This window comes from Nerophis lumbriciformis, linkage group LG03, assembly GCF_033978685.3.
Source record: "Nerophis lumbriciformis linkage group LG03, RoL_Nlum_v2.1, whole genome shotgun sequence".
Lineage (NCBI taxonomy): Eukaryota > Metazoa > Chordata > Actinopteri > Syngnathiformes > Syngnathidae > Nerophis > Nerophis lumbriciformis.
This window is the reverse complement of record NC_084550.2, coordinates 52217678-52289766: the sequence shown is the minus strand read 5'-3', so window position 1 is coordinate 52289766 and position 72089 is coordinate 52217678. Positions and strand designations below refer to the sequence as shown.

The following is a 72089-nucleotide window of genomic DNA, read 5'->3' as shown; positions in this document are numbered from 1 at the left end:
ATTTTGCGGTGTGTGTGTGTGTGTTACGGACAGAAAAGTTTTGAATGGCAGGGTCCCTGCTATCACATGTTGATAAAAATATAACATTTACATAATAAAAATCAACTACAGGCTTCCCAAATGCTGTAATAAATTAAGCATGATGAGTTGACTTGAAACTGTTTAATGTTGCACTTTTTATATGTAGAAGAAAAGTTTTGTAATTTTATTTAATCTGAGCAACAACTTGAGGCAGTTTAATGTTGATTAACGTGGGCAGAATTATTATAATGTTCCCAATGTTAAAAGGATAAAGCCATTGTTTACAAATTTGGTAAATAAATAACCAAAAAATTTATATTTTGTTGTTTTCTTACTGTACCGAAAATGAACCGAACTGTGACCTCTAAACCGAGGAACGTACCAAACCGAAATTTTTGTGTACCGTTACACCCCTAGTCATCGGGGTATTATTTTTAACTTTGTAAAGTACTTTGCATTGCATCTCTTTTTATGTATGAAAAGCGCTTTATAAATAAAGTTGGATTGATTGATTTATGCATGTCTTTTGGCTTTTTCTAGGTTTTTTTTTTGTTTATATAAAATTTGTGTGGGTTACTTGTTTGGGGGAGCAAAAAAGAACATTTGACATGTGTTTAATTGTATTTCTGGACTGTATATGTCAAAAATCCAATAAAATAAAGAAAAGAAAAAATAAGCTATACTGTGAACAGAGCTACACATTCAGAATTTTAAATGTGTCAGCTTTGGCTTTGTAGAAACAACAAAAACAAAAAAAAGCATAGGACTTTTAGCGACTGCATCAGCACGACACAAGATGCTGTAAAAAGAAATATTGGCATCCTCATGAATAAATTGCCGCCTGCCAATCACGTAACACAATAGAATTTTAGCCTGAGGGCTGAGATGTGGCGGTTTAATAGGGTTTTGCTGCATTAAGGTACCTGTTGGGTGCTGTCCAACCTTACACACACACGCTCAGTGATGAGTATGCATGTAGCCACGGGCACAGCTACCACCAGGAGTCTGGAAAGTGCACCTCCCGTATGACCATTTGAATAATCACTTCAACAAGGCGAGGAATTAAAAAAGGCTCTTTGGTGTGGAGACGGGGCTGCATACCTAATGAGCCGCCACGAACGTCGGACCGGCCGAAATAGCCATTGATTAGTCGCTAAATTGATTGGCAGTTAAGAAATCTGTCAAAATGGATTGTTGATGAATCGTGTCGCGGAGCAATTAAGATAAATGGAGCGTCACGTCATGGCTGCAACCGGCAGAGGCGCTGCTGATTCGGTGTCAGTGGGTTTGCTGTCTAAAGAAAGCCAAGAAAGTCCGGTATGAGAAAAGTAAATTATGTGTATTGGGATTATGTTGTACAAAATCTAGCCTCGATGTTGGAATTTAGAGAGTTTGCTTTCCTAACAAGTGATTTCAATAACCTGTTTTGTATGTCTGTAGCTTTAATGCTAATCAGTGATGTGCGGTCACTGGAGGCGGGGCCTCACCTGCCATCATGGAAAGAAAAAAAATGTAAAAAGAAAAAAAATTTATTAAATTGTTATATGTATTCAGTGATTATACTATAAAGTTATTTTCCATTTAACTTCACCAGTTTTAGATTATTTGTATTCAAAATTGCTGAATTTTCACATTTGCCGTTCAAATACTGAGAAGAGACGGTGCGGTGATCAGCAGCCAGTTGAGGCACGTCACTCAGTTGTGCCTCACCATGGATTGTGCAATGACTCGGCTAACTGCTGGCCTGCTGTGCAGTGAGACCGTATTGCTATATTGCTTATACATTTCCATAGTTTAGTTAGCTGAGGTATATAATGTACAGTGTATTTTGTCAACAACTGTATGTGTGTAACGTATTTCTTGTGCTGAGCAATCATAAAACTGCTGCGAAGACGCACTGGCTGAGGCTCGCAGTAATCCCGCCTCCTGGTGCCGGTTAATGCACCCCCCGACGGGAGCGCCACACCAACCAAAGCCACACCCAAACCCTCCACGTGCAAGACCGAATCCACCCAAAAAAAAAAACTTAACAAGAAGCCAAAAAGTGCAAAAACAACAATGCTCGCGCCGGAGGAGCCGTGAACGACTGCAGGGACACAACATTAGGTACACCTGCAGACTGCAGCACGGATTTCATATTTCATTCATTCACAACTCCTCCAACACGAACACCACTGTTCCCGCACTTATAAGTAAAGGTAAGACCATAATAACCTTTTTTTAATTAAATGTGCTTTTTTGTGTGTTACAGTTTGTATGTGTAAAGTTAAAGTTAAGTTAAAGTACCAATGATTGTCACACACACACTAGGTGTAATGAAATTTGTCCTCTGCATTTGACCCATCCCCTTGTTCACCCCCTGGGAGGTGAGGGGAGCAGTGGGGAGCAGTGGGGAGCAGTGGGCAGCAGCGGCGCCGCGCCCGGGAATCATTTTTGGTGATTTAACCCCCAATTCCAACCCTTGATGCTGAGTGCCAAGCAGGGAAGAATGCTGATATGAGCTTTTAAACATAACCCGTTAACTGCTGCCAATCAAATTGTGAATAAGATACTCTTTAGGGTTCATATGTTTGTAAATCTGACTGTGATGAAGTCAGTGCCTCACCAATCATGAACCTCACCGCACGTCACTGATGCTAATAGGACGACTGCTATTGTGTGCTTTATCCACTTTTTACATATACACTTTAACAAGCTATCGATTAGTTTAGTAATCGAGTAATCTATCGATGAGTTTGTTCCCTAAATCGAGTAATCGGATCATAAAACACAATTGATAGCCTCAATACATACTATACATTACCTTTTGCACTATATTAATTTATATTATTATGTGTTGTCAACTTTGTACTTTTTTAGGTCATTGCCTGAAATAAATAAATAATGAATAATGAATGAATGAATGCGTATTTTGGGGAAAATACTATTTTTCTGCTTGCAATAACATTCATTCTTCTTTTCTAATACATGCACATCATCAACATTGAAATTGCACTTTTGACATATGTGCATAGATATAAACATATAAAATCTCTCACATATCAGAGTACACCACCTGCAGAATCTACGATTGCGTATTTAAAAGTCAACTCAATGCGGTCCGAATTTCATCAATTTGTATTACTTATACTTTTTAAACGATTAATCAAGATAACAGACTATAAATCAAAGCTTTTTCCTAATCAATTAATGGTTGCAGCCCCAAATGAAATAGATGCAATATTCACCGTACAACAATGCAAGTAAGGAGTGGGACAGGAGGACCCAAATGTTGGCATAGCTATGTTAGCTACAATGCTAACAACATTACACTCATTAACCTAATCGCACAAAAAAAAAAAAAAGATCAAACTTAAAGGGGAACTGCACTTTTTGGGGATTTTTGCCTATCGTTCACAATCATTATGAAAAACATGACAATTCATTCTAACTAGGGATGTCCGATAATGGCTTTTTTACCGATATCCGATCTTCTGATATTGTCCAACTCTTAATTACCGATACCGATATATACAGTCGTGGAATTAACACATTATTATGCCTAATTTTGTTGTGATGCCCCGCTGGATGCATTAAACAATGTAACAAGGTTTTCCAAAATAAATCAACTCAAGTTATGGAAAAAAATGCCAACATGGCACTGCCATATTTATTATTGAAGTCACAAAGTGCATTCTTTTTTTTTAACATGCCTCAAAACAATAACAGTGCAATACTTTTTCATAACAGGGTCACTACTGCCTAGTTTCTCTTGTTATATTCTTATTTTATTGTTACATTTGTATTCTCATTGTTGCTTTTTATTTTTATTCTTATTGTAATATTTTTCTATTTTGTTTCCATTTATACCCCCATTATTTACTTTTTAAATTCAATCTCAATTCTGTACACTGCTGCTGGAATTTTAATTTTCCTGAGGGAACTCTCCTGAAGGAATCAATAAAGTACTATCTATCTATCTATCTAAACAACAGCTTGGAATTTGGGACATGCTCTCCAAGAGAGAGACTATGAGAGGTTGAGGTGGGCGGGGTTGAGGTGGGGGGTAGGGGTTAGCGGGGGGGTTTATATTGTAGCGTCCCGGAAGAGTTAGTACTACAAGGGATTCTGGGTGTCTGTTCTGTTGTGTTTATGTTGTGTTACGGTGCGGATGTTCTCCCGAAATGTTCACAGTGTGGCGCATATTGTGTTAAACTTGTTTATACGGCCACCCTCAGTGTGACCTGTATGGCTGTTAAACAAGTATGTCTTGCATCAATTCGTAATGAGTAAAGCCGGTATATATTATGTGACTGGGATGGCATGCACGTAAAGGAAGTGCCTTAAAGGTTTATTGTCTCTCTGTACCTCTCCCTACGTCCGTGTACACAGCGGTGTTAAAAAACGTCATACATTTTACATGTAAAAACAGATACCGATAACGAAACCAATAATTTCCGATATTACATTTTAAAGCATTTATCGCCCGATATTATCGGACATCCCTAATTCTAACTCGTAAAAAAATGTAAATAAAAGTCTGCTTACAGCCGAGCCAATGAGAGGTCCTCTATTTTGCCCATAAAACCTAACAAAAAAAAAGGCCAAAAAGCGCCAACAATACTACATTCACATTTCGTGATTTGAATACTAACCAAGTATTAGTGATCTCTTTTATTACAAGCGCTAACGCAAACAAAACTATTCACAGCGGCACCGTGATCAGTAACGTGCGTGTTTATGTTGTTACACCCACCTTTTCTTCGAGGACTATGAGTCTTTCTTCATCTAAACAGGACTATAACAACATTCTATCAGTCGGCATCCTAATGACAGCAGCCATTGTACATTAAGTGATGTTTTATTATGTTTGTTGGCTCTCATGAAGTCTGCAGTTGTAATCAGTGATGTAGTTAAAAAAAAAAACACGCTATAGCAATATAATTCTCTTCACTTCAAACGTAGTGATGCTTTTTTGAAATTAATGATCAAAATACGTGAATATTAAATGTTATTATAAATGTGCCCATTACTACATTGCATATATACTTACAGCATGTATATAAACCTTAATGGAGGTGTTTGGATGTTTTTATAAGGGCTTTATAGGCAGAATAGAGCAGCTTCTATAGGCTCCATTGTAAGCAGACTTTTGATCGCATTTATTTCCTAGTTAAAATGCATAAAAAAGAAAAAAAAATGTGTTTTTGTCTTACATAAGGATTGGGAATGATAGGCAAAATTCCAACAAAAGTACAGGTCTGTAGCTAACAGGTGGATAGTCTGCAGAGCTTGATTTTTATAAATGTGTGGCGAAGCCTCTTTTTCTTTTTCCCAAAGCTATTTGCTGTTAAGTGGTGGGGTATACACCGGGTGGGCTCATTACCTAGGGGCAGGTCAAACGCAGTATCATCAAGAAAGAAGGGTTTAGATTTTTTTTTTTTTTTTTTTTTTTTTTTTTTATAAATGGTATTCCATCATTGTGAGTAGAGCCAGAGAACTACAAAAAAATATGCTATTGTTATGTTCAAAGGGACACATCTAAAAAGTGTGTGCATGCTGTTATTCCTATTTTTCTTTATCTTTTAGGTATAAAAAGTGGTTATCCACTTCTATTAGGCTGCCACAGTGCTATACTTATACACAGCTTTTTCAACTCAGTTTGCAAACAAGACTGCAACAACGGGAAGTGAGGAGCAGCAAACAGTTCAATTAGAGCTACAACAGGTGAGTGGATCATAAGTAACATTACCAACTGTGTGTGTGTGTGTGTGTGTGTGTGTGTGTGTGTGTGTGTGTGTGTGTGTGTGTGTGTGTGTGTGTGTGTGTGTGTGTGTGTGTGTGTGTGTGTGTGTGTGTGCAGAGTTGTAGCCATTCTATTTTTAAGCTAAACTAGGTCTGACCTTTTACACTGCATATGCTGACTCATGTTCACGGCCTTTCCTCCTTAGTCTGAGGTACAGTTTGTCACAAATCATTTTACTCCGCCATAAATTAAATAAAAAGCCCTTTATGACTGAAAAATAAACATGGATGTGGGAGTGAACGCTTCATCTCGCATCAGAGTGAAACCCAGTCATTGACATCCTGTCTTTATTGATCCGACTTGCATAAGCCCTTCACTAATAAAAAGGCATAGTGGTGAGGGGTGAAACTGCGACACAAAGCAGCATAGTGTATAGATCCATATACTGCATATAGATACCCTGTCATATAGAGGATATTTTACAGTATGTCCTTAAAAAACAGTATAAAGAGAATCGTTCATTCAAGTCTTTCTAGTAGATTTTTAAAAACAGCGTGCAGGGCTCTATATAACAGGGGGGGCCACATCTGTCCCGGGAATGACATCATACAGACCCCCGAGTTCAGTTCAAAACTTAAAAGACAAACATTTTTGCAGCAAATTCCTAAAAAAAAAAAACTGACAACACTTTTGTTTTCCTTGAGACAAATGTCTCGCTCTCGTTAGCATTAGCCATGTTTTGAATCTCTGCTAAGGAAGTAAGGGGGCGAGCGAACGGTACGGAAGCTCATCTGGGCAATAAGTATGCCGATCCAGGGGAAGAAGAAAAAAATGATTTTTTTTTTATTTGATTTGATTTTTTTAAATTGCCTGCAACAAATAATTAGAATTGATCGATAAAATGTATATATTGCCCAGGCCTAATTTGGGATCTGCATGAATCCCGAAAATTTGAAATCAAGCGTGGAGATATTTATAAAATAATCTTGCCTTCTTTCATACTCCTGAGAAATGAGCTGTTTTACCTCATTAATTTTTTTTTATATAAAAAATGGAATTTGCCCTATTTGGTAACGTCAGCGGATTATCCATGTATGGTATAAATTTACCCAAATTGCTTTGCGCAGGTCTGCCATTGTAGTCTGACGCAGTAGTCAATAAGCTCTTTCTTTTATCTTTTATATGGGTACTAGTATTATATGTCTGGGTGGGGGGGGTCCTAATTTGGAAATAATGTGTACCCCTTTCAGATATCGCATTTAGTTCCCACTAAAACATTCACATGTTGCACAATGAGATGTAAATATGGGATCATGTGTACATTCCTGTAACTTTCTGTTTGTAAAATATACCATTATTAGTATTTCTTTAATATAATAACATCTTATGATTACGGTTCGGGTTCGGTGAACGCGCATATGAAACTGGTGGGGGTTCGGTACCTCCAACAAGGTTAAGAACCACTGGTCTAGACCAGGGGTGGGCAACCCGCGACTCTAGAGCCGCATGCGGCTCTTTAGCGCCGTCCTAGTGGCTCTCTGGAGCTTTTTAAAAAATTTATGAAAAATGGAAAAAGATGAGGGGAAGAAAATCTATTTTTTGTTTTAATATGGTTTCTGTAGGAGGACAAACATGACACACGCATCCCTAATTGTTACAAAGCACACTGTTTATATTAAACATGCTTCACTGATTCGAGTATTTGACGAGCGCCGTTTTGTCCTACTCATTTTGGCAGTCCTTGAACTCACCGTAGTTTGTTTACATGTATAACTTTCTCCGACTTTCTAGGACGTGTTTTATGCCACTTCTTTTTCTGTCTCATTTTGTCCACCAATCTTTTAACGTTGTGCATGAAAGGTGAGTTTTGTTGATGTTATTGACTTGTGTGGAGTGCTAATCAGACATATGCAAGCTAATCGATGCTAACATGCTATTTAGGCTAGCTATATGTACATATTGCATCATTATGCCTCATTTGTAGCTATATTTGAGGTCATTTAGTTTCCTTTAAGTCCTCTTAATTCAATTTATATCTCATGACACACTATCTGTATGTAATATGGCTTTTAATTTTTTGCGGCTCCAGACAGATTTGTTTTTGTATTTTTGGTCCAATATGGCTCTTTCAACATTTTGGGTTGCCGACCCCTGGTCTAGACAATTGCAGAATGAAACTGTGCAGCCAGTGTACCTAATGTAGTGGCCGCCGGATGCACGGCTGCACTTGTTGAGCTTCCACGCCACGCAGGGAGGGATTCTTTCGATCCTTCTTTCTGGCGTTCAAGGAGGAATTCAATCGCAGTGTGCGATGAAGGGAAATAAAGACGATTGACAGTGGAGAAAACACGCTGCAACAGCTGTGAGTCAAATGCCACCAGGGCACGCAGCACGGCCAAATGACACACACACACGCACACACACGCGCACGCACACGCACACACACACGCACACACACACACACACACACACACGCACGCACGCACGCACGCACACACACACTTCCTACTGCACATACCAATCAGCTAGCTAACGATAGCTTGTGGAGGGCACGTCACTACATTACACCCGAAGAAACAAACAACGAGGACGGGCTAAAGTTAGCTTCCACCGGCTAGCTGGCTGTCAAAGTTGCCGCCCTCCCTGCCCGCGAGGCGGCTTGTTGTCACCGGTAGCACGGCGGTGCTAGCCCCGCTAGCCCCGGAGCTGTCAACTTGAGAGTTCCAGCAAAGCCAGGCGGCGAGGCGGGGAGGAGGAGTAGGAGGAGGAGGGAGTGGAAAAGAGGGTGTCCCCCTGCGCCCCCCTGCCACGGCAAGCGGAAAGCTGTCAACCCGGGCCTGCCTGCGAGCCAGCCGGGGTTCAACCCCCCACCCCGCACTTCCCCGAAAAAGTCGCCCGGGCCTCGGTTCAACTTCCATGCCCTTGTAAGCTCACTTACTCTGGGGAAGAGCCGCCGCCGCTGCCGTTGTTGTTGACGGTGGTCTGCGTAATCCTCGCGGTAGTTTTACACTAACTGCTCTCGCCGTCTTTAGCCTTCCGCTTCAGTGTCTGCCCGCGGCCACAGAGGAGTTGTTCCCCGAGCGCTCGGCGCTTGTTGTTCCGGATAAGGTTCGCCGGTGTGTGCCTGCGGTGCCGTGGCGTCCCTTCACAGCTTCTCTCCGCCTTCTCCCGAGTTCGCCTCTCTCTGTCCGCGGCGCAGCCAACATCCGGGACTCTCCTCGCCTGCGACCGGATCTACTTTTGAGCAAGTCGACGCGCACCGAAGGTCTAGGTTTTTTTTTGCCGCCTTTTTTTGTCACTGCTCCTGCCGCAACAAAAAATAGTACGTCGTGGGCCAGGGCTGTTCTGGCTCAACTGGTGGCCCGCAAATTCAGTTGAACAGTACTTGTGAGAGACTCACAGTTTTGCAGCAGATTTTTTTAGAAAAATAACTTTTCTTACCTTATTGGTACCTGCTGTTATGTATTTAGGATAGGACTGGGCCAGGGGTCGGCAACCCAAAATGTTGAAAGAGCCATATTGGACCAAAAATACAAAAAATAATCTGTCTGGAGCCGCAAAAAATTAAAAGCCATATTACATACAGATAGTGTGTCATGAGATATAAATTGAATTAAGAGAATTTAAAGGAAACTAAATGACCTCAAATATAGCTACAAATGAGGCATTATGATGCAATATGTACATATAGCTAGCCTAAATAGCATGTTAGCATCGATTAGCTTGCAGTCATGCAGTGACCAAATATGTCTGATTAGCACTCCAACAAGTCAATAACATCAACAAAACTCACCTTTCATGCACAACCTTAAAATTTTGGTGGACAAAATGAGACAGAAAAAGAAGTGGCATAAAACACGTCCTAGAAAGTTATACATGTAAACAAACTACGGTGAGTTCAAGGACTGCCAAAATTAGTAGGACAAAACAGCGCTTGCCAAATACTCGAAGCAGTGAAGCATGTTTAATATAAACAGTGTGCTTTATAACAATTAGGGAGGTTTGTGTCATGTTTGTCCTCCTACAGAAACCATATTAAAACAAAAAATAGATTGTTTTCCCCTAATCTTTTTCCATTTTTCATACATTTCTGAAAAAGCTCCAGAGAGCCACTAGGGCGGCGCTAAAGAGCTGCATGCGTCTCTAGAACCGCGGGTTGCCGACCCCTGGACTGGGCCATACGGCCTAAAAATAAAATCTCCAATTTTTTTTTTTTTTTACAAACAATTAAATTTTTCCCGATTTTTTACCCTTACTTTTTAAAGAAACCATTCTAAACAAATAATACAGATAATTAAAAACAATGTTTGCTTTTATTTGATCAACAACTAGTCGCTTGAAATGACACTGAATGCTCTTAAATGGTAAATGGGTGGTACGTGTATAGCGTTTTTCTACCTTTTTTAAGGAACTCAAAGCGCTTTGACACTATTTTCCCCATTCACACACACACATTCACACACTGATGGCGGGAGCTGCCATGCACAGCGCTAACCAGGCCCATCAGGAGCAAGGGTGAAGTGTCTTGCTCAAGGACACAACGGACATGACTAGGATGGTAGAAGGTGGGGATTGAACCAGGAACCCTCAGATTGCTGGCACGGCCACTCTCCCAACTTCGCCACGCCACGTCTTACTCTTAGCGAAGTCTAATTTGATTAATGTTGTTCTATTTAGACTAGATATAAATGTTTCCTTTTTTTTTGGAATAATTTTTAAAGAACTAAATTAACAGCTTCCTCTGGGATGCAATAGGTAAAGTACCACTGATAGTCACACACACACTAGGTGTGGTGAGATTATCCTCTGACTTTGACCCATCACTCTCACCCCCTGGGAGGTGAGGGGAGCAGTGAGCAGCAGCGGCGGCCACGCCCGGGAAACATTTTGGTGATTTAACCCCCAATTCCAACCCTTGATGCTGAGTGCCAAGCAGGGAGGTAATGGGTCCCATTTTCATAGTCTTTGGTATGACTCGACCGGGGTTTGAACTCGCGACCTACCGATCTCAGGGCGGACACTCTAACCACTGGGCCACTGATACTTCTGTATTAAATAAAATACTTCTGTTAGCAAAAATGTAGCATTGCCCATTGCATGCAAATAAATAATAATCTTCAACATTGAGATTAATATTGTGAAAACTTAAAACATTTGGCGGGCCGTGCGTTTCCCACCTAGGCCTTCAGTGATGTCCTACTTAGTCCGACTTCAATAAATACCTCTCAAAATACCATAATTTATGTCGCCACATGACCACCGCTTGTAAAATACTATACACAAACACACTAGCGCACTACTGGGCATTGAATAAACTCAATTTGTCACTAGTGTACAAAAAGGGCTATTTTCTGGCGCATTTAAAAATCAATAAACCCGCATCGGACGTGGTACTGTCAAAACAAAATTAATCGTAAAAAACATTTTGAATGTGAAAAAATATATTTGAACTCACAATACCACTTGTATTGTATATTTGTCACCTAATCAACGTTTTGCTCTGCTACTTTGTTGGTTAAAAAAGTGAGTACCGCTGATTTCTCCGCTGGCCGGGTACGGCTCCGGTGCCACTTTCTGCTTTCGTAAATCACAACTTGTGATTGGATACCTGGGAGCGACAAGTGAGTATACAATCACAGTCCCGTTCAACGTAAGGCTACTGTCAACAACTTGTGAGCTCATCGGCTATCGCAACTGTCTGTTAACTGAATGTCCTCCGTTCGCTAAACTGCACAGCCGGCGCTAATGTTGGGTCAGAAGGCCTCCGGCAGAATTCATACAACGCTGGCAACAAGCTCGCTGAATTCTGATTGGATAAAAGCTCCAACTTAAAAGAGCCTGGAGCCTAATATGACTTGAAGAGAATATGATGAATATTTTTATATCTTTATGGAAAGTCAATTAAAAATAAAATATTATGAATTAATGATCATGATTTATGTTAAGCCAGCAGAGAAGGTCTGACGGCACACCACTGCTTGCGCACTACTGGGCATTGAATCAATTTGTCAATACAAAACGGGCTATTTTTTGGTGCCTATAAAAATCAATAAACCCGCATCAGACGTGGTACTGTCAAAACTAAAATAATTGTAAAAAAAAACATTTTGAATGTGAAAAAATATATTTGAACAATTTGTAAAGCCATTGGTACCGCTCGGAGTGGGTTGATTTGAGTGGAACCATTTCACCGCCAAGACAGCTTAACTTGTTTCCGGGGTTGGCTGACCTCGTTTCACAAGATCTAGTCCAATGGTTCTTAAAGGGGAACATTATCACAATTTCAGAAGGGTTAAAACCATTAAAAATCAGTTCCCAGTGGCTTATTTTATTTTTCGAAGTTTTTTTCAAAATTTTACCCATCACGCAATATCCCTAAAAAGAGCTTCAAAGTGCCTGATTTTAACCATCGTTATATACACCCATCCATTTTCCTGTGACGTCACACAGTGATGCCAATACAAACAAACATGGCGGATAGAACAGCAAGTTTATAGCGACATTAGCTCGGATTCAAATTCGGATTTCAGCGGCTTAAGCGATTCAACAGATTACGCATGTATTGAAACGGATGGTTGTAGTGTGGAGGCAGGTAGCGAAAACGAAATTGATGAAGAAACTGAAGCTATTGAGCCATATCGGTTTGAACCGTATGCAAGCGAAACCGACGAAAACGACACGAAAACGACACGACAGCCAGCGACACGGGAGAAAGCGAGGACGAATTCGGCGATCGCCTTCTAACCAACGATTGGTATGTGTTTGTTTGGCATTAAAGGAAACTAACAACTATGAACTAGGTTTACAGCATATGAAATGCATTTGGCAACAACATGCACTTTGAGAGTGCAGACAGCCCAGTTTTCATCAATTAATATATTCTGTAGACATACCCTCTTCCGTTTAATTCGCCAAATTTCACCCATTTAGAGTTCGGAAATCGGTTGAAAAAATATATGGTCTTTCTTCTGCAACATCAAGGTATATATTGACGCTTACATAGGTCTGGTGATAATGTTCCCCTTTAACCTGGGTTTAATCGAACCCTAGGGGTTCGGTGAGTCGGGCTCAGGGGTTCGGCGGAAGTCAAGACACACCCGACTCATCGTGTAAATAAAAACTTCTCCCTATCGGCGTATTACGGATACGGCAACAGCAGAAGTCAGACTGATTTGCAGGTGTGTAATTTGTTGTGAGTTTATGCACTGTGTTGGTTTTGTTCTTTGAACAAGGTGATGTTCATGCACGGTTCATTTGGTGCACCAGTAAAAAAACATGGTAACACTTTAGTATGGGGAACATATTCACCATTAATTAGTTGCTTATTAACATGCAAATTAGTAACATATTGGCTCTTAACTAGTCATTATTAAGTACTTATTAATGCCTTATTCGGTATGGCCTTATTATAACCCTAACCCTCTAACCCTGGCCCTAACCTTCGAACCCTAACCCTAACCAAATAACTCTAAATTAAGTCTTAGTTACTTAGTTTGATCATATTACGCGTATACTGGCTCACCTGTACTGGCTTCCTGTGCACTTAAGATGTGACTTTAAGGTTTTACTACTTACGTATAAAATACTACACGGTCTAGCTCCAGCCTATCTTGTCGATTGTATTGTACCATATGTCCCGGCAAGAAATCTGCGTTCAAAGAACTCCGGCTTATTAGTGATTCCCAGAGCCCAAAAAAAGTCTGCGGGCTATAGAGCGTTTTCTATTCGGGCTCCAGTACTTTGGAATGCCCTCCCGGTAACAGTTAGAGATGCTACCTCAGTAGAAGCATTTAAGTCCCATCTTAAAACTCATTTGTATACTCTAGCCTTTAAATAGACACCCTTTTAGACCAGTTAATCTGCCGTTTCTTTTCTTTTCTCCTCTGCTCCCCTCTCCCTTGTGGAGGGGGGAGCACAGGTCCGGTGGCCATGGATGAAGTGCTGGCTGTCCAGAGTCGGGACCCGGGGTGGACCGCTCGCCTGTGCATCGGTTGGGAACATCTCTGCGCTGCTGACTCGTCTCCGCTCGGGATGGTGTCCTGCTGGCCCCACTATGGACTGGACTCTTACTATTATGTTGGATCCACTATGGACTGGACTCTCACAATATTATGTCACACCCACTCGACATCCATTGCATTCGGTCTCCCCTACAGGGGTGGGGGGGGGTGGGGAGGGGGGGGGGGGGTTACCCACATATGCGGTCCTCTCCAAGGTTTCTCATAGTCATTCACATCGACGTCCCACTGGGGTGAGTTTTTCCTTGCCCTTATGTGGGCTCTGTACCGAGGATGTCGTTGTGGCTTGTGCAGCCCTTTGAGACACTTGTAATTTAGGTCTATATAAATAAACATTGATTGATTGTTTGAGAATATGTTCCCATCATGTCCAAAACACTCTAAATTAAGTCTTTGTTACTTAGAATATGTTCCCCATACTAAAGTGTTACCAAAAAACATATAACTTTGTCTTGAATTTGAAAAAAACCAAAACATTTTATTTTTCACTAAAGAAGGGTTCGATGAATGTGCATATGAAACTGGTGGGGTTCGGTACCTCCAACAAGGTTAAGAACCACTTCTAGTCCCTTTTTAAATATCCTTCTTGCAAATACTGTATATATCTGCCACCTAATCAACGTTTTGCTCTGCTTTTTTGTTGGGTTTGTTGGTTAAAAAATTAAGTACCGCTGATTTCTCCGCTGGCCGGGTATGGCTCTGGTGCCACTTTCTGCTTTCACAAATTTTGATTGAATATTTGGGAGTGACAAGTGAGTATCCAATCACAGTCATATTCAACGTAAGGCTACCTAGATGGGCTACTGTCAAAAACTCGTGATCTGATCGGCTATTGCAACTGTCTGTTAACTGAATGTCCTCCGTTCGTTAAACTGCACAGCCGCCGCTAATGTTGGTTCAAAAGGCCTCCGGCAGAATATTTTTATATATTTATGAAAAATAAATTAAAAATAAAATGAACTTTTACTCATTTATGATCATGACTTATGGTAAGCCAGCAGAAAAGGTCTTGCTGGCCCTGACGGCACACCATTGCCAGAACTGGCGGTATAGCTCGGTTGGTAGAGTGGCCGTGCCAGCAACTTGAGGGTTCCAGGTTCGATCCCCGCTTCCGCCATCCTAGTCACTGCCGTTGTGTCCTTGGGCAAGACACTTTACCCACCTGCTCCCAGTGCCACCCACACTGGTTTAAATGTAATTTAGATATTGGGTTTCACTATGTAAAGCGCTTTGAGTCACTAGAGAAAAAGCGCTATATAAATATAATTCACTTCACTTCACAACTGTATTGCGAATACATACCGACACTTTGTACATGTATGTGTTCAAAATTATCAAATATTTTTGTATTTTTCATTCAGTTAATTGTGTTTTTCGAACATGCATACAGTTACAATATGATACATCACATACAGTATTTTTTATTTTATTTTCAGTGAATTGTAAAATGAATTATATATTTATATAGCGCTTTTTCTCTCATGACTCAAAGCACTCTGAAAACAAACATTATCTACATTTGAGCTACATCTACCCTAGTATGGGTGGTACTGGGAGCAAGGTGGATGAAATCTTGCCCAAGGACATAACTGCAGTGGATAGGGATGGCAGAAGCTGGATTCGAACCAGCAACCCTCAAGTTTATGGCCGGTGTTGTGAAAAAATGTGCTGCTTCATAAGAAAAAAATGCAACCAGTTGCGTAATCCGATAGTTAGCAACATAAGTAATGGACGGATGGATTAACTTTTCAAAAAATGTCCGAAATAGATATAAAACAAGTGCTTTTGCACTTTTTATAATCATTCATATATGAGCTTGTCAAAATATGTATTGTTGACATTCATTCTGTCACCATACAGTACAGATCAGTGGTGCCCAAAGTGGGGGACCAAATTTGGCCCACTGAGTAATTTCAAAATGTCATTTCCTAAATGTAATCTATATTACGGGGACGGGTATAGCTCGGTTGGTAGAGTGGCCGTGCCAGCAACTTGAGGGTCCAAGGTTTGATCCCCGCTTCCGCCATCCTAGTCACTGCCGTTGTGTCCTTGGGCAAGACACTTTATCCACCTGCTCCCAGTGCCACCCACACTGGTTTAAATGCAACTTAGATATTGGGTTTCACTACGTAAAGCGCTTTGAGTCACTAGAGAAAAGCGCTATATAAATATAATCCACTTCACTATATTCATGCTGGCATATTTCAAGCTCACACAATCATTGATGGCATGTCAGCAGGCTAAAAAGTCGCCATTTATCAGATATGATTATCTCCGCTACCTCAAAACGAGGTTTTGTATCGGGATGCCTTTGAAAGACGGAGACAATTGAAGGCAGAGAAGATTTTTTCATCTGACGCCAAACTTGCTAATTTCCTTCTTGATAGGTAAGTAAGGCATTTACGTTTTCTTATTACTTGTAAATAAATGGAAATGGACATTTGGTATGTAAACTATATTGTCCAATGCAGTCTATGATCTTGTCTAACAAAGCTAGTATGTTCATGCAATGAATGCTTAGTGTGATGGTGCATAGCTCCTAGGGCAGGGGTCGGCAACCCAAAATGTTGAAAGAGCCATATTGAACCAAAAATACAAAAACAAATCTGTCTGGAGCCGCAAAAAAATAAAAGCCATGTTACATACAGATAGTGTGTCATGAGATATAAATTGAATTAAGAGGACTTAAAGGAAACTAAATGACCCCAAATATACCTACAAATGAGGCATAATGATGCAATATGTACATATAGCTAGCCTAAATAGCATGTTAGCATCGATTAGCTTGCAGTCATGCAGTGACCAAATATGTCCGATTAGCACTCCACACAAGTCAATAACATCAACAAAACTCACCTTTCATGCACAACCTTAAAAGTTTGGTGGACAAAATGAGACAGAAAAAGAAGTGGCATAAAACACGTCCTAGAAAGTCGGAGAAAAATATACATGTAAACAAACTACGTGAGTTCAAGGACCGCCAAAATTAGTAGGACAAAACGGCGCTCGCCAAATACTCGAAACAGTGAAGCATGTTTAATATAAACAGTGTGCTTTATAATAATTAGGGAGGTTTGTGTCATGTTTGTCCTCCCACAGGAACCATATTAAAACAAAAAATATATTTTTTCCCCCTCATCTTTTTCCATTGTTCATACATTTTTGAAAAAGCTCCAGAGAGCCACTAGGGCGGCGCTAAAGAGCCCCATGCGGCTCTAGAGCCGCGGGTTGCCGACCCCTGTCCTACTGTAATACTTAGCCTGCTAGCCCGGTCAATGACACATCGACATACAGGCTAACGGGGGAAAAATATGCCCGTCGATGCGTCTTCGAACTGAACCTATGTGGATATGGGTAGTGTCAGTGCCTATTTCGGTCTCATTATGCTGATACGTTGAGGAAATGGGTTCCAACATTAGCACGGCTGTCATCGCGGCAATGAGAAACGTATGGAGACAGCCAATCACACGATAAAATAATTCCTCATTCGTGTAGCCTACAGGCATATCTTGGTAAAATGTATCCTCCTTAAAGTTGGGCGTACATTAGGCTGCTAAGCATGCTCTACTTATTTTCACCAGTATAACCATTCCTAGCGTTGGTTGTAGTCTGTTTTAGTCTTCGTTTTCTGATAGTACTGACAATAACCATATTATTGCCATTTGTTGTGATATTGTATGCAGGCATGACGTACTTCTTCCTGAAAATAGCCTAATTTCTGTGTAAAATGTGTTGGTTAGAGATTTGTTATCTACAAAACGCTTGTCTATTCAGCTATTATGGTGGAAGTTTGAAGTTCCTTGGACTAGCCCAGTCAATCAAGCTGGATTTGGCAGCGTATCTGGCAACCTCAGTCAGGGAGAGGGGGAGGGGACTACAGAATTTTGACCGGTGATTGCAGTACCATTTCTGGCCACATTATTACATATGGCACCTTTAAATTTTGAGCGTTGACACGCGTGCTAAATAGCATTGGGCAGCACATTTTTATGGGTAGCACATTTTTCCAGAACGCCGGTTGCTCTACCATCTCAGCCGCCCCTTTACAACATGTCCGAAAAGGATTAGAACATCAAAGCAGTTAGTTCACTTCCCGTTCTCATTTTGTAACACAACTTAAATCAATGAGTAATAAATACAACCATTCTCTTAAATAAATAGTTCATTGTATTTGATTCACATAATTAGAAGAAAAATCTAATTTTCAATGAGGTTACATTTTTATTTATCAGGATTCTTCTTCCTTTTACTTTGTAAACACTTTGCGTTTGCACAGTTTCTTAAACTTGGATCATTTTAGTAGATTGTTTGACTTCTTTGCTAAATTAATTCCATTATTTAATTTCACATATTGAGATACAAAAGGTCTTAAGTGTTGGACGTGCATACAAATGTTTGAAATGAGATGTTTTTCTAAGGTTATATTTCTCTTGTTTTGTTAAGAAAAATTGTTGGGTTGCAGGTTATAGTTTGCTTTGTGCATAATTTAATTTGTTGGTCCGACTCCTGATAATAATCAGAATATTAATTAATTAATGTAAATGTTTTATACAAACAAACCTATTCTATACCTATACAAATATATATATATATATATATATATATATATATATATATATATATATATGTTATTTCAGAGCACTTCATAGCACCCTATTTTATAAAGTGTCCTACAGACACTATATATAACCTCAATAACAAATAAATTGATCATAACTAACCTGTTTTGAATTGTGTGTTTTAATAGATACATGAACAAAACAATATATTGGGCCATAAATGTGTGTGTCACATACTGTTTCATAAACATGTTCTTTTTACTTTAGCTCATTATTCATGAAGTGCATGCAGTTAAGTACAGTTAGTGCTTCTTGTCCATAGATTGTGGAACATCAATACATTGATAAAACAAACCCATGTATTTCCACACAGAAACTAACCAGGCACATACTGTAAACATGCAAGATTGAGGAACAGGTTGTTGCTGTGGTCTCGTCTGCAATGCAACAACGCCCCCTTTTGGTTCATCACAAGACTAGTTTTTGAAAGTCAGAGTCATAGAAATGTTACATCACGTTTTTCAGCCAGAGCCTTGCAATGGAATGCTCAAGAAACACATAAGTAAAAATCACCTAATCAAGATAACGTTACCAACAAGTAACTTATTTGTTTTACTTGCAATTTTTGGTTACGTTTAAGTCGTTGCGATGTTTTTTTCTAAAAATTACCCATGTACATATTCACTGAAAGACCAGTGAAGAATTAATCAAATAAAGCAAATTAGAAGGAAAACCTGCGATTGAATATTATTGTTTTAGCACGTAGTACCAAAGATGGCCTCTCGGGGCAGTACAGTAACATGCCGGTGTTTACAAAGAGCGAAGAAAAAGTGTCGCCAGATCCCGGAAGCGGTTGTGAAAGAGTGGCTGACAGCACATTTTGGCGTTTAAAAGTAAGAATTTCCACGAGCTTGTCTTGATTACCTGCAAAAGTGAACTGTCGTGTAATATATAACATTTGAAAGTCAATGATAAAACATTAACTTTGTTTTTTGTGTCTGTGCACTGAATGACATTTTACTCTCACTTTCCTTATTACTTGGCGGGAGGTCGAACGTGAAATTGCTTTGTTTTGACCCTCATATATATATATATATATATATATATATATATATATATATATGTGTGTGTGTGTGTATATATATGCATATATATATATACATATGTATATATATGTGTATGTGTGTATATATATATATATATATATGTGTGTGTATATATATATATGTATATTTATGTGTATATATGAATGTGTATATATATGTAAATATTTATATATATATGTATATATTTATGTGTATATTTATGTAGTTCTGTGGAAAACTGTAAAAATAGTGCCTTCCTTTCTCTGCAAGGTTAGTGTTCTTTTAATAACTATGAATTGATTGGCTGTCAAATAATACAAAAATAGCAAACAAGAATGAATAAAAAAACATACATATATATATATATACATATATGTGTGTGTGTGTGTGTGTGTATATATGTATATACTGTATATATATATATTGGAAAAAAATAGTGCCTTCCTTTCTCTGCAAGGTTAGTGTTCTTAATAACTATGAATTGATTGGCTGCCAAATAATAGAAAAAAAATAGCAAAAAAGAATGAATAAAAAAACAAAAGCTGAATTCAGCGAGAGTTAGAAAGAAAGTACCAATGATTGTCACACACACACTAGGTGTGGTGAAATTATTCTCTGCATTTGACCCTATATATGTGTGTATGTGTATATATATATACACACATATGTATATATATATATATATATATATATATATGTATATTTATATATATATTTATGTATATATATATGTGTGTATATATATACAGTATATATATGTGTGTGTGTGTATATGTATATACTGTATATATATATATTGGAAAGAAATAGTGCCTTCCTTTCTCTGCAAGGTTAGTGTTCTTAATAACTATGAATTGATTGGCTGCCAAATAATAGAAAAAAATAGCAAAAAAGAATGAATAAAAAAACAAAAGCTGAATTCAGCGAGAGTTAGAAAGAAAGTACACTAGGTGTGGTGAAATTATTCTCTGCATATGATCCATCACCCTTGATCACCCCCTGGGAGGTGAGGGGAGCAGTGAGCAGCTCCCGGGAATCATTTTTGGTGATTTAACCCCCAATTGGGACGCCGTGGCGCAGTGGAAGAATGGCCGTGCGCGACCCGAGGGTCCCTGGTTCAATCCCCACCTAGTACCAACCTCGTCATGTCCGTTGTGTCCTGAGCAAGACACTTCACCCTTGCTCCTGATGGGTGCTGGTTAGCGCCTTGCATGGCAGCTCCCTCCATCAGTGTGTGAATGTGTGTGTGAATGGGTAAATGTGGAAGTAGTGTCAAAGCGCTTTGAGTACCTTGAAGGTAGAAAAGCGCTATACAAGTACAACCCATTTATCATTTATTTATCATTAATTCCAACCCTTGATGCTGAGTGTCAAGCAGGGAGGTAATGGGTGCCATTTTTATAGTCTTTGGTATGACTCGGCCGGGGTTTGAACTCACGACCTACCGATCTCAGGTTAACGTTAATCTTTGTATTGGTGTGCAGCCAGGGCCGGCCCGTGGCATAGGCCGTATAGGCAAATGCTAAGGGCGCCGTCCATTAGGGGGCGCCACGCCAGTGCCACAAATGTTGGAGGGAAAAAAAAAAAAAAAAAAGTTGGTACTATTATTTCTAAATACAAAAAATAATCCCACGTTAATTAAAATGCAAAGTAAAGCCTATTTAATAGAAATGTTATTTGTTACAACATTACGCCCCCCCCCCTCCCCCCGCAAGGTGCGCGGGGAGTCATGATACGGGTCATTTCCCGTATCATGACTCTTTTTGGACGTCGACATCAAAAAATCAACACAAGATGTCAAAACGGCCAAAACTGTCAGGTGCCCAGGGAAGAAAAAAGAGAAAAGAAGAGGAGGAGAAACGAGAAAAGACAGAGGTAGCAGGTATGCCTACATGAAATTATTTGTCTGTTACAGAATGTGATAGTAACCTGGCTTTTTAGCATTAAGCTAATGTTACATGATTCGGCAATTGCTAATCAATAAATAGCTAGTTCTGTTTTAACGTCGGGTTAATATTGTGGAGGGGGCTAAATTGTTATGGAAAATAATAATGTAACGTTAGGTAATTACAGTACTCCCACCTTACATTCCTCAGGGACATTTGTATTAGATCTTTTAAGCAGGTGTTTTTTGTTTACATTGTTATTGCCTTCTGGTTAGCTAATGTTTGCCCTGCAGGTAATAGTCACTTTTCCACCCCTTTATATATTAGGTATAGTTGTAAGTAAAAAAAAAAAAAAGGGTCAAAGACAAAGCTATTCGGTTTCTTGTGAGTATATACACTTCACTGCCGATGTGGGGGGGCGCCACCTAAAATCTTGCCTAGGGCGCCATATTGGTTAGGGCCGGGCCTGTGTGCAGCTCCACTGCCTTATATCTGGACCTGCTATGTCAAAGTGCAACAACATGGCTGGGTTTTAGGGAGTTACCGCTCTTATGTGGCAATTTTGCATGATCGCAGCAAACAAGAAAGTGGAACTATGTTACCATTCCTTACCCGGTTGCTTCCCTCCTATCAGGTCATGGCAAAGCCCAGAGTATCCTCCATCGATGGCAAGCTCGCCGAAGAGTTCGCCGCTCCCTCCCACGTGGACGAGGTCAAGGACAAGATGACCGCTTTTGCCCAGCGTCACGCCGAGGCCGGCCGCCGTGTGGTTCTCATCACCTCAGGGGGCACCAAAGTCCCCCTGGAGTCTCGCACCGTTCGATTCCTGGACAACTTCAGCAGCGGCAGGAGGGGCGCGTCATCGGCGGAGTATTTCCTGGACGCCGGCTATGCGGTCATCTTCCTGCACAGGCATCGCTCCCTCTATCCGTACACCCGCACGTTCTCCGCGGTCAACATGCTGGACACCCTGCAGTTCAATGCGGGCGACGTGGTGGTGAACCAGCAGGTGGTCCCGAACATTGCCAAAGTGCTGAAGCGCTACCGCGAAGTGACAGACGGTAAACTCCTTCTCCCCGTCGACTTCAACACCCTGTCCGAGTATCTGCACCTGCTCAAAGCTGCAGCACAGGCCCTCAGCACTATAGGTAGACTTGCAGTGGGAAGAAGCTAACCCTGTTAGCGCGCTGCTAATCGCTCCTTTGCTTTGCACACAGGATCCAAGGCTATGTTTTACCTGGCTGCGGCCGTCTCAGATTTCTACATCCCGGCATCTGAAATGCCCGAGCACAAAATTCAGTCTTCGAATGGACCTCTTCAAGTGAGTCTTTCACACAGGGATCCTGCAAAAATTACAAATACATCCCACATTTACGTACCTGCGCCTTTTATACAATACCCAAGAGGCGGGATATTGTGTGTGCGCAAAGTGGAGTCCCCTGATGCACAGACATCTTCACCCCCGACTCACACCATTATGTGTCGCTGCTGTTTACACACAACAGTGACACAGAGAGATCTTACAAGATAAGACACGTCAGCCATTACAATTAGGGATGTGCAAATCAATATAGGACAATTTTCATGAAAGAGTACATAACTGCCATTGCTGATTGGTTTTGCGTAATTAGGGCTAGAGATAATGGCTTTTTTGCCGATATCCGATATTTCGATATTGTCCAACTCTTAATTACCGATACCGAAATATACAGTCGTGGAATTAAAACATTATTATGCCTAATTTTGTTATGATGCCCCGCTGGATGCATTAAACAATGGTTTCCAAAATAAATCAACTCAAGTTATGGAAAATAATGCCAAAATGACAGTGCCATATTTATTATTGAAGTCACAAAGTGCATTATTGGTGGGCAGGATTGTGGGGGGGATGTGTATATTGTAGCGTCCTGGAAGAGTTAGTGTTGCAAGGGATTCTGGGTATTTGTTCTGTTGTTTTTATGTTGTGTTACGGTGCGGATGTTCTCCCGAAATGTGTTTGTCATTCTTGTTTGGTGTGGGTTCACAGTGTGGCGCATATTTGTAACAGTGTTAAAGTTGTTTATACGGCCACCCTCAGTGTGACCTGTATTGCTGTTCACCAAGTATGGCTTGCATCTGCTTCTGTGTGTAAAAAGCCGTAGATATTATGTGACTGGGCCGGCACGCAAAGACAGTGCCTTTAAGGTTTATTGGCGCTCTGTACTTCTGCCTACGTCCGTGTACACAGCTGTGTTTTAAAAAGTCATAAAATTTACTTTTTGAAACAGATACCGATAATTTCCGATATTACATTTTAAAGCATTTATCGGCCGATAATATCGGACATCCCTAATTAGGGCCTATTATCACTGGAGGATGAGGATTAACATGTTGCACACCGAAAGCTTGCCAGGACCAGGCAACCAAATAGCTAAGCTGGCTTTAAACCAGGGGTGCCCATTACGTCGATCGCGGAGGGTGTGTCAGTTGATCGCCAGCCAGGCATTGAAAGAATAGACCTAAAAATTAAGAGATCATCAATCTTCACTAGGACGTCACTTTCGTCACTTGATTGATATTTACGGCACCGGAGGGTCTGTGAGATGACGCTGGCTGCTGCGAGATCATTATAAAGAAAAAATGGCCGACAGAAAGGCGAGAAACACTATATTTCAAAACTCTTGCGCCGTGTCTGCTGTCAAAACTCTAGAGACCGACTGCACACTTCCTGTCTTCACAATAAAAGCCCTGCTTCATCCTGCCTGCGCTAACAAAATAAGAGTCTCAGAAAGCTGGCGTGCACAAGCTAACAAGACACGGAGTTTGCCGCCAATGTATTTCTTGTAAAGTGTATAAAAAGGAGTATGGAAGCTGGACAAATAAGATGCCAAAAACCAACCACTTTCATGTAGTATTGGACAGAAAGGAGGATTTATTTCTCCTCCATTCAAAAATGCGGATGTTATCAACGCTACTGTCTGATTCCAATCAATGCAAATATAAACAAGTACTTGTTAATTTCCTGTTAATATCTGCTTACTTTCTGTTGTAACACAATTCCATCTACACTACCTAAACTTATCAATATCAGTAGTAGCAGTATATTACCTATAATAGAGGGATTCGATTGATATTTACATGTTTTTTGTTACTTTTGTCAATGTTTACAATCATTCATTGGACACAGGAAGAGTTTGACAGCAAAACCCAAAACATAGATCGTTTTTATTTGTGTTTATTGTGTACTATTGACTTTGTTTTGCTCAAACAATTGTACGTAATAAGAGAATGAGGAACTAGCTTAAATAATGTGTTGATATTTTAACTGTCAATAGCACTCACCATAAATACATTGGAAAGTGTCAAGTTAATATGTGATGAGTATCGGTCAATTTTAGTCATGGATGATCTGTATCGGAATTGGCAGCATAAAACCCAAATTGAAACATTCCTAATTACAAAAGATCCAGTAATTCATCTGTGCCTTTTTATGCACAACCCAGTGAAGCAAGATATTGTGCAGAGTGCAGGTGTTTTTGTTTATACCCCGTACACACACGCAGCAGACCGCTTCTTTTACAGCTCTGAAACTACCTGATGCTAAAATGTAAAGTGGTCTGGTCCAACTTCACCCTTTCGATTTTGCGTTATTGTTTATACGGAACAACAGGAGAAAAGGTGTGTGTTCTGGTTTTTAGACAAGATAGCCCCTTGTACACAGAGATCCGACAAAATAAAGCATCAGAGCCAACAAGACACCACCTAAATTCCATCATTGCGTAATAAATCCCCTTATACTTACTACTTCACAAGACAGAAAATTGCTGTTCAAGCGTTGTGGAGAACAAAGGCTACGTTCACACTGCAGGGTCGGGTCGGATGTCCAATTCAGATTTTTTGGTCAAGTTTGATCTTTTTAGTGGTCGTTCACATTACCAAAAACATTTGATTTCTAATGTGAATGACATCTGACCAGCATGCGGCCATGACGTTATACGCACTGCAATGTTTACGGAAGCAAACACACATTTTCAATGGGAGACAGGTCTGGACTACAGGCAGGCCAGTCAAGTACCCGCACTCTTTTACTATGAAGCCACGCTGTTGTAACACGTGGCTTGGCATTGTCTAGCTGAAATAAGCAAGGGCGTCCATGATAACGTTGTTTGGATGGCAACTTATGTTGCCATATGTTTCAAGCGATGTGGAGTCTTTCACAAAGGCTACATTCACACTGCAGGGTCAGATGTCCAATTCGGATTTTTTGGTCAAATCCGATCTTTTTAGTGGTCGTTCACATTACCAAAAAAATTTGATTTCTAATGTGAATGCAATCTGACCTGCGTGCGGCCATGACGTTATACGCACTGCAGTGTTTACGGAAGCAAAAATGGCTTCAGGTTTAGTTGGGTCTCAGTACTGGCACATTTGTAACAATTTAAAAGATTTTGTGCAACCAAAGTCAACATTTTCCGAACCAAATTATTGCGCGTAGAAGATTAAGAGGGAAGAGGACAAGCATTTTGGTTTTATGGGATAATTTGCTCAGATGTCTGCTTGAAGAGCGTGTCTGTGAGACAGGAGGGGTTGAACTTTAACATGGGTTCCTAAAACGTTATTTTCACCTGTTTTCTGCTCTGCAACTATTTATTTTGTAACCATCTATTTTGGCAATTAATTATGATGCTTATCGCTTTTTGATGACGTTCTGGTTGGATGAATGCGACCAGAGCGCAGTAGCGTTCACATTCAGGACTCATCGCATCTATATTCGATTTATTTTCATATAAGAAAGAGGACTGAGTCGGATATGTAAAATTCAGATTTGAACTGTTCACAATCTGACATGAAAAAATCCGATACAGTTTGCATGTGGGCAAAAAAAATGGGAATGACTAGCGGTGTGAACGAGGTCTAAGTATCCGCATCAAAGCTTTGCAAATGGAGAGTGCTGTGCCCTTTACACAGAACATAGCTAACAAGGGCTTATGCTATGACATCCATGCATCTCAGAAGGTGGAACACAGACTGAAAAATGCGGTTTAGTGTAAAAGTTACTAATAGAGCTTTTATTCTACTCCTCGCAGCTGACCATGAATATGGTCCCAAAAATCCTGTCCCCGCTGGTGAAGGACTGGGCACCGAAGGCCTTCGTCATATCCTTCAAATTGGAGACGGACGCCAGCATCCTGCTGGAGAAGGCTCGGCGAGCTCTGGACACCTACAGGCACCAAGTGGTAGTGGCCAACGTGCTGGACTCCAGGCGGGGTTACGTGATGGTGGTGACCCCGACCAGCCAAGACGAGGTGGTGCTCTCCAAAGAGGACGCCAAAAACGAGGTGGAGATAGAGGAGAGGATCGTGACTAACTTGACCGCCACGCACGACCATTTTATTACGCAGCAAGCGGGTTAAGCTTTATTGGCATCAGTTGGAGTTTGCTAATCGCTGAAAACAGTTAATCATGTCCTCAATCATTAAATCTATGCATCTTTTGTATCAAGGTTGCTAATATTTTGAAGCAATGGAACCATCATGTAATTATATGGCAGAAACAATAACTACTCTATTAAATCAAATGTAAGTTCATTTTTTTGGGAAAAATCCTTTAAAACAAAAAGTCATTAGTATCACATTTTATTTATCAATCGACATTTGACGACTTGGAATCATTAATTTCAAATGAACGTAACTGTTTGCTAACTTACCCAGCTTTTGAGGCCGCTGGGGTGTGAGTGTGTGTGACAGGAAGAAAAGCTCTGACTTGCGTTGAAAGAAGTCAACTTTTTTTCAGAAATTTCGAGCCAATGCGATTTATTTCTGAAACGCTTGAAATTGGAAAAGATTATACTGTCACGTTTGTATCGATTGACAGCATGTCGTACAAGTTATTAAAATATGTACAAGTTTATTTTTTGTGGCCCATGATCCCGACAGAGTACGGTAATGGGTTGAGGATCAAAGCAGGCGGCAGTGTGCGGTTACTTGAGTTTGATACTCTTCTTGACTCCTGCTCGAATGCCAGACAGTTCTCCGCTGTATCTCATCTCCTCCCGACGAACCTCACGCACCTGGTGGTCCAGCACAAAAGTCAGTATTTGGCACAAGCGTGCACTGGGTAAACCTTTAGGCGTGCACCGATACTAACCTGGCCCTTTCTGCGGATCTTGGCCCTCCTGAACTTCTCTCGGTGCTTGACTCGAGGGTTGCGGTCGATCTTCTTCCTCTTGGGGGTAAGACCTTTGTTCTTTGACATCTGTGGACATGTTCTTAGTTAGGACAAGTGGAAGTGCACCTATGGATAACAATCATTTCCAGGAGGCTGTTGGACACTCAAAAACTACAAATGTTCCGTTCACCTGACAACCACTATTAAGATATAAATAGTATCAAAAATATTTACCTTTCATGATCAAGCTCTTTTTCACAATAACCTCATTGTCTGTCTTATCATCACTGATATGCTGACAAAAATAATATCAGGACTGGCATCACATGGCACGCTACTTTTAAAGTGGTTTTATGTCAACAAGACAGCAAGTTCAATGCAGGAAACATCTTTTTACTAGTGAAAGCAGCATCGCACTAAAATAAACTTGATATCAAATAGGAAGAGGCAGCATCACACTGTGACAAAGCAGACAACACACGCACATGCACACAAAGAGTAATAAACAACAAATGGCGTGGCGCAGTGGAAGAGTGGCCGTGCGCGACCCGAGGGTCCCTGGTTCAATCCCCACCTAGTACCAACCTCGTCATGTCCGTTGTGTCCTGAGCAAGACACTTCACCCTTGCTCTTGATGGGTGCTGGTAGCGCCTTGCATGGCAGCTCCCTCCATCAGTGTGTGAATGTGTGTGTGAATGGGTAAATGTGGAAGTAGTGTCAAAGCGCTTTGAGTACCTTGAAGGTAGAAAAGCGCTATACAAGTACAACCCATTAACAAATCAATGACTGAAGTGACAAACTTGCCATCCAAACAATACACCGTTTGTTGACAAGAACATATGACAGCCATGGAAGCATATAAAATCTCTTTAACTACTAGTAACACAATCCAGTAAAAAGATTCAAAAGAGCTGGTGTCAGAGCTGACAAACTAACCGCTGAAGCTAACAAACACAGCTCCGTTTAAACCCTTAATGTCACACGTCACTAGGCCCCGCCTTTTAAAAGCACACACAGCTCATATGAAACGTCTCAACTGCATATGCCAGATATGACGGTCCTTTTTTTTTTTTTTAAGTACCGTATTATTTACTTTCCCTAGTAATTAGTTACATATATTAAAGAGTACTTCCTTTAGTAACTCAATTACTTTTTGGGAAAGTAACAAGTAACTATAATGAATTACTTTTTAATATCCATCTTCATATCCATTTTGATGAATATGATGAAGATGAAGGGTTAATGCAGCACTATAGTAGTCTGTATTGCATCACCTCACAAATTAAGACTCGCCAGCAGGTGGCATCCTAACAAAAAACGAATTCCCTTAAGATAGCCAAGCATTTACTGAACATTCATTCAAGTCACTGAGGGGCCATATAGAACAATTATAGGGTGTTGAAGCCACATTTAAGTTAATTAATAACACTGAAATCAATGCGATGGAGGTTAAGTTATGCGAAGAGTTAGCATATCCCAGCTATTTGATCTAATTAAAAAAATAAACATCTCAGCTTTGTAGTATCAATGTCTTATAATTCTTTGGTAGTATCATTATTATTGTTATTACGGCAACTAAATCACCTTTTGGAGGGCTTTAACATACTCAAAAAGGCACCAAATCTAGCTTGCAAGTGTCCGCTGATCCATATACTCTAAAATGCATTAGTTTGAGTAATATAATGATTATAATTGTATTTAATTTTATTTAACATGCAAACAAAAAGGCAGTCCAAGCAAGAAATCCCAAAGACGACATGTCTGTACCTGGTATGTGATGCCCCTCTTAGCTTCTGCATCCATCTCTTCCGTTTCATCAACGTGTTCCTCAACCCTGCAACTGTGCAACAATGCTTCACATTTCTCCGTGTTTTCAATTTCTAATCTTAAAAAATACAAAAATACACTCACTCTTTAGCTCGATTTTCCTTCATCTTCTTCTTCAACTTGATCCTTTCCTCCACTTGTCTGTAGAAGAGCAAAGCCGCTTCCTCGTCCAGGTCAGAGTCCGCCGCTTCTTCCTCCGGCGCCGCTTTCCCAGAATCCTGCGAGCAATGACCGCTGGTTAATGTTTTGCTTCCGTGTTATCCCGGGTAAAGAACATATTTATTTCACCTTGTCCTTCTTGGTGGACACTCCTGCCTTCTTCTTCGATGTTGGTCTGCTGGTGGGCTCGTCTTCATCCTCAGCGGCCAGCAGCTTGCGCAACTGTGGCGCTAGGCGGGCATCAACGGCACTCAGTCTGTTGATGAGCTGCAGGCAAGTAACAAGGACTGGAAATGTTTTTTTTTGTTTGTTTGTTTTTAAAAAAAAGGTAAGATACACCTTCTATTCTCCTGCATACTTGTAATCCCACTCAAAGTACACCAAGACAAACACTAGAATTCCTTCTGTCCCTCAACTGCAGAGTAGGAGGCGCCCATTAGAGGTTAGGTATTATTAGGATGACAGCATCTAATGCAAACTGAATTTATACAATTTAATACATACCACGAGTCGCCTCCTTGCACCACATGCACTCGTGTTGCTGTGAAGGACTTCCCATTACTATATGTAAATAAAAGTTCATGTTTTAGCAGTAACTTAGTTGTCAGAAGTGTTTTTACTCAAATAAGTTATCATTAATGTTATGACATGTGGCGACCGAAATGATCGCGTCTCTGTTGGGAAACGTTCCTCCCTTCGAGATACTGTGACTGTGAGAAGCTCTGTCATTTAGGAGGAGTTCAAGGGAAAATGCACTTTATTTTATTTTGCCTATCAGTCACAATCATCATGAAAAACATGACGATGGATGTAAAAAAAATTTAGCATTCTAAATATTACCGGTACATAAATGCAATCAAAAGTTTGCTTACAATGGAGCCTATGGGAGCCGCTCAATTCAGCCAATAAAGCATACTTGCCAACCCTCACAGATTTTCCGGGAGACTCCCGAAATTCAGCGCCTCTCCCGAAAACCTCCCGGGACAAATTATCTCCCGAAAATCTCCCGAGTCCGCATGGACTTGGGTCCATGCGGACCTGAGTCCGCTTTTCCACAATATAAACAGTGTGCCTGCCCAATCACGTTATAACTGTAGAATGATGGAGGGCGAGTTCTTGGTTCCTTATGTGGGTTTAGTGTTAGGCAGTCTCATTAACGTCCTCCCAGCGCAGTAACAACACACAACAACAGCATGTCACGTTTTGGTCTACCCTACCGTAAAGCAGTTCGTCTGCCGTAAACAGCAATGTTGTGACACTCTTAAACAGGACAATACTGCCATCTAGTGCATTTGATGAAAGCACTTTTGTGCGTGCCACACAGCAATGCATCATCAGAGAGGGTGTTCAGTATGGTTATAAAAATAGTGACAGAGAATAGAACAAGGATGGACTTCCCCGTGGCCTCCGGAAGACCCAGGACACGTTGGGAAGACTATGTCTCCCGACTGGCCTGGGAACGCCTCGGGATCCCCCGGGAGGAGCTGGACGAAGTGGCTGGGGAGAGGGAAGTCTGGGCTTCCCTGCTTAGGCTGCTGCCCCCGCGACCCGACCTCGAATAAGCGGAAGAAGATGGATGGATAACGTACACTTATTCAGCCTGTTGTTCACTATTCTTTATTTATTTTAAATTGCCTTTCAAATATCTATTCTTGGTGTTCTCCAGTGCGACTTATATATGTTTTTTTCCTTCTTTATTATGCATTTTCGGCCGGTGCGACTTATACTCCGGGGCGACTTATAGTCCGAAAAACACGGTAATGTAGTAACGGGCACATTTAAAATAAAATGTACGTATTTTGATCATTTTAAGTATACGCGGTGCATTAATTTCAAAAACGCATTACGTTTGCTTTTTTTTCTTCATCATTGATTATTACTCACTGTAGAGCCAACAAACATAATAAAACATCACTTACTGTATAAGGCCTGCTGTCATTAGGATGCCGACTGCTAGGATGTTCATATATTCCCATTTAGGTGAAAAACGACTCATAATCCTTACGCAGAAACCTTGGGGGGGTTGGGGGAGGATACCTCAGTGTTTCCCACACATTCATTTATTTGTGGCGGCCCGCCACGAAAGAATTATGTCCGCCACAAATGGATTTTTCGGCTTTTGACTCGCTCGACCGCTCATAAAAGCAATGGGACTGTCTGTGAATGTTGCTTGTAGTTACACCTCCGGTGCAGTAGGTGGCGGTATGCATTGTAACTCCGCCAATAGCACTTAATTCACCTGGTGGGCCAGAAGAAGAAGAAGAAGAAGAGGGACGGACGGACGGACGGGACCAAAATACTCGCCGACTACTTTTCATAATGATGGCGCTTCCTACGTTTCTACCTCAAACGTCCAAAAGCTGCTGAAAGCCTTGATCCAGGATGCCATGGGGAAAAAAACTTAAATGGTGCCTTTTGGCGATAGTTAGCAGCTTGGTGGCTCATAGCCGGCTAGCTAACACTTGCTAGCGTGGTAGCATTGCTTCATTTTTACAGGTGTTATAGGTAGATAGGTTATAGCTGCATCGCTCGCGGCTCGTCATATATTTAATGTTAATCCGCGATTTCACCGAGCGTTTCACTGACGGTTTCGCCTGACGCTGCTTCATTAACACCGCCGCTGTTTGACTCGGTCACCTGTTTTCATACCGACGAGCTAACGTGTCCAGGTTATAACCATGTTGTCAATAAACACACATGGACTGAAGCTAAATTGTCCACTGTCCACTGCAGCATGTGAATGCAATGAAAAGAATAAATTCTGAGCCAACCAGCTGTTAAAATGTTGTCCAGGTTAATGTTTTATTAAAGGCCCTTCATTTCAAGATTTCAACTGTGATTGGGCTTTAAACAGGTGGATGACCTGTTCAGATGGGTGTAACTGCTACTGGTCAAATAATGTGAAATAGCATTTAATTTTACATGTATGCAATGCCATTTAAATGTAATTATAGATAATAATAATAATAATAAATACTGTGTAGTGTTGTAAATAGTCAACGGGAAGGATTCTAGTAAGATATAAGCCATGAGCACTACACAGCCAGAAAAAAACCTAGGCAGGACAAGTAAAAATATTGGGGCAAGTAGATTTGAGAAGTCGGGCAAGTAGAAAAAAACCTTAACGTTGAACCCTGCATGTGTTGAGCTGCTGGTTAGACGGCACTGTACATAGAGCGCTTCTGCTCGTTAGTAATAAATTCTAATGTTGGATGTTCACTCCTTCACACAGATGAGTATAGAAAAATATTTTCAACGGCCGAAAAGGGCTGGACTTGGAGAGGAGGTAGGCCTACAGACCGGACCACAGGTGCGACCTGTTCAGCAGGAGGAGGAGGAGGAGGAGGTTGACTGACTGTGGCAGGACACCTCTGCCTCTGTTTCACTTCCTGTTGCTGGTAAATAATATGGTTGTAGTAGTAGGCTAAAGTTAAATTATTTAGTATTCACTAATTAAAGGGGCAGAGCTTTAAGAAACATTATAGCTTTTATATTTTATAAGATATATTTTTTGTAAGAACCACAATTAATAAATATATTTCAGTGAATCACTAATTGTTCAAATCTGTATATAAATATGTACATAAAATGTTGTAATTATATTCCAACTCCGCGTTCTTCTTGGTCATCGCCGCTGCCGCCCCCCCCCATAACCCCAATTTTTTTCTGCTAATGAAAAAATACAATACACTTTACAAAACAAAACCCGACTTATTTCATGTTGTTTCATTTCTAATTATATATTTAGCAACTTTTGCCTTCCCAAACTCCACCTTAATCTGTCAGCTTAAAGGGGAACATTATCACAATTTCAGAATGGTTAAAACCATTAAAAATCAGTTCCCAGTGGCTTATTATATTTTTCAAAATTTTACCCTTCACGCAATATCCCTAAAAAAAGCTTCAAAGTGCCTGATTTTAACCATCGTTATATACACCCGTCCATTTTCCTGTGACGTCACATAGTGAAGCCAACACAAACAAACATGGCGGAAAGAACAGCAAGCTATAGCGACATTAGCTCGGATTCAGACTCTGATTTCAGCGGCTTAAGCGATTCAACAGATTACGCATGTATTGAAACGGATGGTTGTAGTGTGGAGGCAGGTAGCGAAAACGAAATTGAAGAAGAAACTGAAGCTATTGAGCCATATCGGTTTGAACCGTATGCAAGCGAAACTGACACGACAGCCAGCGACACGGGAGAAAGCGAGGACGAATTCGGCGATCGCCTTCTAACCAACGATTGGTATGTGTTTGTTTGGCATTAAAGGAAACTAACAACTATGAACTAGGTTTACAGCATATGAAATACATTTGGCAACAACATGCACTTTGAGAGTGCAGACAGCCCAATTTTCATCAATTAATATATTCTGGAGACATACCCTCATCCGCGCTCTTTTCCTGAAAGCTGATCTGTCCAGTTTTGGAGTTGATGTCAGCAGGCCAGGGAAGCTAGGGTTGATAGGGGGTTTAGCTCGCTTGTCTGCGGGAACAAACTGCCGCCATTGCTTGCCGTGCTACCGAGGTCCTTTGTCCCTGAATTGCTCACACACTCCGGCAGATTCAATGGGGGTCTGGCGGCAGATTTCTTTGACTTTATCGTTGGAAATGCATCTGCTTTGAGTGTCGCAGGATATCCACACATTCTTGCCATCTCTGTCGTAGCATAGCTTTCGTCTGTAAAGTGTGCGGAACAAACGTCCAATTTCTTGCCACTTTCGCATCTTTGGGCCACTGGTGCAACTTGAATCCGTCCCTGTTCGTGTTGTTACACCCTCCGACAACACACCGACGAGGCATGATGTCTCCAAGGTACGGAAAACAGTCAAAAAAAACGGAAAATAACAGAGCTGATTTGACTCTGTGTTTGAGAAAATGACGGATTGCTTCCCGATGTGACGCCACGTTGTGACATCATCGCCTTGAGAGCGAATAATCGAAAGGCGTTTAATTCGCCAAAATTCACTCATTTAGAGTTCGGAAATCGGTTAAAAAAATATATGGTCTTTTTTCTGCAACATCAAGGTATATATTGACGCTTACATAGGTCTGGTGATAATGTTCCCCTTTAACAGATGCCATGTGTTGTGGTAAAGACATGTATCGTGACATACTGTGTCGTGCAATCACATGTCATAGGAGAGAGATGCTTCTCACATTAGCAGCGCTCAAAAAGGGTACGGCGTCTATTAGAGCGGAGGACTTACGTTTCTGTAGGTGAGCAGTCGTTCAATCACTGGATGGTTATGAGCGGGGATTCGTTTGGCTTTGAGCACCAAGTAGAAGCTGATGTTGGTGCAGTAACTGTGGCAGAGAAGCAGTAAACTGTTGTATACTTGATCATGTGAGCACAACTTTACTACTTACTTGAGATAAAGCTGCTGTTTGGTCTCAAGGTAGTCAGCGCCCTTTTGGAAACAAGAGCCAGCAAGTTAAGTTTGATGTTAAAAAAAGTTTAAAAATAGGACCCATCAAGTCAAACAATTAAATAGAAGAGTTGACATATTTGGAATTATTCCAAATTGGCAACGCTGAACACAGGTGCACAGTAAGATAAAAGTATGTTAACACCTACAGGCCAGCCTCAAGGTTAGACATTCTGTGGTTTGATGGTCACGACGCACTTACATAAATATGATTACCGTATTTTCCGGAGCATAGGGCGCACCGGATTATAAGGCGCACTCCCGATGAATGGTCTATTTTCGATCTGTTTTCATATATAAGGCGCACCGGTTTATAGGGCGCATTAAAGGAGTCATATTATTGTTTTTTTTCTAAATAGAAAACACTTCCTTGTGGTCTACATAACATGTAATGGTGGTTCTTTGGTCAAAATATTGCATAGATTATGTTTTACAGATCATCTTCAAGCCGCTCTCTGACAGTCGCTTCAGGATGCGCCATTTTGTGGGCGGTCTTATTTACGAGGCTCACCTTCGGCAGCGTATTCTCCCCGTCATCTTTGTTGTAGCGGTGTAGCGTGCAAGGACGGGCGTGGAAGAAGTGTCAAAAGATGAAGCTAACTCATTTAATGACATTCAGACTTTACTTAAATCAATAATGGAGCAGCATCTTCTCATCCGTGAAAAACCGTCCGACCAGAACTCTCTAATAACTAAAGTTCCTTGGGTGAATAATGTAAAGTCACTACACCGGTATGTTTTAGCGCTTTCATGGCGAGTTTACTGACAGATATACGTAAGAACTTTACACTACTTTATATTAGAAATGGCAACAGCGGAGGATGAATGTAGAGAGATAGAGAAAAAGAAGAAGCTTATCGCCAAGAATGAAACAAAGGCGGACGCGCGCAATTTTTCAGGATTTATGCCGATCCCAAATACAGATCAGCAGCCGCCAGAAGGTAAGAAAAGTTGCTTTTGCATAATATTGCGAAACAAAACACCAGATAATGTCTTAATTTATACACACACCATAATACTGGTATGTTTAATGCGCCGACAATCCATCAAGCGATGCAGCTTCATAGCTTACCAAAGTCGTACTAAAACCTTTTGATAGATTTTTGAGCGCCATGTGTAATGTTCTATATTTTCCAATGGAACATTTAAAATGTTGCTGTTGTTTACTTGAGTCATATTGCCATCATAGTGCAGTCTACACGTATCTCTTACAGTATGTTTGACTGCCATCTACTGGTCACACTTATTACACCGTGTACCAAATAAAATTGCTTCGAGGTCGTCGGTAAGCAAAACCAGAATGATTCCGTACATTAGGCGCACCGGGTTATAAGGCGCACTGTTGAGTTTTGAGGGAAAAAAAGTATTTTAAGTGCGCCTTATAGTCCGGAAAATACGGTAACACTGCAATTAAGTCTAGTTAAGAAGTCCAAATGCATGAACCTAAAGATTTAACGCCTTGGCATTGTTTAACACGGGTATCCAACATTGCAACAACATTTATAGGTAAGAAAAAGACGCAATTCATCATAGGTCCTCCTTCAACTTTTTCTCAAGCACACAATGATTGAAATAAAAGTGTGACGTGTGTTCTGCACATGAGTAAATATAAAAGAGGTTACCTTTCCTGGTGGGATCTTTCCATCCTTCACCATCTGCATGAGGGGCTGCAGCTCATCTTTCATTTCTGTGAGCTGAACACAAGAGCATTTCAATTCAATAAACATCCATTACACAGACATTCACAAACATCAGGCAACATAGCGCTGATATTATAAAATAGTAAATATACTTAATTTACGGAGTTAGCCTGCAGCTCTTTAGGTGACAGTGTTGCGGAGTTCATTCATCTCTGCCTACCTTTGCCTTGAAGTCCTGAATGAGTTCAAGCAACTCGGGCGATTCCTTCCTGAGCAGCTTCATTTTCTCCTTCTTGGACATCTGCTTCAGGTCCTTCACAATTCTCTCCTCCTTTTGCACAACCTTCTCTTTATTCTTCTCCTCCTCCGCTGCAGCAAACTCCTTCATGTACACAAAACGCCCATCAATGACTCAGAGAAAATATCATGGCAGTAAATAAAGGCCGGTAAATACCTGAAAAAAGTTGAGGTCATAATCCTCCTCAGTCAGGTTTTCCGTTAAGCGGTTTTGGATATTTTTGGCCTCTTCTTCCTCCTCTTGTTCCTCTTCTTCCAACTCTTTCTTTGTTTTACCTTCTGCAACGATACAATGGAAACGCACCACATATTAGCACAATATCATTGTACAATATCTACTATCACAATAAATCACCGGATGTGACGTTCACACCGATATATAAACACCACACCTCCAATAAACCACTTTTCCTCTACTCAAGAAAAAAATAAAAGTTGGTGGTAGACCTTGAAGACATATCAATTATGTTGAGTTTTTGTTACAGAGAATTTAAAAAAATCTAAAAATGTTATTGCTACAGTGTCGTCTCTTTTGCTCCTGAGAGCTTCCGTAGCTTTAAAAAGGAAAACAGAGTTAGCTTCCATCGTAGGACAGAAAGCTTTGAATTGGATTTAATATGAGGCAGCATTCACAAAAAATAAACGTTAAAAAAACAGGACTAATATCTACAATATGTAATACTGGAAGTTAAATGAATTAAAATACATTTAATTAGATATAGTCACCACAATACAACAAATTACATATGTTATACTGAATATAAAACTCATAATAATCAAGCATCATTAAAGTTGACACGATATTATACACATAACGCATCTAAATATTAGTTAAAGGTGTCATATTTTGATTTTTTTTCTTCATTTTAAACACTTCCTTGTAGTCTACATAACACGTAATGGTGGTGCTTTGGTAAATATTTTGCAAAGATTTAGTTTTGCAGGCCGTTTTCAAGTCACTTTCTGACTGTTTCTTCAGAATGAGCCGTTTTGTGGGCAGTCTTATTTACATGCCGAAGTCCTCCTCCAAGTCAACCTCCCTTCGACTGTGTCTTCAACCCGTCAGCCATGCTGTAGTTTTTAAAGTCTACTGAATTATACTTAATTTTTTAAATTAGAAATGGCAACAGTAGGGGAATTTTAGCATGCATGTGCGAGGCAGTCTGCCCCACAACAGAGGATAGAGAAAATTAAGAAACGTGTTGAATGCAACTTTGGACCAAATCTGAATAAAAATTGCAGACTTCTAAGGGTAAATAACAGTAGGGGAATTTTAGCAAGCATGTGCATGTACGAGCCAGTTTGCCCCACAACAAGAGGATAGAGAAAATGAAGAAACATGTAGAATGCAACTTTGGATCAAATCTGAATAAAAATTGCAGACTTCTTAGGGTAAATAAACCTCTATCACACATGGTAGGCCTGGGCGATATGGCCTGAAAATAAAATCGCAGATATTTCCACAAAGAATTTAATTCATTCTCAATTGCTGTGTTTATTGCTATTCTGAATGGTGCAGGGTCGGGTTTGGTTTTGGAATTGGATTGCATTATTATGGTATTGTTGTGTATTGTTTTGATGGATTGATTAATAAAAAAACAACAAAGAATTAGATTCATGATTTTTTCTCCCTACTTTTTAAAGAAGCTAATGAATACAAACGACAGACATAATTTAAAACAGTTTTCGCTTTTTGATTTATTAAAAACTAGTGTGGTGCATATACTACATCTTACTCTTTATGCATTCTAATTATAATCTTTAAAAAAAAATAGAAAAATTATAAACCAATTGGACTTTGTATAAAATATATATATATTTAAACTAAACAGATGAAATTTGTCTATTGGCATATCTACTGTGATGCTTTTGCATATTTAATGTGATGCTTTTGCTCATATGTTGATCAATGTGCATTGTCCAGATCAAGTAGTTATTCAATATAGAGCTTCCTATGGGAGGAATAACTTCTGTCTTGAATAAAATACTTCTGTAAATAAAAATGTAGCACTTAGAGTAAGTAGATAAACAAAGGCTGTGTTTTACTGTTTGGGCACCACATCTTTGGCGACGTGCAAATAGACAGCTATAGTGAGCGTTTTCCCCTGTGCTTCATTCTCACCATACCTTGCGTAAACGGTTTAATGTAGGCATTATTTTCAGGGACCGGCTTTTCACTTGTGCCACATAAACACAGAAAAATAAGTGCATGAAAAATACAACTCACTATTACGGTACGCTGAATTAGTGAATGAGATGCAGATGGAAATCAGCCTTTGGCTACAATCTGTCACATTTATATTGTATATGTTAATTAATGTGCATTGTATCATGTCACAAAGTTATAACAGATATAAAAAATGGCAATTTTATATTAGGAGTTGTATTGTACATCTATAAACAAACTTATTGGTGTGTCTAGTGCAGGGGTCGGCGAGCCGCATGCGGCTCTTTGATCACTCTGATGCGGCTCAGCAGCTTACTTGCTGAACCCCCCAATTTTCCCGTGAGAATTCCGGATTTCAGTGCCTCTCGCAGAAAACTCCCGGGATTAATATTCACTGATTTTCACCCTTAAAGCTATAATAAGGGCGTGCCGTGATGGTACAACATTTGACGCCCACTACAATCTGTATTGACAGCGTGCCAGCCCAACACTTGTTATACAATATACATCTTCTGCTTACACACGTACGTGACAGCAATGCATACTTGGTCAACAGCCACACAGGTTACACTGACGGTGATCATATAAAACAACTTTAACACTCTTACTAATAATGCGCCACACTTTGAACCAAAACCAAACAAGAATGACAAACACATTTCGGGAGAACATCTGCACCTTAACACAACATAAACACAACAGAACAAACACCCAGAATCCCAAGCAGCCCTGACTCTTCCGGGCTACATTATACACCCCTGCTACCACCTGAGCAAGCGGAAACACCATTCAACGTGTGGCTGATCAGGCACGCTGGTTGTAGTGGGTGCTATATGCTGTATCATCACGACACGCATGACGCTGACAAGCGCCAATCATTTAAAACCCGCGTGCCGCACCAGCTTTCAAATTCCATATAAAAGGGGTGGGCAGCGTGTCTGAGACCCCTGGTTTATACATAGCACAAAGCAAAAAGAAAACTTTGTATGCAGTGTTATTTAATTTAAAATTTCAAAAAATTTTTTGCTGCTCCCATTGTTTTCTATAATTTGCGAAACTGGTCAAAATGGCTCTTTGACTGGTAAAGGTTGCCGACCTCTGGTCTAGTGGGACAGGCGAAAGTTGAGTTGGAGAAAAGGCAGTCGTTTCTAAATTATTTAATGTTTCTGTGCGGCCCGGAAGCAAATGTGTCACAGACAGGTACCGGTGGTTTGGTACCACTGCTGTATAGCACATTATATTGTGTGCAAACACTCACTAAAATATGGACTTTTGTCAAGGCTGGAACCCATTATTCATATTTACCTGGTTTCTTATGGATACATTTGCTTCACTATATCAATCAATCAATGTTTATTTATATAGCCCTAAATCACAAGTGTCTCAAAGGGCTGCACAAGCCACAACGACATCCTCGGTTCATATCCCACATCAGGGCAAGGAAAAACTCAACCCAGTGGGATGACAATGAGAAACCTTGGAGAGGACCGCAGATGTGGGTGACCCCCCCTCTAGGGGAGACTGGTGCAATGGATGTCGAGTGGGTTTAGCATAATATTGTGAAAGTCCAGTCCATAGTGGATCTAACATAATAGTGAGATATGAACTTTTAGATTTACGAACCCTGGTCAACAACGAATTAAGTTCGTAAATCGAGGTTTTACTGCATTTTGAACAGAACTGTGTGTCATTCTTACTTGCGGCTACATAGTCTGAATTGTAGAATATCTTCTTCTTGGTGCCCCATGCTAGATCGTTGGGAAGTTCTAAAGAGGAAAACCAATGTTCAAATTAGTTTTTTGAAGTTTGGACAGGCTGATGAACTGAGGTCGGACCGTCATCTTTCTTCCCCTCCAGATCACTGTCCATGTCTGTGTCTTCATTCTCCTCTTCTTCGTTGTCGTCATCGTCGTCATCATCATCAGTCTCCAAAGCCATCACTTCCTCCTGCAGAAATATTGTCGCTTAAAGTGATTTAATGACAACAAACTTAAGACAGGAATTTTACCTCATCATCCAGATCCTCCTCATCGCTCTCCATGTGAACTCCGCTGGCCAAAAGTTTCTGTGCCCAAAAGTCCAAGTGTGATAATACAAACCAGCATCATGGAAAAAGCTGAGGTTTCTAAACTTACCGCAATCTGCGCCTCGTGGAACTCATCGACCGTGTCCTTCGTGTACTGTGAGGACATCTGAGGTGACACATAAGTCACATGAATGAATGAACACAGAAAACTAAAAAAGTCAAACAAGTTGTCTTTCACGCTTAAAAACGCAACTGAAATTAAAAATGTATTTGTGACACTGAATTCATATTATGTTTTATTGCAGGAATATAATTTTTTGTTTTTCTAATATGAAACACTCACAGACAATCAATACGGATACAGAGCCAACCATCGGTGAGAGCACATATTGTACAGTAAGTGTTTGTTTTATTATGTTTGCTGTCTCTCATGAGTAGTAGTTGTTGAAAGAAAAAGCGAAGGTTGCGATGCGTTTGTGAAATGAATGCACTGCTGAATGCTTAAAATGACCAAAATATGTAAATATTACATGTTATTATGAATGTGCCTCTTACTACATTACATGCATACTCTAATCGGTGGAGGTTGTTAGATGTTTCGGAGCACCTTATAGACGCAATGGAGCAAGGCCTATTGGCTCCATTTTTAGCTGACTTTTGCTCACATTTATTTACTAGTTAGAATGGCAGCACCATGGAAGAGGGGTTAGTGCATCTGCCTCACAATACGAAGGTCTGGGGTTCGATCCTGCGCTCGGGATCTTTCTGTGTGGAGTTTACATGTTCTCCCTGTGACTGCGTGGATTCCCTCCGGGTACTCCGGCTTCCTCCCGCCTCCAAAAACATGCACCTGGGGATAGGTTGATTGGTAACACTAAAATGGTCCCTAGTGTGTGAATGTGAGTGTGAATGTTGTCTGTTTATCTGTGTTGGCCCTGTGATGAGGTGGCGACTTGTCCAGGGTGTACACCGCCTTCCGCCCGAATGCAGCTGAGATAGGCTCCAGCGACCCCCCGCAACCCCAAAAGGGACAAGTGGTAGAAAATGGATGGATGGATGGAATGCAAAAAAGGATTGTGAATGATATGCAAAAATCCAAAAAAGGTACAGTTCCCTTTTAACTCCCCACAACAAAATAAAAAATAAATTCCCATTGCTGCCTTACTCATGTTTTTTTTAGTTACACAAATTCTCACATGCAAAAAAATACATTCTGGCTTAAAAAAAATAAAAAAGCACACAAACCTCAGAATATAGCACTTCCACATATTGTAGAACAGTAATTCTAAGATGGCTCTATCTAGTGGTACGCCAAAGAAGTCTGTAAATATGTACTGTATAGATCAGTGTTTATCAACCTTTTTTGAGCCAACGCACATTTTTTTCATCGAAAAAAATCCCAAGACTCACCACCTGCAGAAAATTTAAAAAAAATTATCTTAGTTGCCTATATGGACAAAAAAAGTTGTTCTCATCAAATATCTGACGCAATTGTTCGTTTAATTTTAAACCATAAACTTGTCTCAAAGTACGCCTACAAAGCAATTAGTTACCTGCTGCTGTGCTACCTACTGATATGGAAATGTATTAGAGGTATGTTCTATCTTAATTTTTTCATGTGTGAGCAAACACAAAAACTGCCTGAGCATTCACAAGTGAACAACATCTGAGGTGCACATTGTGGTCACACCAGCATCACATACGTCACAAACCTGATTTAATGACAAGTTAAATGTTTTATTATAATAATCAAATGACATCAGTCATTTTCATGAGATTATTTTCTAATATAAGTGATTTGGCCCACTTTCAATGAAAATAACAAAAAAAATCTTGTTTTTCATGAGCTATGTATTAGTAATGTTTGTCTGGGTGCGGGTCCTACTTTGGAAATAATTAGTACCCCTTTCAGAGATGATTTAGTTCCCCTTAAAACATTCTCATTTTGGACAATGAGATGTAAGCATGGGATAAAGTGTACATTTCTGGAACTTTGTAAAATAAATACCGTATTTTCCGGACTAAAGAGCACACTTAAAATATTTTTTTCCCTTAAATCTCGACGGTGCGCCTAATGTACGGAATAATTCTTGTTTTGCTTATCGACCTCGAAGCTATTTTATTTGGTACATGGTGTAATGATAAGTGTGACCAGTAGATGGCAGTCAAACATAAGTAGTGTAGTGTAGACTGCACTATGATGGCAATATGACTCAAGTAAACACCAACATTTTATATATTCCAATGAAAATATAGAAGATTACACACGGCGCTCAAAAATCTATCAAAATGTTTTAGTACGACTTTAGTAAGCTATGAAGCCGCACGGCTTGATGTGCTTCAACACATGAGTATTACTATGGTGTGTGTATAAGGTAAGACATATTATCTGGCGTTTTGTTTCGCAATATTATGCAAAAGCAACTTTTCTTACCTTCTAGTACCTGCTGACCTGTATTTGGGATCTGCATGAATCCTGGAAAATTGCGCGCATCCGCCTTTGTAGTCGATAAGCTTCTTCTTTTTCTCTATCTTCTTGTTATGGGACATTCATCCTCCGCTGTTGCCATTTCTAATATAAAGTAGTATAAAGTTCTTACTTATATCTGTCAGTAAACTCGCCATGTAAGCGCTAAACATGTAAGCACTAAAACATACCGGTGTAGTGAGTTTACATTATCTACCCAAGGAACTTTAGTTATTAGAGAGTTCCGGTCGGACGGGTTTTCACGGGACACATTTCCTGTGTTGTTGTGTCCGGATGAAGAGATTCTGCTCCGTTATTGATTTAAGTAAAGTCTGAATGTCATCAAAACAGTTAGCTCCATCTTTTGACACTTTTTCCACTACCGTCCTTGCACGCTACAGCGCTGCAACAAAGATGACGGGGAGAAGACGCTGCCAAAGGTGAGCCACGTAAATAAGACCGCCCACAAAACGGCGCATCCGGAAAAGACTTTCAGAAAGCGGCTTGAAGACGATCTGTAAAACAATCTATGCAACATTATGACCAAAGAACCACCATTACATGTTATGTAGACCACAAGGAAGTGTTTTACATTTAGAAAAAAAAAAAAAAATGACTCCTTTAATGCGCCCTATAATCCGGTGCGCTTTATATATGAAAAAAGATAAAAATAGACCATTCATCTGCAGTGCGCCTTATAATCCCTATGGTCCGGAAAATACGGTATTTTCTATTAGCATTTCTGTAATCTAGTAACAGCATTACATGATTAATATCCATAAATAAACTTTCTTCATAAATAACAGTAGAATAAGCAGACATCTGATTGGGGAGTGATAGTGTAACAACATAGCATTAACACTGTGTGGTTTTAGGCCCCGTTTACACTAAGCCGGATAAGTTAAGTTAAAGTACCAATGATTGTCACACACACACTAGTTGTGGCAAAATAATTTTCTGCATTTGACCCATCACCCTTGATCACCCTCTGGGAGGTGGTTATCCAGGGTAAATCACACCTAACCTTATCCGTTTCCACACACAACAATGCAACCGTTTAAGACCCCTGGCCCCCTCCGTCCGCCGCCGCAACACGACCTAGTACCAGTGTTTCCCACAGGACAGGCATCTATTTGTGGTGGTGTGGTCGGGGGGCGGGGGGTGGCGGCGGCAGCGGCGATGACCAAGAAGAACGCGGAGTTGGAATATAATTACAACATTTTATGTACATATTTATATACAGATTTGAACAATTAGTGATTGCAATATTCAGTGTTGACAGCTAGATTTTTTGTGGACTTTTCCATAAATATTGATGTTAAAGATTTTTTTTTTTGTGAAGAAATGTTTAGAATTAAGTTCATGAATCCAGATGGAGCTCTAATACAATCCCCAAAGAGGGCACTTTAAGTTGATTATTACTTCTAGGTGTAGAAATCTTTATTTATAATTGAATCACTTGTTTATTTTTCAACAAGTTTTTAGCTATTTTTATATCTTTTTTTCCAAATAGTTCAAGAAAGACCACTACAAATGAGCAATATTTTGCACTGTTATAAAATTTAATAAATCAGAAACTGATGACATAGTGCTGTATTTTACTTCATCTTTTTTTTTTCAACCAAAAATGCTTTGCTCTGATTAGGGGGTACTTGAATTAAAACAAAATTCACAGGGGGTACATCACTGAAAAAAGGTTGAGAACCACTGACCTAGTATATACAATAATATAAACCAAGTCATTGTATTTCATTTAGGATTATTTCATAACTTCATTTAAATAAAAATATATTTTTTGTCTTTTTTAGATACAGTCAATAAATAATGTGAACATGTATCATAACATGGAAATCTAAGAGAACGTGTTGTGAATGAGGATGCTTGTGGACCTGGAAATTATTCTTTTTTTTTTTTTTTTTTTACACTTTTTTTTTTTTTTTTTTTTAAACAGTTTTTCCAACGTATTCAATTTTAGGCGCTTTTTCTTCTTAGTTATTATTTCTCCGGTTGTAGAAAAGAGCCGCTCACAGGGCACAGAGGAGGCGTCAGTGCGACACAGTTCGCGTATCGGTCACGTGAACAAAACAGCTCATGATCGGTCACGTGACTTTCTAAAAGCGGTACGCGCACCGACACAGGGTTTCGCTCTATGGGCTCGACGCATGCGCCGATGCATCGGTGTTGCCGGACCCATCACTACTATCTACCTATAACACCTGTAAAAATGAAGCAATGCTACCACGCTAGCAAGCGTTAGCTAGCCGGCTATGAGCCACCAAGCTGCTAACTATCGCCAAAAGGCACCATTTAAGTTTTTTCCCCCATGGCATCCTGGATCAAGGCTTTCAGCAGCTTTTGGACGTTTGAGGTAGAAACGTAGGAAGCGCCATCATTATGAAAAGTAGCCGGCGAATATTTTGATCCCGTCCGTCCATCCGTCCCTCTTCTTCTTCTTCTTCTTCTTCTGGCCCACCAGGTGAATTAAGTGCTATTGGCGGAGTTACCGCCACCTACTGCACCGGAGGTGTAACTACAAGCAACATTCACAGACAGTCCCATTGCTTTTATGAGCGGTCGAGCGAGTCAAAAGCCGAAAAATCCATTTGTGGCGGACGTAATTCTTTCGTGGCGGGCCGCCACAAATAAATGAATGTGTGGGAAACACTGAGTACGCATGCGCGGAAAAAAAATAAAATAAAATTGCGTGAGTCATACCTCTAACCTGGAAGTGTATTCTTTCTTTCTGCGACGATATAAGAAAATGGCTGCTCTTGTTGTGAGGAAAAGATAATTTTTTGTGTGGTCTGACGACGAGGTGGAGTTACTCCTAAAAGTAACTCAGGACTATAAAACCTCCATGGCGGCAAAGAACGTTGACTGGGAGTCCTCGCCATCAAAATATGGGGACATTGTGTCACGGTTTTTGGAGTGCTACCCCTCACCTGTGGAGGCCAGCGTAAACAGCAAAGATTTTCCCCACCAAAAAGAGGACATACTGTAACTAAATGTATGTTTTTGTAACAAGGTTATTCTGTCTTGTGTGGGCGTGGTCTTTCTGGCATCACTTCCTCTCCGAACTCAGTTTGTAAACGATCAACGAGTCCATACAAAGTTAAGTGCCAGAGATTCAAGAAATACACGGCGCACTTACCCGTGTAAAAATTTGTCCGAGGAGTGGGACCTTAAACGCTGGTTTAGTGTGGCTGAAACGGGGTTTAGGCTTCTCCAAAGTGGGCTGGCTCAGGATGGAGGACAGAGTAAAACAACTTGCACTGAGCCTGGTCTATAAAACCCGCTACACCTCCCTGAAACCGAAGTACATGTCAAACTACTTCCATAACGTAAATGACCGCCATAACCACAACACTAGGGGGAGCTCCACAAACCACGTTAAACCCAGATTCCAATCTAACAAAGGTCTTAACTCATTCTCCTTCTATGCCACATCGATATGGAATGCACGCCCAACAGGTGTAAAATAAAGTGCATCTCTATCCTCCTTCAAAACCGCACTAAAAGAACACCTCCAGGCAACTACAACCCTAGACTAACACCCTCCCCCCACCACATCCCACCTCCCCGGATTGTAAATAACAAAATCTAAATAATCAAATGTATATACTTGTTCTTATGCTTTCTGAGCTCACTATGTTCACTGCTCGCTGTACATATCCTACGATGTCAGACCTACACTGTTTCAATGTCCGTTTCTCAGGTGATATAATTGTTGATGACTGAAGTGCTGATATCAACGAAACCTAACAAACATCCCACCCCCCGGATTGTAAATAATTCAATGTATATACTCTGATGATTAACTTGTGTGATGACTGTATTATGCTGACAGTATATACAGGTATTTGTACCATGAATTGATTAACGTGGGCCACGACTTAAACAAGTTGAAAAACTTATTCGGGTGTTACCATTTAGTGGCCAATTGTACGGAATATCCATCTATCCATTTTCTACCGCTTATTCCCTTTGGGGTCGCGGGGGGCGCTGGAGCCTATCTCAGCTACAATCGGGCGGAAGGCGGGGTACACCCTGGACAAGTCGCCACCTCATCGCACGGAATATGTACTGTACAATCTACTAATACAAGTTTCAATCAGTCAATCAAATAATTATTCATTTAAGGAGTTATCCAGCTTCGTGTAGACGTAGCCTTAGAGTTGTCCGACGTTTTGTGTGGCCTTAAACGCATCACTGCCGTTAGTGCTGTGTTGGAGCAAAGAGCGATACTAGGGATGTCCTGATCCGATATTTGGATCGGATGCCGATATTTGCCAAAAATTGCGTATCGGCAAGGCATGGGAAAATGCCGATCCAGATCCAGTTTTAAAAAAAACTCCGGTCCGTGTTTTCCAACGCACCGATTTAAATAATACATTCCACTTTTCTGCTGCTCTGTAATTTCCGTTCCGCATTTTCCAGCACACCTTCAACACATCCACAATTCTCACGCAGTTGCTTTTAGCTGCTGGCATTACACGACAGGCTCTTCTCACTCTTTCCTGTGTCTCCCTCTCACAGACAGCAGCGCACCTTCTAACACACGTCACATACTGTCACGACATACGTCACAAACTGTCACGTCATACGTCACATACGTATACGTCCTCCCCGAGCAGAGAGGTAGCAGCATGGCTAACGTTAGCTGTGATGCTAGCGCAGCCGTGCGAGCAACGCTCCCTCTAAGGTGCTCGCCTGTGCAATTGCGCACTGTTTAAATGTCCTCTGCGCATAGCAAATCTATGCCACGCACAAAATCAAATAAAAAAATAAGCGCATAACAATTTTCGACACACGGACACGACAGAGACAACAGTTTTCGTCATCATTGTTCAAATATTGTGATGTCTGTCGAGACGCTTATCTCCATTCGGTGCCACACGCCCACACCATCAAAATGCAGAGGCAAAAATTTCCACATCAACACCGTATGAAAAAATTAGTGATTTTTTTAGTTGTGATTTCCTTCTCTTCATGAAAGTTTAAAAGTAGCATATATTAATGCAGTATGAAGAAGAATGTTTTAATGTAGACATGCAAGCCTTGAAAGAACATTTTGAAAATCAAGACTACATTTGCAAATGGGTGCATTTCTACCCTATATTTTAACTTTAGATTTATTCTCATATCAAACTCTTTTGGCTGTCTTTTTGACACTTACATCCGGCGCCCCCCTCCACACCCTGGATTATAAATAATGTAAATAATTCAATGTGATTATCTTGTGTGATGACTGTATTATGATGATAGTATATATCTGTATCATGAATCAATTTAAGTGCACCCCGACTTAAACAAGTTGATAAACTTATTCGGGTGTTACCATTTAGTGGTCAATTGTACGGAATATGTACTTCACTGTGCATCCTACTAATAAAAGTCTCAATCAATCAATCAAAACACATAGAATCATCATACTGCTGTGATTATATGCATCAAGTGTTCATTCAAGGCTAAGGCAAAATATCGAGATATATATTGTGTATCGTAATATGGCCTTAAAATATCGCAATATTAAAAAAAGGCCATATCGCCCAGCCCTAGTTCAATGATGCCATTTCTGTTTGTCATGTATAATTTTGTCTATGGGCTTCACGGTGGCAGAGGGGTTAGTGCATCTGCCTCACAATACGAAGGTCCTGAGTAGTCTTGGGTTCAATCCCGGGCTCGGGATCTTTCTGTGTGGAGTTTGCATGTTCTCCCCGTGACTGCGTGGGTTCCCTCCGGGTACTCCGGCTTCCTCCCACCTCCAAAGACATGCACCTGGGGATAAGTTGATTGGCAACACTAAATTGGCCCTAGTGTGTGGATGTGAGTGTGAATGTTGTCTGTCTATCTGTGTTGGCCCTGCGATGAGGTGGCGACTTGTCCAGGGTGTACACCGCCTTCCGCCCGATTGTAGCTGAGATAGGCTCCAGCGCCCCCCGCGACCCCAAAGGGAATAAGCGGTAGAAAATGGATGGATGGATGGAATTTTGTCTATTTTGTGTTTATCCTTGAATAAACAGGTCAGTTTCTTGTTACCAACCATTGTGTATTATTCAAACTCCCCTAATTCAGCTGGCTAGTTCTTATCAAGAGAACTAAAACCCTTTTCAACATGATTCTGACAACTAAGTAGGCTAAATAACTTTAAACTTTAATACATGCTCGGATAGGCCAGTATCGGTATCGGTCAGTATCGGATCGGAAATGCAAAAACAATATCGGTATCGGATCGGTAGTGCAAAAACCTGGATAGGGACATCTCTAAGCGATACTTAGTGAAAAAACGTTGAAAACCACTCATGTCGAACAAGTGTGCAACATTTTAAACAAATACATGATAAGTCGGAAAATGTGCATATAAGAATCGGAGCATTTTAAAGTTTATTGCTCGATATTAACAATTTATACCAGCACAGTCAACGTCATAATGTTAGGACATAACGATACATTTGGGTAGTAGTAATCCACACTTACTTTATCGGGGACAGGCATGTTTTTGTATGCTTCTGGGTCATCTTCATGATATTGCTCCTCTTTCTTAAGCCTCTCAAAGTGTTGACCCCTACAGAGTGTAAACATAGGGGTTTATACAGTGAAAATACATTTTTTAAACAATGTTACAGGAGCTAAAGTTGTGTTAATGTCACTAGCAGACGTAACTGTTAGCCAAACTCACCTTTTAGCGCGAACCATTTTGAGAGTTGATTCAACACAGTTTGCGACCAAGCAACAGAAGTAAACAATCTAAAAAATGTTTACAATAAGCGTTTATCTATTTGATGTGTAAAACAGCCGGGGAAGAAAACATAACCGACTCCTTTGGAAAACCATGTGCTTCCGCAAAGTCTTCTTCGGTGTCGTAAAACTAGTTTGGAAAATATACTACCGCCACCTACAGGACCATGAGGGAAATGGCGTTTTATTTTAAAGTGCAACTTCGGGAGCATTTCCCCCCGCAGCTCGTTTTTTAAATCAACATATGCAATAAAACATGAACATTTTGATGAACTAATGATGCTTTGTTTTGATTTGTATCGTATACTAACATTGATATGGGCCAGCACTGCTGATACTGAAGCCCCTGGGCAGATTACTTTGACATAGCAACACATAGAAGCTGGAAGGTGATTGGACAAACAAACAATCTAATTGAAGCAGTGCAGCGAAGAGATCAATTAAATTAAGATAATAAACCAGTGGTGTCAAACTCATTTTAGATCGGGGGCCACATGGAGAAAAATCTACTCCTAAGTGAGCCGGACTGGTAAAATCATGGCACGATAACTTAAAAATAAAGACAACTTCAGATTGTTTTCTTTGTTTAAAAATAGAACAAGCACATTCTGAAATGTACAAATCAAAATGTCGTTTTTTTTACACTGACATGTTGCGGTTAATAGTATTCTATCTTTATTTGTTATTTGTCGTTATTTAGACTTTCTGAATAAATTATGTGACAATGTTCATCAGTCATTGGTGTTAATTTTCAATCGATCAAGATAAAAAAAAAATATATCAAAATCAAATTACAGGATGTTATTTATGTAGTTTGCTCATTTTCCTCAACTGGTGCACTAACATCATGTGGTTTATTTTATTTTTTTTACATGTGGCATAATCTACAAATATACAAAGAACTGCTATTGCGACATCTAGTGGACACATTTAGAACAGCAATTTATTTCATTCAAAAAATTTCAGCTCATTTTTATACTTAGCAAACTCATTCCGCGGGCCGGATAAAACCTGTTTGCGGGCCTGATCTGGCCCTTGGGCCGTACGTTTGACACCCCTGTAATAAACTGTTGGGAATACATTAATACAGTGATTGTCAATGATTTTATAGTACATTTTTTTAGACAAGTAATTGATCAGAATGAATTAAAAAAACATTTTCATAGTTTTAATCAATTTAAACTATAACATTTTTTTGACTGGCTTGAACCAATTGATATTGAAAAATAGAAATAAATAAACTCAATAAATAATACATTCAAATTGATCAGCAATATTAACTCATTAGCACAATATATAAAACACTTTATCCTACAAAACAAAATCGAATAAAACAATTTGTACTGATTTTTTCTTTTATCAAATATTTGAAGTCCTATGATGTCGTCCCAATGATATGCGCCCTCTAAGGCTTCTGGCACAGAACCCAAGTCCCAGAGGGGGAAAAAAGTTGGACCTTGTGATTGTTGTGCTAAAAGAAGGTAGATAATTAGCTACAGTCTACTCGCTGCCATTACAAGATTAACAAATCCTCGGCTCCTACATAAAAAAGAAAAAATAATTTAAACTGCAACAACCCTACAACTTTGCTCCTCATCAACATCAGTTGCAGAAAATAAGTAAATTATATTAGTAACATCTTGTAATTTGATATTATTATTCATTTCATCTCCTGATCGATCAAAAATGAACACTTATGGGAGTATTTTAAAACTCTGCCAGACTCAATTCCACCTATTATGATGAACATTATCACATCATTTATTTAGAAAGTATAAATAACGACAAATGGATAGAGTGCTATTAACTGTAATATGTAATTGTAAAAAAAAAACTATGTTTTGTACATTTTCAGAATGTGTTTGGTCTATTTTTAAACAAAGAAAACAATCTGAAGTAGTCTTTGTTTTTAAGTTATAATACTATGATTTGACAAGTCCGGCCCATTTGGGAATATATTTACCTCCAAGTGGCCCCTGAGCTAAAATGAGTTTGGCACCCCTGCTCTACTGAATCCGTATCTCTCCAATTTATACATGTGTATCATGACAAAAAAAGCTTTCCATTCTATATCAAGTTAACTCCACTGAATTGCTGCTGAGACCCCTTGTAAACAGTTGGCTCAACTACAAACTATGCTACATTGCTAACGTAATAACAGAGTTATACTATTTGCTTGTCCATTGCCAAACACAGTAATTAGTGATCTAATTAAATATAGTTTTTAGGAAAATCTATATCTATATTGCCGCAGGACAGAGACACTGTTGTCTTACATTAAAAGGCTAAGCTAGCTACACAACAACTTGAGCTAACATTGCCAAAGTAATATTCCCACATTTTTAACGTACCGTTATTACTTACCGTTTCATTGTCTATAGTAGTAGTAGTGACAGGAGTCAGCGAGCCTGCCACTAACAGTAGTTTTTGGGAAATCCATCTTAATACTGGCCCAGGTTTCTGAAGCAAGAACTGGTTTGCACAGATCGGAGCGACTTCTTCACAGTTGAAGGCCACAAATCATAAAAGTTCAAAGTAAGGCAGTTCGTACCTTAGATGAAGCTGAAAGTTTGTGTAGTGACTTGTGCTGGTTAAAGCAACCAACAGAGCATTTTTATTAGTTTGGTTGGCTCCCCCCGGGTACTCCGGCTTCCTCCCACCTCCAAAAACATGCACCTGGGGATAGGTTGATTGGCAACACTAAATTGGCCCTAGTGTGTGAATGTGAGTGTTTGTCTATCAGGATTCAGGATGCTTTATTATTGTCCATTCTTTAACATGTACAAGACACAGAAGAACTGAAATTACATTTTCGGAACAGTCCCACTAAGAGCAGACATACAGTACGTTACTGGGAGACAAGACGGGACCGCCAAAGGATCAGCCACTTACGGTGCTCCTTAAAAAAGGTGGGAAAAAGATGATATTGGGAAAGGGGGGGAAGAGTAAAAAATATCAGTCAAAGGCTGGACCCTAGGGAGGGGGTCCAGACTGAGTCCAAGGGAAAAAAACTCATTTGCCATAGCACACAAACACGTTACATATAATCACAGTATCTGTGTTGGCCCTGCGACGAGGTGGCGACTTGTCCAGGGTGTACCCCGCCTTCCGCCCAAATGCAGCTGCGATAGGCTCCAGCACCCCCCGCAACCCTGAAAGAGACAAGCGGTAGAAAATGGATGGATGGATGGATGGTTTCACCGTGGACTACAAATGCTCCTTTATAAATTAAAAATGCCGGACTCGCGCAAAACAATTTGGGTAAATTTAAACCATATATGGAGATATATGATGACATCATCAGTGGGGAAAAAAGTCTGGGTTGGGGCAAATTCCAAGCGGCTCGTTTGGAGGAAGTATGAAGAAAGGCAGGATTGTTTTATAAATATTTCCACAATGCCTCGGTCACACCTGGTCGAAGTTTTGTCTGGTTTCAGGTTGTCTACTTTCTGTTTTATCTTGAAAAGCTAACTCTCCCTCTCGTTTCAGATCACTTGCCCTTCCTCGTGTGTTGTTTGTCCTGATTGATTTCACCTGTTCCCCCATGCGTAAACGTCTCGTCCTCTTTCTGTCATGTGCCAGAGTGTTTCGTATCTCTATGTGCGTATCGCCAGCGTTTCTTTGCCACAGCCACGTTTTCGTGTTACCTTTTGGATCCTCGAGAGAGTTTTTGGTTTGTAACGTTTTCAAGTAAGGTTAGCTTCCTAGAATCGCCTCCGTTGGAGAGCCTTTTGTTGTATTTAGTATCATTTCTTAGAACCTTTTGCCCTCTGTAGATGGAGAGTTTTGTGTTAAATAGTTTTGTAAATTTAGTGGTCAGGTTAGATCTGTTTTTGTTTCTCCCGTTTTTGGATCCATTCCCTTAAAGAACTGCTTTTGATATCCTGCGCCTGTGTTCAGAGTCCAATTCGAGTCGTGACAGCCTCCATGGTTTGATTTCACATTTTCGGGACTTATACAAGGGCAGCACGGTGGAACAGGGGTTAGTGCATGTGCCTCACAATACGAAGGTCCTGAGTCGTCCAGAGTTCAATCCTGGGCTCGGGATCTTTCTGTGTGGAGTTTGCATGTTCTCCCCGTGACTGCGTGAGTTCCCTCCGGGTACTCCGGCTTCCTCCCACCTCCAAAGACATGCACCTGGGGATAGGTTGATTGGCAACACTAAATTGGCCCTAGTGTGTGAATGTGAGTGTGAATGTTGTCTGTCTATCTGTGTTGGCCCTGTGATGAGGTAGCGACTTGTCCAGGGTGTACCCCGCCTTCCGCCGGAATGCAGCTGAGATAGGCTCCAGCACCCACCGCGACCCCAAAAAAGACAAGCGGTAAAAAATGGATGGATGGGACTTATACAAATCCCAAATACACAACAGCAGGTACCGAAAGGTAAGAAATGTTGGTTTGCATTACAGGGGCCCCATTAAAGCAATTTCATGAAAATAAAATGTTTGTCATATTTTCGTAATGAATATTGTTTAATTGTTCACAAATAAATTAACATTTGCCCTGATCTAGAAAAATGTCCAAGTAAAAAGTATCGGTATCAGAGATACTGCCTCTATATTTAGTTGGTATGGGCATACTTGCCAACCTTGAGACCTCCGATTTCGGGAGGTGGGGGGTGGGGGCGTGGTGAGGCGTGGTTGGGGGCGTGGTTAAGAGGGGAGGAGTATATTGACAGCTAGAATTCACCAAGTCAAGTATTTCATACATATATATATATATATATATATATATATATATATATAGATAGATAGATATCTACATCCTGAAAATATGCAAACAAAACTGTGTTTAGATAATTGATACTTCAAACTTGCATAAATAAATATTAAGGAGTATAACATAACTTGGCTTCTGAGAGTTTCAAAATGTAATGAATAAAATGCTAAAGTTGTTGATAAACAAGCAATTATTTTAATAATTAAATATGGTCATTTTAAATGAATTATTATGATAATTTAAAATAAATTATTTGAAATATGTTTATTTTAATGTATAATTCTATGGCTGGATGTAATAAGGAGTCACGAAAAAATACAAATAAAAATACAATTAATTTTTATGTTTTTAGCAAAATATAGTAAATTTATTATTATTTTTTTTTCTAATTAATAAATATATTTAATTAATACAATTTATCTCTAGTCTGGATGATTTAGTTCTTGTCACCCTGTTGTCCTCCCGTCATGAAAAAAGGCTGTCCTCACTCAGGTCCACATGGAGCTGGAGGGGGCGTGGCTTCCAGCTCCGGCTGAAAATCGGGAGATTTTCGGGAGAATATTTGTCCCGGGAGCTTTTCGGGAGAGGCGCTGAATTTCGGGAGTCTCCCGGAAAATTCGGGAGGGTTGGCAAGTATGTATGGGATAGATACCATAGATTGTAGTATCGCCCACCTCTACTGTTAATGTTAATGAGTTTGAAGACCGAGGTCACCATACTAACAGACACCCATTTTATTGTAGTCTCAGCCTGTTTTTGCTGGTTTGGGTGTTCAACACTACAGAGGTAGGAGTTTTTCTACAGTTTCTCTGCTGCTCATGCCTCCTCCTCGTTCTTCCTCTCCCTCAGAGACAACCAGTTCGAATCCAGGGCAAAGCTGCGAGGTCTTTCTCTGGGCTGTAAGGTCTGTGGGATTCTTTTTAAGGCGGTTTTCACAACATCGTTCCGCCTCTTCATCAACATTAATCCCGGCGTCATCTGGTCCGGGTCGAAACACTGCCAAAGAAGCATTTTTGAGGATAAGTCAAAAGCCTCAAAAAGGAAAATGGAATGTAGGAGATACTTACGTTGACCTTAAGCCTCGGTACTGAAAATCGTCTGTCATCCTGAGCTTGGTCTGTGCTGTTTGCGTCCGCACGGAGCTCCATCATGGACTGGGTCATTTCAGACATGGTGGCCGAGGATCCTCTTCTGAAGAGTTCCGCTTTGTTGTGTTGAGGCTTAAAGCGCCTCACGAGGTCATTCATGGAGTTGAAACTCTCAGACTGGGGCACACTCAGGATTAAGGGTTTCTGTCGACAGAAAAGTAAAGATTACATGGTGAAATGGAGTACATTGGAGCATTGTGTCAAAAGTGGTGAATTACTCTGGAAGAGGCTGTGTTCATGATGCTGGAGCTGATGTCGGCGTCGTCCAAGTTGTCCTCTATTAAGTTGGGCTCCCACCGTGAGCGCCGCTTGTAGTTCAGAGAGGAAAATAACGGATTTCGCCTCAAGTCGCCGTCTTTGTCTTGAAGCCTTAACGATGATCGGTTGTCCATGTTGTTGAACTTCTCTTTGGAGAACTGCTGCGATACGGGTTGTTCTATCTGGCGGTCTGTCCAGCTAAAAGCAGAAGGTATGATATAATACCATATGTTTATATTAATGAGTTTCTGTAGGTTTTTCATAATTGACTGTGTATGTTGGGAAATATTATATGGATGATTCCACTGAATATATTCATGGTCGTGGAAAAAAAACTCACTTGACAGCCTTTGTGTTGTTGGCCATAGTGTTTGTCACTGGAGAGCTTTCATGCATCCTGTCAGGTACAAAAAAAAAAAAAGAATTAGTCACATTGTTTCTAAAATTAAATAAAACTAAAATAAAGTACATATTGTGACATGCAGTACTATAAAATAAAATGGAAGAACACAATTATACACAATCAAATTAAATTATTTATAAATACAATTAAAGAAATAATATAGCTATACATATAAACATTCACACACACACACACACACACACACACACACACACACACACACACACACACACACACACACACACACACACACACACACACACACACACACACACACACACGTTAGGGCAGGAAAAAAGGTGTTATGAATGACAGAGGAAGTTGCAAACAAAGCAAAATAAAAATACGCGATCTGCTGTAGGTAGACTCCTATTGCAAAAAGGTAGTAGAAGAGGAAGAACGTAATGACTCAAATAGTGAAAATAATGTGCAATAATATGTTCTTCCTATACACCACCATTCTGATTTTCTGGAAATAGTTTTTGTATTCTTTAGCCTTATTTGGTCTTACTATTACTGTTTCACAATGAAAAAATGGCAGCCACAGCACAGCAAAATGTTTGTTTTAAGCATTGCGTCCAAAATAAGCTCAACATCTCTTATACAGTATGATGCCTTAAATCACTTTTAGTTGTTGCATACCTTTTTTCCATCATTGGCCTGTATCCATTGTTAATAAAAGTGTCCGCAACAGGTTTATTTTTGTCCAACTGCGGGTCCGTCTGCAAGGTGGCTTCCTTTGCCACAAGTCCCTCTTCCTTCTGAAGGGGGCTGTCCGGCAAGCTTTCTCTGGGGAAGAAGCCCATGGCTTCCCAGTCCAGGGGGGTGTCCATTGGCGGCGAAGGAGGGTTGAGGATCTCGTGTTTGAACTGGAAGTGTCTCGGGGGACTTGGGTCTGAGAAGTCCACTCGTTGCTGAGGCACTTCCAAGCTAGGAACAGCAAACTCCCAAGGGTTAGCGACAGAGACGGAGGCAGCAAATAGAGTCCTGAACTCTTTGTCAAAAGCGTCGACGGCGGAACCGCAGACCACGGTGATGAGCTGTCGGTGTAAATGAGCATCAGTCCATGTGAGGCTGGGGAACACAAGAACAACCAACATGTCAGTATCAACCATTCTAACAGGTACCTTTCTAAGGTCACCTTTTTACCTGCAGCTACCATGAAGAACCGTGACCAAGTCCACCAGAAGAAACTTGTCTTTTAACTCTCCCACCACCATTTTTCCCTTGCTGGAACAGAAGCTTTTACCTCCAAGAAGACGAACCCGAATGTTCTGCAGAATAAAGTAAAAGGTTTTGCATCTCAGTTATTCTATGAACAGCCTACTTTCTGGTATATCCCGGAGATCTTTTTAGAACTTATGGGCCTTCAGGAACATTGTTGTTGTAGAACTAGTGAACTTAGAGTAACCCATTGTAGACATGGGGCCCTCACATTTTAATAACGGTACAATATGGGCGTCAGTGTCTTCCGGAACAATTCTGGCACTCTGAAACTACAGTGTAATTGAGGACCTATTGAAATCAGAACATAAGACACTGGGAGCACGTGATCATCTGTTTAAAAAAATAGGAGTTGAGGAACATGGAACCCTTTAAATTTGGGAACAACATGGAACTCATTCATATGAGACATTGGGAACATTGGTCCCTGGGATTGTAATAATTTATAAACACAGGACTCTAAGAGACTAAAGTTAAAGTACCAATGATTGTCACACACACACTAGGTGTGGCGAAATTATTCTCTGCATTTGACCCATCACCCTTGATCACCCCCTGGGAGGTGAGGGGAGCAGTGGGCAGCAGCGGTGGCTGCGCCCGGGAATCATTTTGGTGATTTAACCCCCAATTCCAACCCTTGATGCTGAGTGCCAAGCAGGGAGGTAATGGGTCCTATTTTTTTATAGTCTTTGGTATGACTCGGCCGGGATTTGAAGTCCCAACCTACCGATCTCAGGACGGACACTCTAACCACTAGGCCACTGAGTAGGCCACTACCAACATGGAAACATTAAGAGCATAGATTGCAAGGACCACAGAGCATTGGATTAGGGACACTTGGCATATGAGACTGGGGAAACATGTGACGTTAGGGAAAAAAACAACATTAAAAAACCCCCACAAAATATTTTCAATTCAAAATCTTGGAAACATGGAACTTCTGGAATGTGAGACTCTTGGAAAAAGGTTCTGTAAATGTTGAGTCTTGAACCCTTAAACGCAGGAAACATGTGACCATAACCCTTTTAATTCAGGAACATTGGATACTTTCTACCCCGAAGGGAATAAGCGGTAGAAAATGGATGGATGGATGGATACTTTCTTTCTTCGAGACACATTGATCCCTGGGAATAAGAGACGTTGCAAACACAGGAGCAAAAAAAATCCTTTGAATTGGAGAAATTAAGAACATGGGACCCAAAGAAATAAACATAGAAGCTTTGGAATTTGAGACATTAGGGACATGTGACCCTTGGAAATTACCTTAGTAACATTGGAACCCTTTGAATTTGGCAACTTGGTAACATTGGAAACTTTGTAATATGATACATTAGGAACATGTTACCCTAAGAAAACAGAGTCCAAGATGTTGAACCCTGGGAATGTGAGACCTTACCTTGAACTTGGAACTATAATAGCCAAGGAAACTATAGCTCCATGAGACATTGGTAACATGTAACCATAGGACAATTGAAACCTGGTAACATGAAACCATTATGCTGCCCAAAAAATATTTTTAAAATTTGGGGAATTGTAAACTAGAGGTTCAAGGGACATTGAGCCCTGGTAACATCTAACTCTTTGAACATTAGACACTGGGAAAGATTGATCATAGAAAAATAGAATTCTGTAGAGGTTGAACCTAAGCAACAACCCAATGAAAATTGGAGACCCTGGGAACAAGGACTCCCGTGAATATGATACCGGGGGTCCAGGAACCCTGGAAAATAGGTATACTGAATACCGGGGTAATGAAATCTTTGAAACATAAAATACTAAATCAGAGGCCTGGTAACATGCATGGAATGTTTTCTGGGACACATGGAACCCTGGAATTGATAACCGGAGCAATGTCTTCACTAAAGACCATTTTTACTAAAGACCAGTACTTTGAATGTAGTCCAACCAGTCAAACGACAAAGCGTTGCTTGGGCTCCCGTCATTACTAAGGCGTGCTTATGTAATGAGACATGGTGCCGTCTCTCAGGCGCACAATGCTGTGTCTTCTTTAGAATGGTCAGTTTACTCAAAGTGGGGATAGTGTCAGCTGTTTTTGAAAGATTTGAATGAAGGGGGGGGTACTGTAACTCACCGGATGTCCCAGCCTCTGAAGTGTGTACTTTTCCTCAATCGTCCTTTGGTTGAGGATGATGTAAACCGGTACACCCCTTGAGGCTGCGTTGTGTAAATCCCCAATTATAGTAGCGTCTGTCAGCTTGTCTGTCACAATGGCAATTACCTGTACAGTAGAGTGAAACATTTCACATGGACAAGGACATGTACTCGTTTGTTTTTCATTAGGTCAGATTTAGTGAAAGAATGCATACTTGGCTGGCCCTCTGCAGATGTTGTCTGATGACCTCTCTAATGTGAGGTTCTCCCTCTTCCGGAGGATTTGTGTAGACAGCAACGTTCTCCATGCGCACCCAAGGCGTCTCTGGCCAGCCTAGGTCCAAACCCGGAGCTGGTGCGTCCGAGTGGGAGGGGAAGTAGGAAGATGTGAGGTCCACGTTATCTTCTATCTTCTCTCCATTCTCCTCCGTAAGGAGTGGTTTAAAATGAAAGTCCTGAACCCAGCCGGTGAGCTCGCCAACCTCATTGGGAGACAGGAAGGAGCAGAAGAGCTTGGCGCCGGCAGAGCTGTAGAAGGCTTTCGGACCTTCATTAAGGAGCTTCTCCAGCGACTGGCGCTCCACCTCAGAGTATAGAAACTTTGGGGAGGACGGGTCAACCGCCAGGAAGACCGCATTCTCATCCAGGCTGGCCTCCTGGGAGCCCAGCATGGCTGCAGCCTCTGTGATTGATGGCAAACTCTCAACAAGTTATATCAGCGACTCGTGTTTTGTCATCAGTCTTGCCCAGTGCCATTAAGTACCCCCATGTTGGTAAACGGTCCATCTGGAAAACATCCGACTTGTTCTTCCATAGCTCATGTTGACCTTCAAAAGTAATCCAAAAAGACAGCCACGATACACGGCCAAACTCTCCTCCAGTGCACCTCGACACATTTCTCTGGCTCGACTTTGACTCTGCAGCTCTGGCTCGACTTGTTCCCACCCCAGCTTGTCATCTCAGTCAGCCTTCCACTCCTTGTGGGCCACATTGTTATTGGATTCCACAAATTCTGTGCTGCTGACAGATTGCCTTTCTCACACTGCACTTGCTCACACCATCACTTCACTTTTAAAGCACACACTTTTAAAATCTATGTGTGTGTCCGTGTGTAACTTGGTCTTCGAAATAAATATGACCAAATATTCTCTTTGAAAGAGGCATCCTTTTAACACATGTGTCTTTTTGGGCTGGTACACCCAGACTAGTATAGCCTGACTGGTAGGTTCGTTTGCAGGGAAAGTACAACCGTTTTAGCTTTGATTTCCCCTATAATTCTTTGAAAAGGCCCTTCATTGACAGACTGTGCCACAAAGCGTTTATTCTTTAAAAATCTTGCAGTGATCCTGAAGGAAAACAAACTAAGTTGACACAGCAAAACGGTGACACACCCATCTGGCAGCAACAACCGTCATGAATCAAACAATACCGTAAATATTTAAACGCAGACGATGACAAAATATTTGGCAAAATGACAGATGTTTATAACGTGTGAATGGAAAAACGGTTACAATAGAGGTCTATGCATCTATTAAGAGCTACTGTATCTACAAACCCCAAAACCAGTAAAGTTGGCATGTTGTTTAAATAGTAAATAGAAACAAAATACAATGATTTGCAAATCCTTTTCAACCTATATTCAATTGAATAGACGGCAAAGACAAGATACTTAATGTTCGAATTGGAAAACTTTTATTTTTTGCAAATATTAGTTTGAGTTTGAGTTTGAGTTTATTTCGAACATGCAAGTATACAACATGATACATCACAATCTCCAGTTTCTCTTTTCAACATTTTCGAAAAGGAGTAGGAAGAAGCAAAGCTTATTTAATCCTACCCCTTTTCTTTTACATGACAGTTGCTAAAACTTTTGTTCACTTCCTGTTCTCAATTTATTCACAATATACTCCATAAGTAATACAATAAAATAAGTAAATAAATAATAATTGGTGAAGTAAGTTACATTTCATATGTTGAGATAAGTAAGATTATTTTGTGAGTGAAAGAATGAAAGAATGGATGAGTTAAATAAATTCAGAATGTTTATCATGGTTCTTCTTCTTTGTACTTTGTAAACACTTTAAGTTTGAAGAGTTTCTTGAAGTGGATCATATTAGTACATTGTTTGATTGCTTTGCTTAATCCATTCCATAATTTAATTCCACATACTGATATACTGAAGGTCTTAAGTGTTGTACGTGCATACAAATGTTTTAAATTACATTTCTCTCTAAGATTATATTTCTCCTCTTTTTTTGAGAAGAATTGTTGTATATTCTTGGGTAGCAGGTTATAGTTTGCTTTGTGTATAATTTTAGCTGTTTGCAAATTCACTATGTCGTAGAATTTCAGAATCTTTGATTCAATAAATAAAGGATTTGTGTGTTCTCTATATCCAACATTATGTATTATTCTAACTGATCTTTTTTGTAACACCGTTAATGAATGAAGTGTACTTTTGTAATTATTTCCCCATATTTCTGCACAATAACTCAGATATGGTAACACTAGTGAGCAGTAGAGAATATGAAGTGATTTTTTGTCTAGAACATGTTTTGCTTTATTCATTATTGACGTGTTTCTTGCTACTTTATGTTGTATATTTTTTACGTGAGATTTCCAGTTCAATTTATCATCAATCATTATACCTAGAAATTTGGTTTCATTTACTCTTTCAATTTCTATTCCGTCTATTTGTATTTGTGTTTGATTTTCTCTTCTACTGTTACCAAATAGCATTATTTTAGTTTTACTGAGATTCAACGATAGTCTGTTTTTGTCAAACCATCTTTTTAATTTGTTAATTTCTTCTGTTATTATTTGTAGTATCTTCTGTGTATTCTCTCCTGAACAAAACGCTGTTGTATCATCCGCAAATAATACTAACTTTAAATCTTTTGTAACTTTACAAATGTCATTTATATATAGATTGAATAATTTAGGTCCTAGTATTGATCCCTGAGGTACACCACAGGATATATTTAGCGTTGTAGAGGTGTGTTCGCCTACCTTCACGTATTGTTTCCTGTTCATTAGATAACTTCTTATCCAGTTTAAGCCTAACCCTCTGATGCCATATCGTTCTAGTTTTTTGATTAAAATATTGTGATTAATTGTGTCAAATGCTTTAGTTAGATCCATAAAAACTGCTGCCGCACATTTTTTATTATCTATAGCATTGGTAATTTCTTCTGTAATTTCAATTAAAGCCATCGAAATTGAAACATTAGCTCTGTATCCATATTGATTTTCTTCGAGTATTCTATTTTTATTTATGAAACTCTCTAATCTGTTATTGAACAGTTTTTCAATGATTTTAGAAAATTGTGGAAGTAAGGAAACAGGTCTATAGTTTGTAAATTGATGTTTGTCGCCAGTCTTGTAAATTGGTGCAACTTTAGCTATTTTCATTTTGTTTGGAAATGTACCTGTTTGAAATGATAGGTTACTAATATACATTAATGGTCCTGAGATCTCTTCAATAACCTTTTTTATCGTTTCCATATCAATTTCATTACAATCAGTTGAAGTCTTGGATTTACATTTTTTCACGATTGTAACTATTTCCTCCTGTGTCACATTACTGAGGAACATGGAGTTGGGATTTCGCTCTATGGTATCATTATAGTCCTCAATTGAAACTGGGTCTGGAATCCTTTCTTCCAATTTTGGTCCAATATTTACAAAATAATTATTGAAGCTTTCAACTACTTCCTTTATGTTGTCATTTTTTTTATTTCCGTCTAAGAAGTATTGAGGGTAGTCCCTCTTAGTGCCATTTTTAATAATGCTATTGAGGATGCCCCATGTTGCTCTCATATTAGTTTTGTTCTTGTCCAATAATTCACTGTAATATTCTTTTCTACATAATCGTAGTATGTATGTTAACTTGTTTTTATACTTTTTGTACTTAATTTCTGCCTCTGTAGTTCTTTGTGCTATAAATTTCCTATATAGTGTATTCTTCTTCTTACAAGCATTTTTTAATCCTTTTGTCATCCATGGTTGATTATTCTTTCTCTGCTTATTACTGAGTTGTATCCATGGACAATGTTTGTTATAAAGTATTATGAACTTGTTTAAGAAATGTTCATATGCTTCATCAACCTCATTTTCATTGTACACATTGTCCCAATCTTGCTTTTGTAGCTCAATTTTGAAAGCAATCATCCTCTTCTCTGTGCACAGTCTTCGAAATGTCCTTTTGTCTTCCATATTCTTCTTGTAGTTTCCATCATATATTATAAAAACTGGCAGATGATCACTAACATCGGTTATAAGTAGACCACTTGTAGTGTTATTATCAAAATCATTGGTAAAAATATTATCAATAAGCGTGGCACAGTGTCCTGTAATTCTGCTTGGCTTTGTGATTTTAGGATATAAACTGATGCTGTACATTGTATCAATGAAGTCATCAATAGACTTTTGCTTGTTAGGGTTCAATAAGTCAATATTAAAGTCACCACATAGGAAAATTATTCTTTGCCCATTGTCCATGTAAGTAGCCTTGATCCATTCTTCAAATGTTTCTATACTTGACTTAGGTGATCTATATATACAACTGATGAATATGTTTTTGCTTTTTTCCTGACATATTTCAATTGTTATACATTCTAAAATATTATCTATAGCAAATGACATGTTTTTTACCACTTTGTAATTCAGGTTCTTCATCACGTACACAGCTACTCCTCCTCCATTTTTGTTGTTTCTGTTGATGTAGTTTAGTTCATATCCATCCAGATCAAAATCTATTCCTTTTTTATCATCAATCCATGTTTCCGTGACAGCAATGACTTTGAAGGGTTCGTTGATGCGTTCCAAAAAGTTCTTAATATTGTTGTAGTTTGCATACAAGCTTCTGCTATTAAAATGAATAATTGACAATTTGTTATCACATTTAATGTTGCTGTTATATTGATCATCTGTATAATAAAAACAATTATTACTGAAGTGGGAGAAAAAATTTGTATCTGGATCTATATCATTTTCCAAATCCTGGTTTTTATGATCTTTGTTGCAGAAATTTTTTAGTTCCATGTTTTCTTGTTCAACAATCTTTGATGTTGTTTCAATAATCTCTATAAGTGTAGGTGGATGCAATCCTGAATCTAGGTCCTCTTGTTTAGTCGTTCCTTGGAACATAGTAGTGTTGATGCTGAATTTAGGTGCTTGTTTTCTGTCAGAGTTCATTATCATCGTTGTTGTGGAAGCTGTGTAAACTTTAAAAATTGTCCAGGTCCTTGATGTCTTGGACAGCAAGTACTCTTGCTTCTGGACCTCCATTCAGCTTGATGTAGATTTTACAGTTGGCGCTCCAAGTTCCCTGGATTTTTCCCTGCTTTCTCAAGTCGCGTGCTTTCTTGGCAATTCCAGCATTACGTTTTGTGAGATGCTCATTCATGTACACATTTGTTCCCTTCAGCTTCTTTCCCTGTCTCAGCAATGCCATTTTAGATTTTCTGTTTACAAGTTTCACGAGCACGACTGGAGTGGCGTTGTTGTTTCTTCCGTTCAGTGGGATGCATGTTTCGATGGTATTAATGTCGATTTCAATTTCTTTTGATTGCAGAAAGTTGACCACTTGCTGTTCTGCTGAGACCATATCCATTTCATCTGGTTCACCTTCATTATTCACAGCTTTCGCATAGGATCTTGGTTTAATTCGGTGCCCTGTCACGATGATATCATTCATCCGTTTATCCTGATCCATTCCATCTATGATATTCTTCAGCATGTTGTTGTCTTCTTGAAGGATCTTTATTTGTTTGCCCATTTCAGTGGCTTCATTATTTCTGATGGTTTTGTCAGATTGCAGACTTTCTATACATTGCTGCAGACTTTTCACATCTTGTCTGTGTTCTTCTTTCATTTCTTTCATTTCTTCTTTCCATCCCTCCATCATGTACTTCCATTCTTCTTTCATTTCTTCTTTAAAATCATGGAGTATTTTTTGTATCCATTCTTGCATCCCATCATGTCCTGTGTCCAGCCTCAAATCTTGTTCAGTCTTTCCTCTACCTTTTTTCATCGCGGCAGTCGATGACGTCAGTGCCTCTTATGTCTTAGCGGCAGTTACTTCTTTAGCAACTAGCGGTACTTTTCACTCGTTTTTTCAACAATTTCGTACCTTGCGCCGTTCAGAGATCAATTTTGGGTGTCAGCCTGTCAACTTATATCACTCTGCGACGTCGGAATCACTTTAAAACAGCTGTAAACTGCTGTAAACTAGCTCATTTGGAATTTGATGCCTGCAACATGTTTCAAAAAAGCTGGTAGAAGTGGCAACAAAGACTGAGAAAGTTGAAGAATGCTCATCAAACACTTATTTGGAACATCCTAACAGGCTAATTGGGAACAGGTGGGCGCCATGATTGGGTATAAAAAGCAGCTTCCATGAAATGCTCAGTCATTCACAAACAAGGATGGGGCGAGGGTCACCACTTTGTGAACAAATGCGTGAGCAAATTGTCGAACAGTTTAAGAACAACATTTCTCAACAAGCTATTGCAAGGAATTTAGGGATTTCACCATTTAAGGTCCGTAATATCATCAAAAGGTTCAGACAATCTGGAGAAATCACTGCACATAAGCGATGTTTTACAGACCTTCGATCCCTCAGGCGGTACTGCATCAAAAAGCGACATCAGTGTGTAAAGGAGATCACCACATGGGCTCAGAAGCACTTCAGAAAACCACTGTCAGTAACTACAGTTTGCCACTACATCTGTAAGTGCAAGTTAAAACTCTACTATGCAAAGCGAAAACCATTTATCAAGAACACCCAGAAACGCCGCCGGCTTCACTGGGCCAACTTTTTTACAATGTGTTGCTGCCATTAAATTCTAAGTTAATGATTATTTGCACACAAAAAAAACAAGTTTCTCAGTTCGAACATTAAATATTTGTCTTTGCAGTCTATTCAATTGAATATAATTTGGAAAGGATTTGCAAATCATTGTATTCTGTTTTTATTTATGATTTACACAACATGCCAACTTCACTGGTTTTGGGTTTTGTAGCTCTGGTCTCCTCAGACCGATGTTTATAATTTGTGTGAATGGACAGACAGTTGTGTGGCGTGACAAATACATACAATGTGTCCATACTAGTGTATCTATCTCTAATATCTAAATCAGTGGTTCTTAACCTTGTTGGAGGTACCGAACCCCACCAGTTTCGTATGCGCATTCACCGAACCCTTCTTTAGTGAAATATAAAATGTTTTTTTTCAAATTCAAGAAGTTGTTTTTTTCTGGTGCACAAAATGAACCGTGCATGAACACCACCTTGTTCAAAGAACAAAACCAACACAGTGCATGAACTCACAACAAATTACACACCTTACACACATTACCATGAATTGATTAACGTGGACCCCGACTTAAACAAGTTGAAAAACTTATTCGGGTGTTACCATTTAGTGGGCAATTGTGCGGAATATGTACTGTACTGTGTAAACTGCAGAGGTGTGGACTCGAGTCACATGACTTGGACTCGAGTCAGACTCGAGTCATGAATTTGATGACTTTAGACTCGACTTGACAAAATGTAAAAAGACTTGCAACTCGACTTAGACTTTAACATCAATGACTTGTGACTTCACTTGGACTTGAGCCTTTTGAATTGACATGACTTGACATGACTTGCTACTTTCCCCAAAACCCAAAGATGAAAAAGTTATTCGGGAGCGCTCCGTATTTTTCATTGTGTACTTGTCTATCAGCGTTGCGTGTGTCAGCTGGTGTGGTCTCAGTACAACAGCCAATCAAATTAGATCTACTTTGTTTTCATCACACAGCATTCATCCAATCAAATTGCAGGACAACCAACGAAGAAGACATGTCCAAACCACACGCCAGTGAACAAAAAATGATACCTAAAATAATTTCGTTTGGGTATAAAAATTACGAGGTGGTCAACACAAAACGGTTTGCAATATGCAACACATGCGGTTCGAAAATTACTGATGGAGAGGAAACAACTTCCAACTTCGTCCGGCATTTGAAGTTGCACAAAGAACGGTAAGTTTTGAATGTAAGATAACGTTTATTGGCTAAGTAACGTGACTTTTATTTGCTGTGTAGTTAAATCAGTGAGGCTGTAAACTCACTGCTAACGTTATAACGTTATTGCAAACACGGGAATCTGTTGCAGTTCACTACCTTATTCATAGTTCTTGTTCAGTGATTTTTTTTAAGCAGGGTTAGTCAATATATCACACGTAACGTTAGACGGCAGTCAGCAGCACCGCGTATTTTAGCCACCTAAAAAAAGACAAAAATAGTAAAATAAAGGTCAGTTAAAATGTATACTATATTATGAATATGTGTACCGTTTTAGCTAGCTTTCTGACATACTGTTGGTTGTTTACCTCAGTGGTCCCCAACCACCGGGCCGCGGCCCGCTACTGGTCCGTGGATCGATTGGTATCGGGCCGCACAAGAAATATATATATATATATTTTTTCTTTTTTTAATTAAATCAACATAAAAAAGACAAGATACACTTACAAGTAGTGCACCAACCCAAAAAAACTCTCCCCCCCGTTTTGTTCTGGGCATTGAACATGAAGACTCTTCCTTCACTGTTACGAGTGGCCATGAGAGTCTTGGCAGTGCCTGCCTCCAGTGCTCCAGTGGAGCGAGTTTTCAGCCATGGTGGCATCATACTACGCCCCCATCGTGCACAAATGACTGACAGACTCTTGGCTAATTTGGTCTTTTGCAAATGCAATGCAGCATAGGGCCCTGACATATAAAAAGTACAACTTTTTTGTTATGTTCACGTATATGTCATGTTTTTTCAATGTTAACACTTTTGTACAAATAAGTACATTTGCACTTTATTTTTCAATGTGTTTGTTCTGTATAGGAATGAGTTAATGTTTAAAATGACTGGTTAATAGTGCTATTATGAAGTGCAATGTCAGCACACTTTTCTTTCCTGCAATTTAAAATGCACTTGTTTTAATAAATAAATACAGCGTTTGAAAAGCATACACAATCTGTGTTAATATATTAGTCTGTGGTTAAAAGGACTTGAAAGGACTCGAAACTCAAAATGCAGGACTTAGGACTTGACTTGAGACTTTCCAGTCTTGACTTTGGACTTGACTCGGGGCTTGCCTGTCTTGACTCGGGACTTGACTCGGACTTGAGGGCAAAGACTTGAGACTTACTTGTAACTTGCAAAACAATGACTTGGTCCCACCTCTGGTAAACTGTACTGTTTCATATAATGTATTCTCTTCCTTTGCAATCTGCTAGTAAAAGTTTCAATCAATCAATCAAAAAACCTGCAAATCAGATGGAAAATTAGAGGGAACATTGTTTGGGGGTATCCATAATATGGCGATAGGGAGAAGTTTTTATTTACACGATAAGTCGGATGTGTCTTTACCTCCGTGGCGGAGGCTCCACCGAACCCCTGAGGCCAACTCACCGAACCCTTAGGGTTCGATCAAACCCAGGTTAAGAACCACTGATCTAAATGTTTGATCCTGGCCTACCCAAACTGATTTGTACGTTATGTGCAAAAGGACAGACAGTTGTGTGATGTGACAACACATGTGATATGACCAAAATGGTTAATTATGTTTTTGTCTTTTAATAAAGCAACACAATTCAATGCAAGTTCCAACAATGTATGAGTAGAGTTACTCACGTTTCCTTCATTTGGGTGTTCTCATGTTCACAATGGGTGTGATGAAAGGTGAAAGACCAACATTTTGCACTCTCAGTCAGTGCTGATTTCCACAAATTCTATAAAGTAGCAGCTGTCATTCCTTCTTTCGCAAATGGCCGTAGAGGATTCCACTGACGAGCAGTAAGGGAACGCACAGCCAGGCCAGAATGAAGCAGTAGCCAAAGCGACCTCTGTTCAGATCTCTGGAGTCGTTCAGGATCTCTTTCCGGTGGAAAGTAAAGATGAGGCACGCCGCAAAGTCTGTGAAACCTGCAAAAGAGTCGCCACTGATCAAAATGATGAGTCGATATACTATACACTACACTATATCTTAGATACGCTACATCAGACCTTGGCAAATAAAGGCCCCGGGGCCACATATTAAGCTTTTCAATCTGGCCCGCCGGACATTCCCAAATAATTTTTTTAGATCTTTAAGATGGAAACTGTAGCTGCCATTATGATGTGACTGTACGTCTTGAACTATACAAAGCATTTCAATGGTTAGGACCTGCGCTTTTGCATGATATACTAGTTACTATGGTAATCCAATTAGTTACCATGGTAATGTAATTAGTTACTATGGTAATGTAAGTCACAGCAGCACAGACGAGGCACCAAGCAGTGTGGGTGGGGAGTGTTTCCACAGAGTGTTTCCACAGAGTGTTTCCAGAGCGCCAGCCTGAAAATGCGGGTGTCAGGGACAGACGCAGAAGGAGGTTTTTACAACAAAGTTCAAAAGCTTAGTGATATATTATTATTATTATTAGCCTTTATTTAACCAGGTAAAATCCCATTGAGATCAAAGATCTCTTTTCCAAGGGAGACCTGGCCAAGAGGGCAGCAGCAAGGTTACATTAAAAACAGTAAACAAATACATAAAACATCACATTTACAACATTAAAACTTGCTCACATGACACATGTGCATACAGACAAGGTAGACTGCAGTCCTTTCACAGAAGCTTTAAACTCATTCAACGTAACTAGGGTTTGAAGTTTAATATTCGATTATAGGTTATTCCAAGCCTTTGGTGCTGAAAACCTAAATGCTTTCTTGCCCAGTTCAGTTCTTACTTTGGGGACGACAAATTGCAGAACATTCATTGAACGAAGATTGTGACTTCCTTGTTTCTTTGTTAAAAGACAAGACAGATAAGATGGAGTGATACCCAGAATGGTTTTGTAGATGAAAACATACCAATGATTGAGGCGCCGAGCACATAAAGATGTCCAGTTAACCATTGAGTATAACACACAATGGTGAGTAAGGGGAGCGCAGTTGGTGATGAATCTCAGTGTCCCGTGGTACACACTATCCAGCTTGTGGAGACAACCAGCAGTAGCATTCATGTACAACACATCTCCATAGTCAATAACAGGTAAAAAGGTTGTTTCCACCAATTTCTGTTTCACAGTAAAAGAAAAGCAAGACTTGTTTCTATAATAAAATCCCAGTAAAAGTTTCAGGTTTTTTTACAACATACTGAATGTGCTCCTTAAAACTCAAGTGGTCATCAATTAAAAATCCTAAATATTTAAAAGCAGATACTAACATAATTTGTTGCCCATTTCTTGTTAAAATGTTCTCACACAGTGATGATCTTACAGTTTTTGATGTGGTAAAGAGCATACACTTTGTTTTCTCTGCATTTAAAACCAGTTGAAGATATTAAAGTTGTTCTTGTACTCTGTCAAATGCATGTTGTAGATATTTAAAAGCCTCAGCAAGAGTGGGTGCTGTGCAGTATATGACAGTATCATCAGCATAGAAATGGAAAGTTGAGTTCGGAATATTCTGTCCAAGATTATTTATGTAAATAGTGAATAATAAGGGGCCCAACACAGAACCTTGAGGGACACCCTTTTTCACTTGCAGTACGTCCGAGGAGGAACCTTGTGTCTGAACAGCCTGAGTTCTACTTGTGAGGTAATTTGCAAACCATCCAACTGCTTGCTGAGAAAAACCAATAGCTGAAAGACGTTTGATTAAAATGACATGATCAACAGTATCAAATGCCTTTGAAAAGTCAATAAAGAGGGACAGACAGCACTGCTTCTATATAAACTATATCAGATTTTAGGTGGGGTTTTTTTTTACCTTCGCGTTCATATTTCACTGTTTGTTGCATTTTTGTTGCGTTTCACTTGATTGTAAAATGTCGATCGAGAGGGAGTGTGAAGTTCATATGTTGTCATTATTCAGTGTTTTATCGTTCATAGTTAATATTGTAAATCCACCATTCTTTATTTTCATGTACATTCTGGGTGTGTCATTCAGTAAAATGTAAAATTCCATTCCATTTTTAAGGCGGTCTGTCATAAAGTTGTTAGCATTCATA

General features: G+C 39.9%; 5 protein-coding genes across 6 annotated transcripts in view; 1 reads left to right on the top strand and 4 right to left on the bottom strand.

The window, feature by feature from the left end:
• Window positions 1-8933, bottom strand: part of foxj3 (forkhead box J3) — a 362845-nt gene extending 353912 nt beyond the window's left edge. For both annotated transcript variants that reach the window (XM_061939093.2, XM_061939109.2), the window contains exon 1: window positions 8685-8933. The gene's annotated coding sequence lies outside the window, so the exon portion shown is untranslated. The remainder of the gene's footprint in view (window positions 1-8684) is intronic.
• A 10230-nt stretch (window positions 8934-19163) lies between these two features.
• Window positions 19164-26861, top strand: ppcs (phosphopantothenoylcysteine synthetase). The gene is made up of 4 exons (XM_061939033.2): window positions 19164-19216; window positions 21929-22442; window positions 22512-22615; window positions 26361-26861. The coding sequence occupies exons 2-4, from the start codon at window positions 21932-21934 to the stop codon at window positions 26685-26687; spliced, it is 942 nt and encodes a 313-aa protein (XP_061795017.2). The 5' UTR covers window positions 19164-19216; window positions 21929-21931; the 3' UTR covers window positions 26688-26861.
• A 242-nt stretch (window positions 26862-27103) lies between these two features.
• Window positions 27104-50338, bottom strand: utp3 (UTP3 small subunit processome component). The gene is made up of 16 exons (XM_061939022.2): window positions 50136-50338; window positions 49934-50021; window positions 41099-41155; window positions 40972-41028; window positions 40799-40910; window positions 40661-40729; window positions 36954-37075; window positions 36720-36881; window positions 36482-36553; window positions 34801-34841; window positions 34641-34737; window positions 29557-29694; window positions 29353-29486; window positions 29209-29281; window positions 27421-27528; window positions 27104-27343 (listed from the first exon to the last, which is right to left on the bottom strand). Exons 1-16 carry the CDS (start codon window positions 50150-50152, stop codon window positions 27254-27256), a joined length of 1437 nt encoding a protein of 478 aa, XP_061795006.2. The 5' UTR covers window positions 50153-50338; the 3' UTR covers window positions 27104-27253.
• Window positions 50339-55035: 4697 nt separating this feature from the next.
• Window positions 55036-61082, bottom strand: fam83e (family with sequence similarity 83 member E). Its single transcript, XM_061939000.2, has 8 exons — window positions 60274-61082; window positions 60039-60185; window positions 57872-57996; window positions 57365-57796; window positions 56660-56716; window positions 56280-56517; window positions 55981-56205; window positions 55036-55909 (listed from the first exon to the last, which is right to left on the bottom strand). The coding sequence occupies exons 1-8, from the start codon at window positions 60727-60729 to the stop codon at window positions 55730-55732; spliced, it is 1860 nt and encodes a 619-aa protein (XP_061794984.2). The 5' UTR covers window positions 60730-61082; the 3' UTR covers window positions 55036-55729.
• Window positions 61083-69650: 8568 nt separating this feature from the next.
• The window catches only part of LOC133586634 (epithelial membrane protein 3-like), a 24313-nt gene continuing 21874 nt past the window's right edge, over window positions 69651-72089 (bottom strand). Inside the window, exon 5 of the mRNA XM_061939011.2 lies at window positions 69651-70018. Within this exon, the coding sequence (XP_061794995.1) occupies window positions 69843-70018 (176 nt within the window). The 3' untranslated portion in view covers window positions 69651-69842. The remainder of the gene's footprint in view (window positions 70019-72089) is intronic.

What these genes read in the sequence shown, in the direction of transcription:
- utp3 (XM_061939022.2), bottom strand. An exon ending in TTCAGACTATGTAGCCGCAA is followed by an intron (nt 37,076 to 40,660) that starts GTAAGAATGACA and finishes GTATCGTTGCAG; the next exon opens with AAGGTAAAACAAAGAAAGAG. An exon ending in ATGACCTCAACTTTTTTCAG is followed by an intron (nt 36,882 to 36,953) that starts GTATTTACCGGC and finishes GTGTACATGAAG; the next exon opens with GAGTTTGCTGCAGCGGAGGA.
- ppcs (XM_061939033.2), top strand. Translation starts at nt 21,932, where the DNA reads ATGGCAAAGCCCAGAGTATCCTCCATCGATGGCAAGCTCGCCGAAGAG. An exon ending in ACAGGCCCTCAGCACTATAG is followed by an intron (nt 22,443 to 22,511) that starts GTAGACTTGCAG and finishes CTTTGCACACAG; the next exon opens with GATCCAAGGCTATGTTTTAC. An exon ending in CTTCGAATGGACCTCTTCAA is followed by an intron (nt 22,616 to 26,360) that starts GTGAGTCTTTCA and finishes TACTCCTCGCAG; the next exon opens with CTGACCATGAATATGGTCCC.
- fam83e (XM_061939000.2), bottom strand. Translation starts at nt 60,729, where the DNA reads ATGCTGGGCTCCCAGGAGGCCAGCCTGGATGAGAATGCGGTCTTCCTG. An exon ending in ATCTGCAGAGGGCCAGCCAA is followed by an intron (nt 60,186 to 60,273) that starts GTATGCATTCTT and finishes TCTACTGTACAG; the next exon opens with GTAATTGCCATTGTGACAGA. An exon ending in AGGCCAATGATGGAAAAAAG is followed by an intron (nt 56,717 to 57,364) that starts GTATGCAACAAC and finishes TGTACCTGACAG; the next exon opens with GATGCATGAAAGCTCTCCAG.